The 72,089-nt window shown below is 39.4% G+C and overlaps 1 protein-coding gene and 1 non-coding gene across 2 annotated transcripts; one reads left to right on the top strand and one right to left on the bottom strand.

Annotated features, from left to right (window-relative positions):
• The first annotated feature begins 40,284 nt into the window (after window positions 1-40,284).
• Window positions 40,285-40,391, top strand: LOC145151797 (small nucleolar RNA R71). Its single transcript, XR_013732351.1, has one exon. It is a non-coding gene; the product is annotated as a small nucleolar RNA R71 (small nucleolar RNA).
• A 9,675-nt stretch (window positions 40,392-50,066) lies between these two features.
• Window positions 50,067-52,198, bottom strand: LOC145126748 (cytochrome P450 Tp4149-like). Its single transcript, XM_079062069.1, has 2 exons — window positions 51,086-52,198; window positions 50,067-50,876 (listed from the first exon to the last, which is right to left on the bottom strand). The coding sequence occupies exons 1-2, from the start codon at window positions 51,995-51,997 to the stop codon at window positions 50,268-50,270; spliced, it is 1,521 nt and encodes a 506-aa protein (XP_078918195.1). The 5' UTR covers window positions 51,998-52,198; the 3' UTR covers window positions 50,067-50,267.
• Window positions 52,199-72,089: the final 19,891 nt, after the last annotated feature.

The raw sequence follows: 72,089 nt of genomic DNA, 5'->3' as shown, positions 1-72,089 counted from the left end.
TCGGTACTCGGGCTCTGAGTCTTACTCAATCTGGCGTTACACTGGATAGGTAACTCTCTTTTCTTGGAATCTTGCATGCTGAACCTCTTCAGCACCTTATCCAAGTAGGTACTCTGACTAAGTCCAATTAGTCTTTTACTCCGGTCTCTCAGAATCCTTATCCCTAGAATATAGGCAGCTTCTCCTAGGTCTTTCATAGCGAAACACTTCCCAAGCCAGGACTTCACTTCCTGTAGGGTTGGGATGTCATTTCCTATGAGCAGTATGTCATCCACATACAATACCAAAAAGCTAACTATACTCCCACTAGCCTTGACATATACATAAGATTCATCTTCACTCCTCGAAAAACCAAACTCTTTGACTTTCTCATCAAAGCAAAGATTCCATCTGTGAGGTGCTTGTTTCAATCCATATATGGATTTCTCAAACTTACACACTCTATTAGGGTTCTCTGTACTGACAAAACCCTCAGGCTGACTCATGTAAACATCCTCAGCCAACTTTCCATGAAGGAAAGCGGTTTTGACATCCATTTTCCATATTTTATAGTCATGAAATGCAGCAATGGCTAACAATACCCTAATAGACTTAATCTTGGCTACTGGTGAAAAGGTCTCATCATAATCAACTCCTGGAGTTTGAGAAAAGCCCTTTGCAACCAGTCGCGCCTTATAAGTGTGTACATTACCATCCATGTCGGTCTTCTTCTTGAAGATCCATTTGCACCCAACTGTCTTACAACCTGGTACATTGTCAACCAAGTTCCAAACTTGATTGTCATACATGGACTGTATCTCGCTGTCCATTGCCTCTTTCCATTTAGCAGACTCGGGGCCTGCCATGGCTTCCGTATAGCTGTTAGATTCATCCAGACTTACCAGTGTCTCATCACTGATAAGTTTCTCACCTTCCGCAGTAATATGGAAACCATAGTAGTGCTCAGGTGCATTCCTAACTCTCATGGAACGCCTCAGAGGTACAGAATTGTCAATTGGATCAACAGGAGTTTCCTCCTCAAGTTGACTGCTAGGGTTTGAGGTTCCTTCACCACTTGACTCTTGAATTTCTTCAAGGTCAATTTGCCTCCCACTGTTTCCTTGGCTTATGAACTCTCTCTCTCGAAAGACACCCCTTCTTGCTACAAAGACCACATTCTCACTAGGTCTGTAGAAGAGGTAACCAAAGGATTTCTGTGGGTAGCCGATGAAAATACACCTCTCACTTCGAGGTTCGAGCTTATCGTGAGTGTCACGTCTCACGAAAGCTTCGCAACCCCAAATCTTGATGTGGGATAGATTAGGAACTTTTCCAGGCCACATATCGTGAGGTGTTTTGGCAACCTTCTTTGTAGGGACCAGATTAAGGATATGGGTGGTAGTCTCTAAGGCATACCCCCAGAATGAGATTGGTAGCGAAGCTCGACTCATCATGGAATGGACCATGTCCAACAAGGTTCGATTACGCCTCTCAGCTACACCATTCAACTCTGGTGTCCTGGGAGGTGTCAATTGTGAGACAACCCCATATTCCCTAAGATAGTCGAGGAACTCTGTACTAAGATACTCACCACCACGATCGGATCGAAGCATCTTAATGTTCCTGCCCAATTGATTCTCTACTTCCTGTTTAAACTCTTTAAACCTATCGAAAGTCTCTGACTTATGCTTGATTAAGTAGACATATCCATATCTACTATAATCATCTGTAAAAGTCACATAATAACGATTAGCATCCCTTGTGGCAGTTTTGAAGAGTCCACACACATCTGTGTGTACTAGATCCAACAAACCTTCACCCCTAGCACAAGAAACTGTGAAGGGTGACTTTGTCATTTTTCCAAGTAAGCATGATTCACAACTATCATCTGAGTTTAGGTCAAATGACTCCAAGACTCCATCCTTTTGGAGTTGGCCTATGCGTTTCTTGCTTACATGTCCAAGACGACAATGCCATAATGATGCTTTATCCAAGTTATTATCATTAGTAGAAACAATACACAACACATTATTTCCTAAATTATCTACAACAGACACAACTTCATACACACCATCACAAGGTAATGCTTTAAAATAAAACACATTATTAAAGAAAGCATTTATTCCACCAACTTCATTATCAAAAGAAAAAGGTAAACCCTTGTTTGTACAAAGCATGAAAGGAAATAACATTTCTTGCCATTTCAGGCGAATAACAACATTTATTCAAATCTAAAGTAAACCCACTACTTAGCAACAAAGTGTAAACTCCAATCTTGGTGACAGGTGAACTTTCCTATTCCCCATGATCAAGTTTATCTTTCCATGCTCCACATTCTCACTTCTTCTTAGTCCCTGCAAATCAGAACAAATATGAATACCACAGCCGGTATCAAGGACCCAAGAGTTAGAATAGGGTGAGTTATTAGATAATATAGTGTAAACACCTGCATGGTTGGGTTTCACTTTCCCATCCTTCAAATCTTGCTGGTACTTTGGGCAGTTCCGCTTCCAGTGCGCCTTTTAATGGAAATAGAAGCATTCAGCCTCTTTTGGATCAGAAGAAGGAGTGACGAAACCTTTCTTGGTTCCGCTTGAAGAAGAGCCATCAAGAGTCTTACCCTTGGTACCCTTCGAAGGGTTCTTCCTCTTTTTCCCTCTACCTTTCCCGATTGCCAGGACAGGTGCGGAGTTTGGAGTAGGAGTAGGAGTGGTAACAACCGACTTACCTTTAAGACCACTTTCGGCGGTTTTCAAGAGTCCTTGAAGTTTGCTGAGGGTGACTTCTTCCTTGTTCATGTGGTATGTCATGCGGAATTGATCATAACACAATAGTACAGAGTGCAAAATGATATCTATTGTTAACTCCTCTGGGAAGTTCACATTCAGCTTCATCAAACGGTCCACATACCTTTGCATTTTCCTGCATGTGGCCCGTGATGGGTTCACCGTCTTTCATTCGGGTTGTTATCATGGAGGAGATGATTTCATATCGCTCTTAACTAGCACTCTGATGGTAGCGGTCCATCAAATCCTGGTGCATCTCAAAAGGATAGTAGTCCTCATAAGACTTTTGGAGCTCGGATGTCATAGTGACCATCATGATGCATGCTACTTTGGTAGCATCTCTTTCATGTGCCTCATATTTAGCAAACTCCTCAGGAGTAGCAGTCGGCTCGGGTACCTTAAGCTCCTTGTCGAGAACATATTCTTTGTTCTCATACCGAGTGACCATCCTGATGTTCCTGATCCAATCTGTAAAGTTGGATCCATCAAAGATGACTCTCCCACAAAGGTTCATGAGAGAGAAGGAGCCGGTAGGGTTTGAGCCAGAAGCAGCAATGTTGGAAGACATCTGAAAAGAAGAAAAGACAAGTTTAGTTTAGATATAAAGATAGTCCTTAATAAAACACCCAAATGTAATATAAAGGCTAGGATCCAATCACAATATATTATAACTTAGAAGAGGGATGCCGTAATCTAAGCTAAAACATATTTGAAAGGTAGGTGAATGACGATTCACCAATTTCCACCATGAAAACGAAATATATAAATTATTAGGTTTTATTTGGTTTTTAGAAACTCCTAGATTCTTTTGAGATTCATTGAACTTTTCAATGGCATGTTTCAATCTCGAGTGTGTCATTCATGTTTTGTGACTGGGATACCGAGGATCACAAAACAAGGTGTGAAGTAACCATGCAAATTACTTGGTACCCTTAATGTTTTTCACTTAATCGATGTGCCGGTTAACCACACACGCTCCACTGACCTATGAAAAACCTTAAGTCACCCTTTTCCTACCTTGTTAAGTCCAAGTTAGTGTGCCGGTTAACCACACATGCTCCACTAACGACTTAATCAAAGTGCAAAGTGTAATTTCATGGGTTAGCACCTTATTCACATTTTCCTAAAGTAACTAAGATTGGGAATTTATAAAAACATTTAGTTACTTTATAATAACCATTATACTTTTAATGAGAATTTTAATTCATTGTCCTACCCGTTCGGCTAACGACCCTCTACCAGTCAAGGAAGCGGTGGGTGAGAGTGGACACCCATTAAGCTGCCATTTTATAGGCAACAACGTTATACCCCCCTTATAGACCGACTTCGTGAATGAGGCCTACTAACGGTAAAACGAATTGATCTTATACATATATATATATATATATATATATATATATATATATATATATATATATATATATATTATTAAACTTATAATATTATAAAGTATAAGGGTTGAATTTTAACTTTTAAAATTCTAGGGGTTGGAACTAAAGTTTACTAGATGACTGTACATGTTCCAAAACTTGAGGGCAAGTTTTTTAACTTTACAAAACCTTTTCAATTCATAACTTATGAGTTATTAAAATGAAGACTCTTCATTTTTGTAACTTATGTGTTCTTTTAATGGAATTAATACAAAGTGACTTTTGGTTATCCATAACTTGAGGACAAGTTACGGACTCCATTAAAACACATAAAGATCATGAATTCAACAATAAACAAGTAATTCATATGATCTATCAAGAACTCATAAGCACATGAATAAACATATCAAAATTTCAAGAACATATGAACACATATAATCATGTAATTTTGATATTAGCCATTGTAAATGGATTAGAAGAAACAATACACCAACTAAAACAAGTTTTAAAACACCAAAACAGTTTAGGGTAATGTTTCTAGTCCATTTCCAGCAGCAAAACTTGAAAAACTGCACTCAGGGGCTCCTACTCGTCGAGTGCAAGAACCTACTCGACGAGTAGGATGAGTTTACTCATGGACTCGTCGAGTCCCCCCATGGACTCGGTGAGTTCATGCTTCAGAAGGCATAAAAACAAGTTTTTTTCACAATTTGCATCAAGTATCAAACAATCAAGCCTAGGCTCTTATACCACTGATGGGTTTTGAGCATTCTAACACTCCTAAGTGTACATGCAACCCTAGAAAACTTTGGATCTATGTTTGTCTAAAAATACATGCAAAATACTTTTTCCAAGGATCATAATCCTATCTAGCATACATGGGGAACTTTAATCATAAAAGATGGCTAGAATTACATACCTTGTAGTTGATTTGATTCCTTGAAACCCTTGAGAGCCTAGCACCCCAAGTGTGATGCCTCAAATGTTTCACACAACACAAAATGCTCTTGGAATAAACTTTGAGAGAATTGTATAACACCTGAAATCGGCCTTGCCCTCTTGTCTCACTAGTGTAGCCGATTTTGGTTGCTAGAAGCATGCTTATATAATATGTTGCATTAGGGTTACACCATGTAAACCCTAATGTAACATGGCTCTTCATTTCCATGACCCATGGGTTTGTAACTCCCATGGAGCATCCTATGGACCTTAGCCCAACTTGATAATACATGGAACCTTTAGCCCACTATACAAGTTATGGATGATTTACACAATCAACCCATATATTTAATTAGTCACCTTTTTTATCACTTAATTAATTCTAGTTTAATTCTTGATCAATACTATTTAAATAATATTATTAATATGCTAGAACTTATAATATATTAATAAACCATAAGTGTTATTTCTCTCATTTTAGTCTATCCAATTGCATGATGCCATGCAACCCAAATGGACCATGCCGGGTCGGGTCAAGTACAAACCAGAAATAGTTATGGACTTAGACACCTTATCCAACAACAATGACATGGAAAAGTTCCAAGCAGGAGACCGTAGCTGATTCAACGTGCGAATCAGAGTACATAGCAGCGAGCGAAGCGTCGAAGGAGGCAATATGGCTAAAGAAATTCATCGGAGACCTTGGAGTTGTACCGGCCATAAAGGAGCCTATGGAGATTTTCCGCGATAACGAAGGTGTGGTTGCCTTAACCAAGAAACCAAGGGATCATGGCAGATCCAGGCATATCGACAGGAAATATCATTTCATTAGACATCGGGTAGAATAGGGACTCCTCGTAGTAAAGAGGTTATCGTCAGAGGATAACCTAGCATATTCCCTTACGAAGGGACTGAATAGGTTTAAGCACTTGCAGCACGCTAGGAGCATTGGGCTGAAGGACGATATTAGTTTTAGTGATTAGATAGATTTTAGAAACTTGTAATAGATAAATTGTAATTAACATTTTATGATTAAATAAAAGAGTATTATTTATAAGTAAAGTTACTGTCTTGTGTTAATTATTTACTATTGTTTCACTTTGCATGTTTTGACTTCCTGAACAATAAGATTATTTAAGCTATCCACAGTCGATCATACGTTGGAAGTAAGTATGAAAGAAGACTGTCATGAATTGGCTTGTAGATTGTCTAAGTGTTTAGACCTAGCAAAGGTTTGCTGCAACGTTCATGAGTGCTTATGAAATAAGATTTGAGTATTGGATTAAACCGAAATTCACATGAATCACTTCATGGAATTAATCACGAGTGATTGTGAGACGATAATATCATATAGTCTTTAAACCTAGATCTATGAGTTGTTGTTTACAAGTTGGTTATACGTTGATAATGTGTAAACACATCAGTAACTTGATGTTATAAAACGCATTGTTGTGAACGATTTGATGAGTAAATAGTACAAGCATATAAGTCGAAGTTTATCTGTTCCTTTTATCCTACGAGGCTAAAAGCGATATCTTGGGCCTCTCGATGATTTTGTTTTGACTTATTGTCGGGCCCGGTCAGGACTGAATTGATGTGTTCAATTAAGTTCTATGTCAGACACATCATAGATCGAGAAACAAACTGCTGGACAATAAGTATGACTATGTTCCATGTGATTGTCCACATTATATCTTGAGAACGGAGGACTATACGATCCCTTATCTATAGGATGTGTCAGAGTTCGACAGCAGCTTTTGAGAGCTACGATTGCTAATCGGATTTTGAAGTCGTACTTTCATTTATAGTTATTAGACTTATCCAAGTGGAAGATTGTTGGATTAGGTGTCTAAGCCATAACTATATTTGGTATGTACTTGACCCGGTTGTAGCATGGTCCTTTTGGGTTGCCTTCACTAGAGCAACTTGACTGGATGAATAATGGAGAAATAGGTTATTATGGTTTATTAATATATTATATGAATAATATGTTAAAAGAGAAATCGTATTATTTAATTAACGTTGGTCAAGAATTAATTTTGTGGTCAAAATATGTTAATTGAATTAAGGGGACTTCACTTGTAATTATAAGATAATTGCATTTTGGGCTGAGGAACCCTTGGAAAGGGGTTGGATAAAATCTTATGGGAGCCCATAAGGATTTCGTCCAAGGGGCTTGATTCTGGAAGATTCTTGTGGGCTGCTTAGAGCCTAAGCAACTGGATGAGGTTTTTGACTGAAACCCTAATTCCTCAGCTATATAAGGAACCCCCTGGCTCCCCAATTCGGCGACCACTTGAACCCTAGAGATCATAGAGCCGATTTTAGCCTTCCCTTCTCTCTCCAAGATCATCCAATTGCTTTTGGTGTTTGTGATTCATTAAAGGCATCACATTTGAGGTGTTGGGTTTCTCAAAAGCTCAAGATCTTCAAGAAACAATCAAAGGTAACTTTCTAACTTTTTTATTAGATGTTAATTTCGTTTTGTTGTATGCTAGATTAGGGTTTGCAAGTCCTAGACAATTGTTGCATGCACAAATAGAAAAACTAGATCCAAGCATTAGGGTTTGCATGAACACCATAGGAATGTTGTTTTGCTCATAACCAGCACCTTAAACCATAAAATCAAACTGTAAGCTAGAGCTTAGTGAGTTTCCCCACAGTACCCCACACAACAACATAGTATAATGCACACAACTAGGCCAACAACATTAGGCTGGACCGCCAATGAGCCTTCAGCTACTAGTTGGACTGCTCCCGAGCCTACATCATAAGTTGGACCGCTCCCTTGGGCCTACAGTATCAACTAGACCGCCCGGGTATCTTGGCCTTCAACACAAAGAAGGACTGCCTCAATCCAACAAAATAATAACATGTCGACATATGCAATGATAACCAATAGCCAGCAAGTACATGTAATGATACAGATCTACAAGTCTAACATATCACCAGTGACTACAGGTAATCATTCATATCTACCAGTCTAACATATAACCAACATATCATCATCCTATATATCAGTATACATAACCTAGTGGGTCGGCATTAGTGCCTTCAACCCACAAGTACAGTGATGAAGACTCACCTCACAATCTTAACAATAGTTGAACCGATCACTACTCCAACCACTGGCTCTACAGGTCACATGTACAACACATAGGGACCACGCCTTAATCTACTACTCAAAATACCCCAAATAACCTAAAGTCAAACTTGGTCAAAGTCAACGGTCAACAATAAAAAGTCAAAGGTCAACCTTTAGTTGGTTGCCAAGTCGTGGTAGCGAAACGACAAAACAGATGGCTCTTGCCCAGTTTCCATGTCGTGGCGACCTAAGTCCATGCCGTAGGCACTAGGTTCCTAACAGCTTAACGGGTTAACTTGTTTTATTTGATTCCAAGGGCTCTAAAGCTCATATCTGGTCCATTTTATGGTCTAAATGGATAAACTTTCCAACTTGATCCCTTAAGACTCTCCAAGAGATAAAGATCTCAACTCATAGGTCCAAAAAGGGCAAAAACACAACATGGCTTAATCATTAAGCACTTAACCTTAAAGGTCTCTTGTCCAACAATTCCAAAAGGGTTCCTAGCACCATTACTAACATAAAAATTTGTGCTTTTTAGACATGTATGTCTAATGCATGTCTTGAAATCCTATTAGGTCAAAACAAGAGTTAATGACCAAAATTCCATGCATGACACCAAAACTCATTACTACTTCAGATAAAAAGCACCAAATACTCCAAATGGTCTGGAGATTCATAAAGCTGCAAAATTTATGAGATCTCACTACTCAAACTTGTCAAGACATGAAGAAAATGGACAAAATCTAAAGATCTAGCAACTTATCAATGAAAAATGTAACACTCTAAATTTTCGAACAAAATTTTCATTTTTAAAACCACATAAAACCCAATATCACATTTCTCAAAAACCACAAATGTATAAGATGTCAAAACACAAGTCAACAGTTGTTTGATAATATCCCAGAATCCTCAAAAAAACATAATCTCTAACTGGTGTGTACAATCAAGCCGACGCCTTCCCGCGATCCTGAGAAGTACCTGAAACACATATCACACAACATTGTAAGCATGAAGCTTAGTGAGTTCCCCAAAATACCATGAAAAAATAATTAGCCTCTCATGGCTAAATCTCAATAAGGACCCTCCGGTCATGTGTCTCAGTGAGGACCCTCCGGTCTCACAGCTCGGTTCGGACCCTCCAGTCCGGTATCTCAGTGAAGACCCTACGGTCTCAAAACTCAGTTTGGACCCTCCGGTCCTAACTCAATAAAGCACATAAATAATATACAACATAATTCACAAAGAAAAAATTCATGATATCACATAACTCAGTATAAGCACATAAGACCCTCCGGTCAATAACTCAAATAAGACCCTCCGAGCAATAACTCATATAAGACACTCCGGTCACACAGTATTACCACTCAGGTAAGTATAGTGAGAAGACTCACCTCGTAAGCAAAGCAAGTATGTCTCGTACTCAATAATCATGAAATTCTAGCTATAATGTCCTTTAAATAGGGCCCAAAGCCCAATAATTAGGGTTTTCTCCAAAAACACTTGCCATGTCGTGCCACATGTGGCTACGCCGTGCGGGTCATTTAAATCCACGATCAAAACAATACATTCACACCATGGTGAAACTCCACCGCACTGTGGCCACCCAAAATAAAAGTAGAACATTTATAAATTTACTCATACCTGGAACGAGTGTTACATCATCTTCGAAAACTTACCCTTTCCAAATCCTAACCCTGTCCTTTGTAGATGCCACCCTTTGTCACAAATATGGTACATTACTATCGTTGGTAAGATCTCCATCAACGACGTCACCACCTCCGTTCATCTTTTCCGCTAGTGGAACCCCAAGATCTTCGTCAGCTGGCAAAGAGGTGGCGTTCCTGCGGGTTTTCTCATTTTTCATCTTTCAGCTCTAGAAGTCATCGTCGAATGGATAAAGAGAGAGCCTAGTAGTAGGTGGTGGAACCCTACCAGTGGGTATCGGTTGGGTAAGGATGTCTTCAGTGGTTGATAGTTTCATTTTATTTAATTCTTTTTATAGTTTGTTTTAGCATATTTTAGTTTATTTTTAGTTAGTCTTCATGCATTTTTTTTCCTTTTCATTATTTTATATCTATATCTGGGGCTTTCTAGTTTTTGAGCTTTATTGCAAACATTTGGAGGAATGGAGCGGAGCGTGGAAAGAGATTCAGAAGACAAACGAAGTTCGATCAGATGAGCGGGAATGTTGGAGCTTATCAAAGAAAGTTGGATTGAAGGTTGATGTCATTGAAGTTTTCTTTGAAGATTATATGCAAGAAACTTGGGCCTTGGATGATTGAAAGATGAAGAATTATATATTATGGATTATAGGTTATGGTTGTTTTATTTGAGCTTTTGATGGTAATAAGAAGAAAATTGACTTTTTTTAGACCACTAAATGTTGCAATTGGGATTTTAGGATCTATCAAAGAAGTCAAGGCAAAAGGACAAAGAAGACCAAAGAGGAAACAAAGACACCAAAAGCCTTTTCGATCAGCACATCTCACGAGGCCGCACGAGATTTTACATTGCAGCTCATGCGGCCTCGTGGCTCCTGTAGGCGCAATTTCAGGTTTTCAACTTTTATGGCTATTTGAACGTAGTTTGGTGGGAGCTTTTGGGGCATTCTTAGATCAGGTTTTTGAGCATTTTCTCTGGGGGTTTTTGAGCTCTTGAAGGTCGGAAGAACTTGAAGAAAACATAATATTTTCATCTAGAATCTTGTTGAATATTTGTTATTTCTAAACTCTTTTTTTTAAGATTAGCCATGTTAGGCTAAGTTCATTTTGGTTGATGTTGTTTAATCCATGGATGATTAGTTATTTTGAAGATTGTTTATGAACTTGTGCTTGAACTTTATGGAATTATTTTCTAGTTAAACATCTTTTTATGTTTGTTTATCTTTACTCATGAGTTTAGATGAATGAATGTTTAATTAGTTGGCTAATTTCTTGGTTAAGTAATAGCTCTTCAAATTAGCAAGCAACAAATGGTTTATGTGTTTGTGTTCATTTCAAATAGACCATGGAAATATTTCCTCCATAATGGAAATGTAAGGATTTGATTACCTTTTGGACTTTGTGACTCTTAAAACCTAATGCTAATTGATTTTCACAAAATTACATGCTTCATTAACTTTGTGACTTTGATTAAGGAAATGTGTTATGAGCTTCTCTAGCCATTGTAATAACAAAGAAGAGTTAAGGTGATATATGCTTATAAATTGTCATAACCAAGGTAAATGAAATCACAAGTATTGCACCATAACATCTAATGATAAGTTAACTAATTGTCCATGTGATGAATACCAATACCAACCATCATTCTCTTCTTGATTTAAATCAAAATCTTTACTTGTTTACTTACAATTCTCACATCTTAGTGTAATTTTAGTTTATTTAAAAACATCAAAATACTAAACACCCCCCCCCCCACATTTTAACTTTTATTGTCATTTTACAAGTATTTTTACAAAGAGGTTTACATTGAGTGACAAATTGAACCAATCTCCATGGATTCGACCCCTTTACCACTATACACTATTTTAGTGTACAAGATTTAGGGTTATTTGTTTTTTTGGCCTCGACAACCACCAAATTTTGGCGTCGTTGCGAGGGATTGGTTTATTTTTAATCAATTTGTTTCTCTATGCCCAAATCTCAACGTACATGTAATTTGATCTACAATCAAGAAATTAAAAAATAAGCAAGGCATTTGGCAAAGGAAAGGAAAATAGAACATGGTCAAACTTCAAACCCTAACGTAGACCCGAAGATTGAAACCGCTTCCTCTAGTGATACCGAAATCGAAGTAGAACCCGATTCTAGCATGGACCCTCACCAAGAAATTCCCGAAACATCACCCCTAAAACAAGATCCACCCATCCTAAATCAAAATCCAAAGGCAGAAGGAGAAGAAGCTCCTGAGAGAACCTTGAGACAAATAATGGAAACCGATGTCACACAAACTCCAACTAATATCAATTACCTTGTTTTGGAAGGAGGTTCATAATTAAAATCAAGCTTAGTTCATCACCTTCCAACTTTTTGTGGACTAGAAAATGAAGACCCCCATAAGAACTTGAAGATGTTCCACATCATTTACACTAGCATGAAGCCACAAGGGTCAACCGATGACCAAATCAAATTAAGGGCATTCCCCTTTTCCTTGGCCGATAGAGCGAAAGATTGGCTATCTTATCTTCCATCGAGGTCGATTAACTCATGGACCGACATGGAAAGATCTTTCTTTGATAAGTTCTATCCCACCTAATCTCACGTCTTAGAATTGAGATTTATGGAATCCGCCAAGGTCCAAATGAGACTTTCCATGATTAGTGGGAGAGATTCAATAGCTCATGTTTGAGTTGCCCACAATACCAAATTCCGGAACAACTTCTCATTCAACACTTCTATGAGGAATTATTACCAATGGAGAGAAGACTAGTTGATGCTTCAAGTGGTGGAGATTGATGAGAAATCTAAGTTACAACTACAATTCCATAAGCGGAAAACAATCAAAACAATTCTAATTGATTAGGGCACATGCAACCTAGTTTGGATCTATGTCTTTCACATATAGCAACATATTGTGAATCACTAGCATACAAAAATTAACTATGAATGAACTAATTCATAAGATAAGAAAACTAACCTTTAGATTGTTATAGTAAACAATCTTGAATCCTTCTTCTTTAAAACTTTGGTAACTAGCACCACAAGCTTCGTGCCTCTAATGGTTCAAACCCAAGACTAACAACTAAGGATTATAGAGAGGGAGAAGGAGAATTTCGGCCAGATCTTGATTAGGGTTATGAGTGCCGAAAATGTGAAGGCCAAGGCTCCTTATATAGGTGAGGTAGCTTAGAGCCAAAACTAGGGTTTAAGGGTGGAAAGCCTAATCCCTTTGCTTGGTGCCCAAGAAGACCACATGCCTCCATCCAAGAGCCTTTAGACGAAATTTCTAGGCCCTTCCTAGAGGATTTCGTCCAAACTCTATTAAGGAAGTTCTAGAGCCTTTTCCTCAACTATCAATAAATTGCCAAACAGCCCCTGGACTATTTAATTAATCCAATTAATCCCAAAATTAATTCTGATTAATTTATGATCAATTATTAATTAAATATTATGATTTCTAATTAATATATTATTCTCATAATATATTAATAAATCATTTATTCCAATTTATTAATGAAATAATAAATCAACCTTCTCCAATATTATCTTGTCCGATTGCCAGCTTTGAGGGCAACCCGAAAGGACTGTGCTACTATCAATTTAAGTTAATACTAATTATAGTTATGGGCTTAGACACCTAATCCAACAGTCTCCTACTTGGATAAGTCTAATAACTATAACTGCTAGTATAATCTTCCAAATTGATTAGTAAATTGTAGCTACCAAAAGTTGCTTTCGAACTCTGACCTAGTCAGTAACATGTCCTAAGATAAGTGATCATATAATCCTCCGTTATGCAAGATATCATAAGGATATGAGACATGGAACATAATCAATCTCATTGTCCAATAATTTGTTTCCCGATTTCTGATTTGTAATGACATAGAACTTCAAATCGAACACATCAATCAAGTCTTGGCCGGGCTCGCCACTATAAGTCAACACCTAATCACCGAGGGCCCCAAAGATATTGCTTTTTCCCCTAAAGGTAAAAAGGAACGTATAAACTTTGACTTATATGCTTATACTATCTACTCATCAAATTATGCACAACAATACATTTTATAACATCAAGTTACTGATGCGTTTACGTATCATCAATGCACAACCAACTTGTAAACTACAACTCATATATCTCCGTTTAAAGATTATAAGATATTATCGTCTCAAAAATACTCATGATAAATTCCATGAAGTAAGTCTTTGAGCGTGGGTTAATCCATACTTAAATTCTCCAGTTCAAAGTACTCATGAATATTGCACCAATACTTATTTCTATGTCTGAAACTCTTCATACAATCTGCAATTCAATTCATGATAGTGTTGGTTAACTACTTACTTCCAAAAGTATGATTGATTGTGGATGTTTGAATAATCTAATTATTCGGGAAGTAAAAACATGCAAAAATGAAACAAAAAAATAAATAATAGACAGAAGGTAGTAATCCAACTCATAAATAAATCTCCATTACTTAATCACCAAAAGTCAATTACATTTATTTCGTTACAAGTTTCGAACCTGACTATCTAACTACTAAAACTAATATCATCCTTCAGACGAATGCTCCTAGCATGCTGAACGTGCTTGACCCTACTCAGTCCCATTGTGAGGGGATCTACAGGATTCTCTTCTGACGATAACCTCTTCACGACGAGACGACCTTCTTCTACTCTATGTCTAATGAAATGGTATTTTCTGTCAATATGCCTTGATCTGCCATGATCTTTTGGTTCCTTTGTTAAGGCAACCACCCCTTCATTATCACAGAAAATCTACATTGGCTCCTTGATGGCTGGAACAACTCCAAGGTCTCTGATGAAGTTCTTCAACCAAATAGCCTGATTTGATGTTTCTCTCGCCGCTATGTACTCTGATTCACAGGTAGAATCAACCACCGTCTCCTGTTTGGAACTTTTCTAGGTTATCGCTCCTCCATTTAGGGTAAATACCTAACCATATTGAGAATGGAAGTTGTCTCTGTCTGTTTGAAAGTTGGCATCACTATACCCAGTTGCTCTCAACATATCACTGCCACCAAGCACAAGGACATAATCCTTAATTCTTCGCAGATACTTGAGAATATTCTTAACTGCTATCTAGTGAGCTCTACCTGGATTTCCCTGATAACTACTGACCATGCTCAAAGCAAATGCCACATCAGGGCGAGTACATGTCATAGCGTTCATGATAGATCAAACTACAGAAGCATATGGAACTCTACTCATTTCTGCTATCTCTGCATCAGTACTCGCGCTCTGAGTCTTACTCAGTTTGGTATTACTCTGTATAGGCAATTCTCCTTTCTTGGAATTCTCCATACTAAAACGCTTTAGCACCTTTCCAATTATATACTTTGACTAAGTCCAATTAGCCTTTTACTCATTTCTCTCAAAATCTTTATCCCTAGAATATAAGCAACCTCTCCTAGATCCTTCATAGTGAAACACTTTCCAAGCCAAGACTTAACTTCTTGCAAAGTTGGAATGTCATTTCCTATAAGAAGTATGTCATCAACATACAATACCAGGAAGGTTACTATACTCCCACTAGCTTTGACATATACACAAGATTCATCTTCACTTCTAGAGAAGCCAAACTATTTGACCTTCTCGTCAAAGCAAAGATTCCATCTGCGAGAAGCTTGTTTCAATCCATAGATTGATTTCTCAAGCTTACACACTCTATTTGGATACTTTGCATCCAAAAAACCCTCTGGCTGACTAATGTAAACATCCTCAACTAACTTCCCATTAAGGAAAGCAGTTTTGATATCCATCTGCCAAATTTCATAGTCATGAAACGCAACTATGGCTAGCATTACCCTAATAGATTTAATCTTAGCTACTGGTGAGAAGGTATCATCATAGTCAACCCATGAGGTTTGAGTAAAGCCCTTCGCAAGCAGTCGAGCCTTGAAAGTGTGTACCTTTCCATCCATGTCGGTCTTCTTCTTGAAGATCCACTTGCACCCAACTGTCTTCCGAATTGGTACATTATCAACCAAATTCCAAACTTGGTTGTCGTACATGGACTTGATCCATTGTCCATTGCCTTTTTCCACTTGGCTGACTCAGGGCCTGCCATGGCTTTCTTGTAGTTAGTTGGCTCATCCAAATTTACCAGTGTATTATCACTGATAAATGTATCACCATGTGTAGTAATATGGAAACCATAAAACTCAGGTAGCATTCTAACTCTACTGGAACGCCTAAGAGGTAATGACTCGTTAATTGGTTCAACTGGAATTTCTTCCCTAGGTTGAGCCCTAGCATTTTCAGAAGTTCCTTGATCATTCGACTCTTGAATTTCTTTAAGATCAATGGTATTCACACTGTCCTCTTTGCATATGAGCTCTCTCTCTCTCTCTCGATCGATCGATCGAAAAACCCCCCTTCGTGCTACGAAGATCATGTTCTCACTAGGTCTGTAGAACAAATATCCAAAGGACTTTTATGGGTACCCGATGAAAATACATTTCTCACTTCGAGGTTCAAGTTTGTTGTGAGTCTCTCCTCTAACGAAAGCTTCACAACCCCAAACCTTGGTATGTGCTAACAAGGGAACCTTCCATGTCTACATCTCGTGAGGTGTTCTAGCAACTTTCTTTTTTGGGACAAGATTAAGAATGTTGGTGGAAATCTCTAAGGAATACCCCCATAATGAGATTGGAAGTGAAGCTCGACTCATCATGGAACGAACCATATCCAACAAGGTCCGATTACGCCTCTCAGCCACACCATTAAGTTGTGGTGTCTTAGGAGGTGTCAACTATGAAACTATTCCACATTCCTTGAGGTAGTCGTGGAACTCAATACTAAGATACTCACCGCCTCTATCGGATCTAAGCATCTTTATCTTCCTGCCCAATTGATTCTAGAATTCTTGCTTAAACTCTTTGAACTTTTCAAATGTTTTTGACTAATGGTTGATTAAGTAGATATATCCATATCTATTATAATCACCAGTAAAAGTCACATAGAATCGATTTGCATCCCTTGTGGTGGATCTGAAGGGCCCACAAACATCTGTGTGTATGAGATCCAACAATCCTTCACCTCTTTCATAAGAATCAATGAAAGGTGAATTTGTCATCTTTCCCAATAAACAACGCTCGCATGTGTCATCTGACCTTAAGTCATATAATTCCAACACTCCATACTTTTGGAATTAGGCCATGTGTTTCTTGTTAACATGTCCAAGACAACAATGCCACAAGCACGCTTTGTCTATACCATTAGACGAATCAATATGAAAAACACTATTTCCTAAATTGTATACAATCATTACAGTTTCATACACGCCATCACAAGGTAAAGCTTCAAAATAAAACACACCATTTTTATAAGCTGAAATATAACCATTCTTATCATTAAAAGAATATCTAAAACCTTGTCTAAATAAATCATGAAATGAAATGATGTTTCGTGTCATCTCTGACGAGCAACAACAATTTATTAAATCTAAACTTAACCCACTACTAAGCACTAAGCTATAAACTCCAATCTTGGTGACAGATGAAGATCCCCTATTCCCCATGATCAAGTTCATTCTTCCATGCTCCACATCCTCACTTCTTCTTAACCCCTGCAAATCAGAACAAATGTGAAACCCACATCCTGCATCAAAGACCCAAGAACGAGAATATGACGAGTTATTAGATAAGATAGTGTAAATACATGCCGATATTGGCTTCACCTTGCCATCCTTGATATCATGCAAGTATTTCGGGAAGCTTCGTTTCCAATGCCCATTGTCATTGCAATAGAAGAAAGTAGCCTCTTTGGGGTCAGAGACAGGGGGAGCATCAGAACTGGATTTTCCTTTGGGTCCTATACTTGACGACCCAGCTTGGGACTTTCCCTTCTAGTTTTTCTTGGGAGGACATTTCCTTTTCTTCCCTTTCCCTTGCCCTATGGCCACAACAGGTGCACTAGCAGGAGAAGGGCAATAGCGTTTCCCTTCATTTCTACATCAACTGTTCGAAGGAGGTTGTGAAATTGTGACAAAGTAGTTTCATTGTTGTTGTTCAAATGGTAGGTCAATATGAACTAATCATAACAACTTGGCAGAGAGTTCAACACTATGTTGATTGCCAACTCTTCATCATAATTGACGTTGAGCTTGATTAACCTGTCCACGTAACGTTGCATCCTCGAAACTTGGTTGCTTACAGACTCTCCATCCTTCATCTTGTTTGCAATGAGGGACTTTACCACATTGTACTTCTCTTGACAAGCTTGCTTATGGTATTTCTGCATAAGGTCCTTGTTCATCTCGTACGACCAGTAATCCTCATAGTGCCTTTGCAATTATGGAGTCATTTTCATCACCATGATGCACACAACTTTTGTGGCATCATTATAATGCTTCCTATAGGCGACCATTTCTTTAGTGAGTGTTGTAGTTATTATCAAGAACATAATATTAACTTAGAAATATCCATATAATAAATGTTGCTTGTATTAGTTGTGTTATGTGCTATTTGTAAAAATAAGATAGTAACATTTGGATTAGGAACTATTGTGGAAATCAATTTCCTTTAGATATAGGTCTTGCCTTAGATTAGGAATAAGACTTATAAAGGATTGTTTAGTTTCGAATAGGCTTGACATCGATTAGGTCTTATAGTTGGTTTAGAGTGTGCGACCAAATTGGAGCGTAATCCTCCCCTTATTGGGATGACCAGAAATGGTGGGTCTGTTGGATTAGTGTTTAAGCCCGTAACTATATTTGGTATATACTTGACCCGGTTGTGCATGGTCCTTTTGGGTTGCCTTCACCAGAGCAACTTGACAGGGTGATTTATGAAGAGAGAGGCTATTATGGTTTATTAATATATTATATGAATAATATATTAAAGGAGAAATCATATAGTTTAATTAATATTAGACAAGAATTAATTAAGAATTAATTTTATGGCTAAAAGACATTAATTAAATAACGGGGACTTAAACTGTCAAATGTGTGATAGTTGGATATTGTGCTGAGAAGGCTTATGGACTAGGCATGGACGAAATTAGGGATGTGTCCATCCTAATTTCGGCCATAAGGGCCCTATTCCAGAAGCTTCTTTGGATTGCTTAAGGCCTAAGCTGTCCATTTGGGCTTTGACTGAAACCCTAGCAGTACAAGTATATATAGAACCCCTAGGGCATCAGTTTTCGTCCACTTGAAACCCTAGAGAGTTCCATAGATGAAATTGTGCCTCTCCCCTCTCTCCAATATCATCCTCTTGCGTGTGTGGTGTTTGTAAGCCATTAGAGGAGTGACATTTGTAACTCTAAGCTCCAAGACAAGAAGATCCAAGCCATTGTTGAAGAGGTAATCATCTAGATCTGTTTTCATATGATAATTTCGAAATATGTATGCTAGATCTAGGGTTCATAAGTCTTGGATGAATTGCCTTTACAATAGAGAAACCTAGATCCAAGCTTTAGGGTTTGCATGAGCACATAGGATGTTGTTTTGGCTCAAACCCATCAGTGGTATCAAAGCCTTGATTGGTCTCTATTGTATTTGATGCCTAGTGTTTCATTCATGCTTTGAAAATTCGTTTTTTGGCCCTCTGACTGAAGAACTCGTCGAGTCCCAATGAGGAACTCGACGAGTTGGATGAACTCGACGAGCCCACATTGGGAACTCGGCGAGTTTAGCTGTCAGGCAGAGGATATCTCGGGATTTCTTGATTTTTTGCTATAGGATAATTACCAAAACTATTTTTAACTAATAAAATCCGATTTTTATCGTTATTATATGATTATCCTTACCAAAACAAAAGATAATTACCAATTAATTGAATAATAAATACTTTATGTGATAAAATTTGATTATTTGAACTATTTGATGAATTATCTTGTGATTAAAATAGAATAGATCAAATCTAGATAATCTTTAAATTAAATATTTAATTTAAATTATTTGCTATTTGATCCAATATGTTTTGAAGAGTTCAAAACTTGCCCTCAAGTTTTGAAATTTAAAATTTTTAATTAAAAGTTTAATTTGAACTATTTAAATTTCAAACTCTAGAATTTTACAAGTTTAAAATTCAACCTTATACTATATTTATTATAAGATTAATATATATATATATATATATATATATATATATATATATATATATATATATATATATATATATATATGTATATGTATATGTATAACTTAAATGCTAGTCCTACCGTTAGTAGTCCTCATTCACGAAGCCGATCTATAAGGGGGGTATAAGGTTATGGACTATAAAATGGCCGTTTAATGGGTGTCCACTCTCACCCACCGCTTCCTTGATTGGTGGAGGGTCGTTAGCCGAACGGGTAGGATAGGGCAAACCTTTCCTCATTAAAAGTATAATGAATTTACAAAGTAACTAAATGTTTTTACAAAATTCTCAATCTTAGTTACTTTAGGCAAAAGTGAATTGATGCAATTCCATGCAATTACACTTTGTACCCTTCTTAAGACGTTAGTGGAGCGTGTGTGGTTAACCGGCACACTAATTGGGCTCTAAGCAAAGGTGGAAAAGGGTGACTCGATGTTTGTCATAGTTCGATGGAGCGGGTGTGGTTAATCGGCACATAGAATAGGTGATTGTAACATTGAGGGCACCATGTACATTTGCATGGTTATTCACACCCGCTTTGTGATCATCGGCATCCCAGTCACAAACTTGAGGGGCATATCGAGATTTAAACATGCCATTGAAGAGCTCAATGAATCTCAAAAGATCTAGGAGTTTTCAATACATTTAAAACTTAGCTTTAATTTGTTTTTCATGGTGGAAAATTAGTGAATAGTCATTCACCTACCTTCAAATTATTTGCATGTTAGATTACGACATCCCTATTCTAATTTGTAAATAATGTTGTTGGATTCAAGCCCTAATTTCTCATTTGGGTGTTTAATTGGGGATTCATTTCTAATCAAACTTTTTTCTTTTTCCTTTTCAAATGTCGAACGTCAACAACAACGCTTCCGGCTCAAATTCCTCCGGCTCGTTCTCACTTATGAACTTGTGTGGGAGAGTGATCTTTGACGGGTCCAATTTCAATGATTGGATTCGCAACATCCGAATGGTCACTCGTTACGAGGACAAAGAGTATTTCCTCGATGAGAAGCTGAAGGAAATCAACATCAACACTGCCTCTGCTGAAGAGATCGCGGCCTTTGAGGCCCATGAGCGTGATGCTACGAAAGTCCATTGCATCATGCTGGCGACTATGACTGCAGAACTCCAGAAGTCCTATGAGGACATGTATCCCTATGAGATGTATCAAGATCTGCTGGATCGGTACCACCAAAGCGCTATGCAAGAAAGGTACGAGATCATCACTTCGATGATCACTGCCAAAATAGGTAATGGAGAGTCCTTTACTGCTCATCTGCAAAAGATGCAGAGATATGTCGATCGCCTGCTAAAGTTGAATGTGAACTTTGATGAAGAGTTGGAAATTGACATCATCCTTCATTACTTGCCTCCCTGCTACAACCAGTTCCGCATGACCTACCACATGAACAAGGAGGAGGTCACTGTGAGCAAGCTTCAAGGCTTGTTGAGGACTATTGAGAGCAACCTCAAAGACAAATCTATTGCATCAATTCCTACTCCTGCTGCTGCCCCAGTCTTGGCAATTGGGCATGGGAAGGGTAAGAAGAGGAAGGCTCCCTCAAAGAGCCACCATAAGGGAAAGTCCCATGATGGCACCTCTTCTAGTGGAACCAAGGCTGGTTCTGCTAAACCCAACTCCAACCCCAAGGAGGCAGAGTGCCACTACTGCCATGAAATAGGGCATTGGAAACGAAGTTGCCCGAAATATCTGCAAGATATCAAGGATGGGAAGATCAAGCCGTCCTACACATGTATTTACACTATTAAATCTAATGATTCATCACATGCTATTTCTTGGGTACTTGATACAGGATGTGGTTTTCACATTTGTTCTGATTTGCAGGGCCTGAGAAGAAATAGGGATGTGGAGCATGGGAAGATAAATTTGATCATGGGGAACAGAAGATCGTCGCCTGTCACAAAGATCAGAGTTTACTCTTTAGTGCTCAGTAGTGGATTAGGATTAGATTTAAATAATTATTGCTATTCGCCAGATATGGCAAGAAACATCATCTCTTTTCATGGTTTGTATAGACAAGGTTTTATATATTCATTTGATAATGAAAGGGTTCTATTAATGCTTATCTTAATGGTGTTTTCTATTTTGAAGCATTACCTTGTAATGGAATATATGAAACTATGATGGTTGTAGACAATTTAGGAAATGATGTGTTGTGTATTGATTCTTCCAATGATTTGGATAAAGCATGCTTGTGGCATTGTCGTCTTTGACATGTCAACAAGAAACGCATACCCCAACTCCAAAAGGATGGAGTATTGGAGTCATTCGACCTTAGGGAAGATGACGTGTGCGAGTCTTGTTTACTTGGAAAGATGAACAAGTCACCCTTCACTGGCACTTGTGCGAGGGGTGAGGGTTTATTGGATCTCATACACACCGATGTGTGTGGGCCCTTTAGATCCACCACAAGGGATGCGAGCCGCTTCTATGTGACTTTTACCGATGATTATAGCAGATATGGGTATATCTACTTAATCAAGAACAAGTCAGAAACCTTTGAAAAGTTCAAAGAGTTTAAACAAGAAGTGGAGAATCAGTTGGTCAGGAAAATCAAGATGCTTCGATCCGATCGAGGTGGAGAGTACCTAAGTCTTCAATTCCACGACTACCTCAAGGAATACAGAATCCTTTCGCAATTGACGCCACCTACGACACCACAGTTGAATGGTGTGGCTGAGAGGCGTAATCGAACCTTGCTAGACATGGTTCGTTCCATGATGAGTCGTGCTTCGCTATCTATCTCATTCTGGGGGTATGCCTTAGAGACTGCCGCCCATATCCTTAACTTAGTCCCTACAAAGAAGGTTGCCAAAACACCTCACGAGATGTGGACAGGGAAAGCTCCCTCGTTGGCACACATCAAGGTTTGGGGTTGCGAGGCTTTCGCAAGACGAGAGACTCACGACAAGCTCGAACCTCATAGTGAGCAATGTATTTTCATCGGCTACCCGCATAAGTCCTTTGGGTATCTCTTCTATAGACCGAGTGACAATGTTGTCTTCGTTGCGAGGAGAGGGGTTTTCCGAGAGCGAGAACTCATAATCCAAGGGGACAGTGGGAGGCAAATCGATCTTGAAGTGTTTCAAGAGTCGAGAGATGAAGGAACCTCTAACATTGGCGCTCAACCCAAGGAGGAAAATCCGGTTGAACCGATTGACGAATCCCTACCTCTTAGACGTTCCAGTAGAGTTAGTGTTCCGCCTGTGTTATATGGTTTTCATATAACAAGTGAGGGTGATACGTTTATTAGTGATAGTACACTAATAAATTTGGATGAACCTAATAGCTACAAGGAAGCCATGGCGGGCCCAGAGTCTGCAAAATGGAAAGAGGCTATGGACAGCGAGATTTAGTCCATGTATGACAACCAAGTTTGGAATTTGGTTGACAATGTACCAGGTCGTAAGACGGTCGGGTGCAAGTGGATCTTCAAGAAGAAGACTGACATGGATGGGAATGTACACACCTATAAGGCGCGATTGGTTGCGAAGGGTTTCACTCAAACTCCCGGAGTTGACTATGATGAGACCTTCTCACCAGTTGCGAAGATAAAGTCTATCAGGGTGATGCTAGCCATTGCTGCATTTCATGAATATGAGATATGGCAAATGGATGTCAAAACCGCTTTCCTTAACGGGAAGTTGGCTGAGGATGTTTACATGAGTCAGCCAGAGGGTTTTGTCAATGTAAAGCATCCCAATAGAGTGTGTAAGCTTGAGAAGTCCATTTATAGACTAAAACAAGTATCTCGCAGATGGAATCTTTGTTTCGATGAGAAAGTCAAAGAGTTTGGTTTTCTGCGAAGCGAGGATGAATCATGTGTATATGTCAAAGCTAGTGGGAGTATAGTAAGCTTCCTCGTATTGTATGTCGATGACATACTACTCATAGGAAACGACATCCCGACACTGCAGGAAGTCAAGTGCTGGCTTGGGAAGTGTTTCGCTATGAAGGACCTCGGAGAGGCTGCCTATATTTTGGGTATAAGGATAGTGAGAAATAGAAGTAAAAGACTAATAGGACTTAGTCAGATTACTTACTTGGACAAAGTACTAAAGCGTTTTAGTATGGAGAATTCTAAGAAGGGGGAGTTACCAATCCAAAGTAATGCCAAGTTGAGTAAGACTCAAAGCCCGAGTACCGAAGTCGAGATAGCAGAAATGAGCCGAGTACCTTACGTGTAATGCCCGTGTTTCTAGGCTAGGCATTAATATTGACATTATAGTCTAGGTTAACCTTTGTAACTCATTTTGAAGAAATGAAAAAGGAATTATGGTGAATATTATGTGAATTATGTGTTTTATGCTTAATTATTAGGGTTTAATTAATTAAGAATAAAAATGAGCGTCAAAAAATTAAATTTTAGATAAAGCCGATATCTATTAAGAAACTTGTAGTGGGCATGACAAGGATTACGGATATATAAAGAATGCCGAAATCCGAGTTATAACGAAGAAGTTATGACATATCGGAGTTTCGCGACAAACCGGCACGGGGCCGAATGTCGTAAAAAGTGAGTTTTCGATAAACTACTTTTTGGCCTTAGTGATCTAAACGAAACTCGTAGTGTTAGTTAAACCGAGAGTAAGTATAAAAAGAACGCCCAAATCTGACTTCGTATGAGGAAGTTATGATTTTTCGAAGTTTCAGCTTAACAGTAGATAGCTAAAAACTCGAATTTTAGATCGAGTGATTTTTATCCGACACGACCTAAACAAGAATCGAAGGTCTCGTCATTAGTAGCACAACGGTAAAAAGTCTGACAAAAACGGACGTCGGATGAAGAAGTTATGAATTTTTAACGGATTTCTTGTCCCGGTCTGTTAAAAATAATAATATAAAAATTAAATTCAAAATTAGCCGACGAAGTCTAAACAAAAGTTGTAGAGCGTAATTTTACCTACACGTGCATATAAAGAACGTCAAAAACGGAGCCCGTATGCAAAAGTTACGGATTTTAGAAGGTCGGAGCACAATTTCCGAGAAATCTCGCAAGGATAAGGCTGATTTCGGTGAGTCATCGCGCCACGTGTCCGAGCCGAAGACCCAGCTGCTGACGCGTCGCCTTCTGATTTGTCCGAACAACGGCCCGATCCCCGTGTCCGATCCATGACTCATCCTCGCATGAACAGTACCCGCGGTCCACTAAGAATCCGACGCGTGCCCTTTGGTGCGTGTCCGAACCCTCGCAGCATGCCACAGACCCCTCTACTTCGGACCAGTAAACCTTGGTCCAATCAGGAGATGACAGCAAGCCTTCGCACGCGCAGACCTCGTGCGAGCCATCCCCCTGCGAGCTTCGGATCTGCGACGCGTGGCTCCTTCTCGGCCGTCGGATCAGGACTTCGGACCCCTATAAATAGAAGGGGTATGCGAGCCTTCCCGGTTACTTTTGGAATTTTGCCATATTTAGCCCTTTTCTTCATATTTTCTTCATCTTAACATTCCCCAAAGCCCCGGTATCGATTATAAGCCCCGGAATACGCCACGAAGTGCCCGTGAAGCCCGAAAAATTTATCTTTTCGGTTTCGAAGCCCGACCCTCGCAAAGCCCGGTTTCTGAATAAAACTCCCGGTTTTATTAGAAACGATCGTTTTAGGAAATGAATTGCTGCCCGATTTTCATCAAATCAAGTGAGTGTATAGTCACTTTCATTTTACACATAGATATGAAGTATTTACCTTATAATACGTGCTATGTGTAAATATATTAATTGTTTATTTGAGGTGACTGTTGAGTTGATGTTTTATACAAGTTTTAAACTGTATAAGTATTTTTATCTACAAATATGTTGGGTAGAACATGGGTAGATAGTTGGTGTGTGATAAACTAAAGTGATGAGAGGTCTCGATGTGATTTGAGATTTAGTCATCTAGCGGAGTTTGGATGACGACCACGGACTTTCTAGACAGTCCAGTGGGAAACATTAGCAGGCCCGCAACCTGTAGGTGTTAATGAACTTGGGTGTTTATTCGCTGTACTCCATCCCCCTCATGGTTTCCTTTAGGACATGTATGGCTGAGGAAACCCCTTAGCAGTAGTGTCCATCCCGATCATATTCTTTAGGCTAGGTCCCTCGTGAAAAGTGTTTAGGGACGTAAAGTGAGGATAACGGGAACGGGTAATCAGGGTTATTGTTGATTGGTGAACTTAATAAGTTTATTATTACTGTGGGTTGAAAACCCTATATGCTCACCAGGCTCCCAAGCCTGACCCACTCAGTTTTTTTATGATTACAGGTAGTGGACCCCGAGCATAGTCGGAGGATGACGTGAGATTTTTGGATTATAGGCCAGTAGTTGTAAATAACTGTAGTAAGGCTTATAATGTCTTGTTTATGCTTTTGATCTGTATCGGAACATGACATCCCGAGGTTTTGATATATATGGAAAATATATACCTTCTTAATGAAGGGTTTTGATAAACTTTTATCATATGTTGTTTGGGGACCAATTCCGCAACATCTTTTGAAAAGATTTCTCTGATTTTATTTTAAAAAGCATAAATTAAATCGGTCTTTTCTGGTCGAGAAATTAGGGGATGTCACAGTTGGTATCAGAGCATTAGTTTAAGCGAACTAAGAAATTGTAGGATTTCAATACTTCAACTTAGAATGTTAAGTGTTGATTGTGAGATGAGTGTCTGCCATATTTTAGACACGAGCACTAGTTTATTTTAGGAAAGATGCCTAAAATGCCCTTATGTGCTAAATGCTATGTGTTTGCCATGTGTGCCATTATTTGTTCGGATCTATGGTCTGTTGCCGATCGGATCTGGAAACCTTATGTGTGTAGGATTCTAAGCGTACGATTACGACATTAGAACTAACATGTAAACGTTTCGGAGTGATAAGGGAATTGAAATGTCTAACAAGGATAAATACCTAAATTCGCCTTATTCGGTATATAGATTGTAATGGCAAGAACTTGTAGTGGAGTTGCAAATGCAAACGGAAACAGGGATCAACAGCCTCAACCTCAAGTAATTGAGCAAGTACCTGTTGTAGGAGCTGCACCTGAGCCAATGACGATGGCTGGGGTACAAGCAATGATGCAAATGATGTTAGATCGCCAGATGGAGGAGACAAGGCGATTACTACAATAGCATAGGGAAGAGACTACGATACCTGTTGAACAGCCCGTATTTAATGAAGGGCAATCAGTAGGAGGGAACTACAGTGGGACTCTTGGTCAAGCCAACCCACCGATAGTTAGACAAGACAACCAGGATGGAGGACCTGATGGACGCGGGTGCAAATATAAAAATTTCATGGCACCTAAACCACCGTGTCTATCTGGGAGTCCGACACCGATGGAAGTCATGAATTGGATCTCCGAAATGGAGACGATGTTTGAAAGCTGTGAGTGTAGCGAAAAACAAAAGACCGCACTTGCAATTCCTCTGTTAAAGTCTGGTGTGTTGAACTGGTGGAAGTTACTAGCTAATTCGATGCCTAAGGGAGAAGCTAGTAAGATGTCTTGGGAAGATTTTGTGGTACAACTGAAATTGCACTACTGCTCAGAGCAGGATCTTCTGGAAATTAATAATGAGTTCCAAAATTTAAAGAAGGGAAAGATGAGCGTTACTGAATACGCTGCTAGTTTTACTGAAAAGATGAAGCTTGTTCCTTACCTAGTTCCAACTGAACTCTCTAAGGTTAACAAGTTTTCCCTCGGATTACCTGCGGACTTTGGTCCGATGGTTAAGCAAGCAACCACTTTGAAAGCCGCCATCTGGGCTGCTAAGAATGTGGAGGTTCAGATCAGGGAGAAAGGTCTAGAGAGGGCAGAAGTTGGTGAAAAGAGAAAAATTTGAAGGAACTTCAGGTTCCAACAAGAGAAGCAAATTTTCTAAGTCTAAGAAGTTTGGAGGAGGAGGAGGTGAAGTGAAATGGTGTGAGAAGTGCAAGAAAAAGCACTCTGGGAAATGTAGCGAGGAGGTGACTTGCTACAAATGTGGAAAGACTGGGCATTATGCTAATATGTGTCCGTCCGACAAGAGGGTATGTTTTGAGTGTCGTGAAGAAGGACATGTTTTTAAAGACTGTCCAAAGAGGAAGGATGTAGCAAAGCCCAATCTACCACCAAAGCCGAAGGCGAGAGCCTTTCAGATGACCCTTGAAGCTGCAAAAGAAGAAGTCGATGTCGCTTCAGGTACCTTTCTCGTAAACGAATTGTCTGCTCAAATTTTGTTTGATTCTGGAGCCAATTACTCCTTTATATCGCATGAATTTGGTAGAAAACTAGCTTTGCCTGTAGATAGACTAGTTAATGCCTTATTAGTCGATATTGCTAGTGGCAAGTTTGTACCTATTAGCCATCGTATAAAAAATATCATCATTGACTTGGATGGGAATAAGTTCCACGAGGAATTATTGCCTATCGAGATAAATGGATTCGACATAGTTTTAGGAATGGATTGGCTTAGCGCCGATGACGCCGAAATATTGTGTAGGAAGAAAATAGTAAAAGTAAACCCGCCAGGGAGAGAGTCGTTTACGGTGTACGGAGACAAACGCAGAGTAAACTCTGGAATCATTTCCCTAATGAAAGCCAGAAAGTGTTTGGCCAAGGGGTGTACATCATATTTAGCGTCTGTGATCGATGCTAAGAAGGAAAAGAAGGAGGTGCAGAATATTCTGGTGGTGTGTGATTATCCGGAAGTCTTTCCCGAAGATCTTCCCGGATTGCCCCCTGATCGACAAGTTAAGTTTCGTATCGACTTGTTACCAGGAACGACGCCGATAGCAAAAGCACTGTATCGGTTAGCGCCAACCGAGATGAAAGAACTTATGACACAACTTCAGGAGTTATTGGACAAATGTTTCATTCGACCTAGTTCATCACCCTGGGGAGCCCCTGTGTTGTTTGTAAAGAAGAAAGACGGGAGCATGAGAATGTGCATCGATTACAGAGAGCTGAATAAAGCGACAATAAAGAACAAGTATCCGTTGCCGATGATCGATGACCTGTTCGACCAGTTGCAAGGTTCGAGCTACTTCTCGAAGATCGATCTTAGGTCAGGATACCATCAACTGAAGGTGAGGGAGCAGGATATCGAAAAGACTGTGTTCAGAACAAGATATAGACACTATGAATTTTTGGTTATGTCGTTCGGATTAACCAATGCCCCAACAGCTTTCATGGATTTGATGAACAGGGTTTGTAAACCATACCTTGATAAATCTGTGATAGTATTCATAGACGATATCATGATCTATTCGAAAAGCAAGCAAGAGCACGACAAGCATCTGCGTGAAGTGCTAGAAGTCTTGAAAAAGGAGAAGCTGTATGCAAAGTTCTCCAAATGTGAATTTTGGATTCAAGAAGTCTAATTTTTAGGTCATGTGGTTAACCAAGAAGGAATAATGGTTGACCCAGCAAAGATCGAAGTTGTGATCAAGTGGGAACAACCAAAAAGCCCTACGGAGATTCGAAGCTTTTTAGGATTAGCCGGATATTATCGCCGATTTATCCAAGGCTTTTCTTCGATCGCTACTCCATTAACGGCTTTGACCCACAAAGGAGCTACTTATGCTTGGAATGAAAAGCATAAGGAGGCCTTTGAAAAGTTAAAGAAGAGACTGTGTGAAGCACCAATTCTTTCGTTACCTGAAGGAGTTGAGGACTTCGCAGTCTATATTGATGCCTCTGGAGTTGGGTTAGGATGTGTTCTGACCCAAAGGGATAAAGTGATAGCGTATGCATCGAGGCAGTTGAAAGAGCATGAAAAGAACTACCCCACTCATGATCTGGAGTTGGCAGCAGTAGTGTTCGCCTTAAAGATATGGAGGCATTATCTTTATGGTACTAAGTGTAAACTTTTCACTGATCATAAGAGTCTTCAATATCTCTTTAATCAGAAGGAATTGAACATGAGACAGCGGCGCTGGCTGGAACTACTCAAGGACTACGACTGTGAGATACTTTACCACCCTGGTAAAGCAAATGTTGTTGCTGATGCTCTCAGTCGGAAGGTAAATCTTGAAAAGGGAAGGCCAAGAGCGTTGAGAATTGAAGTCGTCTCGACAATTGTGGAAAGTATAAAGAAAGCTCAGGAGGAAGCTTTAGAGAAAATTGACCGAAAGGAGGAATGTTTGGGAAAAACGTTGGTGTTTGATACGAATGGTCAGGGATTGAAGGTATTCAAAGATAGGATTTGGGTACCTAAGACGGGAGGAGTAAGAGGTCTTCTGATGGAAGAAGCTCACAAAACCATGTACTCGATTCATCCCGGCAGTACGAAAATGTATAGGGACCTAAAACCCTATTACTGGTGACCGACGATGAAGCTCGAGGTTGCTAAGTATGTGGCCGAGTGTGTAACTTGTGCTAGGGTTAAGGCACAACATCAGAAACCGTATGGGAGTTTAGAACCTTTACCTGTACCCATGGGTAAATGGGAAGATATCTGATGTGTGTAAAACGCACTAGTTTTAATCCTAACAAACTCAAATGAAAACAAACACACGCAGGCAGTGTACCTATCGATAGCAGTTTAGTTTAAGCAAGTAGGGTATCGAACACAGGGAACGGCAACAGCTAAGATTAATACTAATATTATCTAAATAAAATAATTAATAAAAGAAGAGGGGTTTTTTCTCTAGTTTTGCAAGACTAGAAACTTAAGCAAACACTTTAACACTCAAACAAAGACAATTAACAACTAAAAAGAACAAGAAAGGGCAACTAGATTCAATGATAAAAGAGACTTCTGTTCAGATTCGATTTACTTATTCCTATGGTTGATTTCGTGATAAGTGCAATGAATTAATATGTCAATGGTTACCGATTCCTAATGTGATTGGGTTCATGTTCATTATTACCAATCCTTTAGTAGACAAGTTAGTTTAAACAGTGATCAAGTGATTAAATTAACAAGTTTCCTAGTGTTCAGTTCGTATCAAGTAAGACTTATAATAATATTTAATCAAATTGGTTTAATTCAATCAATTCATGTATGGTTGTTCATCACACATGTTTACACATTGATTTACATTTTTCCTAGTTAACCCTAGTTTCATATTCACTATTCCTAGGCTTACAATCTTGTTTTCACAAAACTATACGAATCAAGTAATCAAGAAGATATTCATACAACTCAATCACTTATTTGTTAACTGAAAACATTTATCATCAATACATAAGGATCTTTAATAAGCTTAACAAGATGAATAACCAAATTAATATCAATTCAACCATTCAATCAAACCATGTTCATAAGATTATCTCATCCAAACAGAAGTAAAAAGCTTTTAGCTCATATCTACAGCAAGTAATAACCTAATTTCAAAATCTAATGATTCAAACATGGTTCAAAACAAAGATTAAGAAAAGAAGAATGATTTTTTGCCTTTGATTCTCTTTGAAATTGTTTCTTGTGTTGAATTCTCTAAGCTTCTTTCTTTAATCTTCAATCTCTAAGCTTCTTTCTTTAATCTTCAATCTCTAAGCTTCCAATCACTCAAGCCTCTTCCTTTTTCACCCGAGCATGTCTTTTATTGCTGAAATTGAAATATTAAGCTAATTAAGTACCTTTTGTCCATAAAATGCTATAAAATCAACAATAATTAATAAGATAATGAATGATTTCTATGACTAAATAAGCCCATATCAAAATACCCCACACTTGACTTTTGCTTGCCCCCAAGCAAAACTGAATTTTATCACACCAATATCATATAAGACAATCCAAATCGAACCCAACCATTATGCCAAGACCGCAACGCATGCATTTGTGTCTAAAATTTTTCCTAAGGACCCCCCTCAATTCTAAATACTTACAATCCTCATAAACACTCGCCCACTTCTTTTGAATGTTGCTCATTTTATGCATCCCTCCGAATCCATCCCCAAAAAACTTTTTTAACCTCAAGTCATTTTTGGTTAAATCCCCAAGCATACATATGATAAAATAACCTAGAAAAGAAAATTACAATAAAAATAAATACTACTTTTGATTGAATCTTTTATACTTTGTAGCTTTTCTTCATGATATTCTTCTTTGTCTTCATAGCTTTGTAGATTCTTTATTCAAACATTTCATCACCCTTTTTTTTAACTTTTTTTTTTCAACGCACTTTTTCCACTCAAAACTAAAAACCTAGAAAAACATATGCTTAAGCAAGGGGATTTAACTTCATCCTTTATTGGTTAAAGGCATTAGTCTAGTGTGCAATGACTACTTCAGTTTTCCTGGATACATTTCAAGTACACGATGCTAAACATATTGCGATCCTCAAAGTAAGCGAGGTTGTGTTTTTGTCCCATGATTTCACTAGAATAAAGGGGGCCACAAATGCATTATAACGTATATAGGCTCAACTAAACATTTGGGTCCTCATGCAATCGTCAAACATAATACTAACATGGAATCCTAATTGCTTTACCAAAATTTTCTAAATTAGGCCCTAGCAATTTTTATGCAATTTTTTTTTCAAACCAAGGATTCAAAGGATTCTAATTTTTTTTTTCACTAAATGTAATCAACCCCCTACCCCACACTTAAAATATGCAATGTCCTCATTGCATGTTATGCATGATAAAGAGTATAAAAGTAAAGAGAGAATTAGAACAAACTCCCCTGGGAGAGAAGTTGCGAGGTTGATATTCTTCTTTTGAGCTCCTTCTTCAGCTGACTTTAGACATGGGAACAGCTCATCCACGCCTTGGGTGTCAAATCTCGTGTGGTTTTGCTCCAAATTATAGAGGAAAAAGGTCTTGGAAATTCTTGGAAAATAAACGGTGATAACACAGCCAATTGCCTTCATAGAACGTAATCAAATCACCAACTTAAAGGTAAGAGAAAGAGAAACTCGCCGAGTACAAAGTGAACTCGTCGAGTTAAGTTCCTAAAACTAGCACAGTCGGGCTTCTTCGACGGAACTCGTCGAGTTTATTTAAGGAACTCGACGAGTTTTGTTTACTGAAAGAACAAAATATACCCCAACTTCATTTTTTCGTTTCTGGTTTTGAAGGGAATGATTATGGCAATATGTCCCTTCATTCTTCTTCAGCGAAAGCACATCTTTTCAGTTCTTTTGTTCACCGCTCTTGCGAATATACTTAATTCTCTCACTCTTCTCGTTTTAGACTCGATCTCACATCATACCCCTCACACTGTATTCTTTCATTCTTTCCCTCAACTTATATTCTGAAAACAACAAAAGAAACAAACACAAAGTAATAAAAGGAAAACACACTTAATAAAATCCTAACTTACTAGAAGTTTAAACATCAAACAAAAATAAACACACCAAACAAACAAAAAAAATAAAATAAAAAAAATAATAATAATTCAAACAAGCCAAACAAAATAAAAGATAAGGAAAGGATAATTAATCTTCATCTTCATTTTCTTCTCCTCCAAACCCACTTCCTCCGGTTCCATTTTGACGCATATTCCACCTCTCGCTCCAATTCCTCACATATGGATAATCCGGTTCATCTTCCATCCTTGGAATGTTCATATGAGTCATCATATGAGCCAAATTCTTATGTCCATAATTCAAGCTTCTTGCTAAATCATCTTGAAACGCCCTTAGCTCAACATTATAAGGATCCATGGGAAGCTCATCATTTATTGGAATGACGGGAGGATCTTCTTGCATATGTGCTTGTCGTGGCCGAACCTGCCTCCCCGGTTGTTCCGGTAACACCGCATCATCCACACCTGGAATACTAACATTGCCCCCGCCGTAATCGTCAATAATTTTAGCCCTCCTATAAAGAAGATGAATAAACGCCGGTTGTGGCACCATTGTTAATTGATTTCCAACCCTCCTTTCAAGGATTCCATAAGACCTTGCCAATTTAGTTATGAACATCCCACCACATATTCTTGCAGTTGCTCTTTCCTTCACCCCACTTTCCAGCCAAGTACTTTGCTAAACAATATGGAATGTTGCAGAACATGTTAGGTGTAAGAATACACCATAGAAAGAAAACATCTCGGCTTGGCACTTTATCGTCATCTCTTCTCATGTTGATGGAGCTTGCAATAAGGCGGTGAATAAGACGATGAATAGGTGATCGGATACTTGCTTCTTGAGCCGCGGATGGGATATAAACTCCAATGGTAATTGTGTTCCACCACCTCGCTGTATCCTCACCAGTTGGAAAATCCTTGTGACAATTTTCCAAAAAAATCCCAAAAGCTTCCGTCATTGCTACATTTCGTTCATATAAACCCATTCGCCATGCTAGTTCCCCCATACTACATTCCCTAAACTCACCCCCAAGCATGAAAGTAAGGAAATTTGTGTCAAAATAGTCTTCACCCCCACGAAATTTGATAGTAGAATAAAACTCCCAACATAATTCCTGGTATACCGGCTCTTGCAATCGGAAAAGTCTCCTTCATGCATCACATGTAATCCTTACTCCATCTTGAATGAATACCTTAGTGAGATAAGGATTCATCTCTCCAACCAACCCCCATTGCTCTAGACAAGACCAATCTAGTTCATTTGGCAAGTAGAACTCCCTCTTTTTCAGTTTCTCCAATTTCCTTTTCCATGCTAATAATGTGGATTTTGAACCAATTTGTGGAAAATCAAGCCAAGGAAAACTCCTTTGACTTCCTCGAGAACTTTGGCCCCTGTTTCTTGACATGATTCTGCAAAACCAAAAATCACAGAAAACCAAACAAACATAGAGAATGTTAAAATAAATCTGCATCACAGGGTCATGAACTCGTCGAGTTCATACAGAACTCGTCGAGTTCATACAGAACTCGTCGAGTTCTTATGCAGGTCCGAAAAAAAAACTCTGAATCGATCTCTAATTCTTCATTTTATACAAAGATTTCTTCAGGGGTTTGTCTAGGACAGAAGATTAAGCAAGAATCCATGGAAAGAACTAGCAAAAACATCCTAATTTAGTCCAACTCGAAATCCTAATGCTAGAATGACGATTCAAAATCGGGTTTTAAATCAAATTGGGGCCATATAGCTATTAAAAATCGGAACTTTAACAAGAATAATGAGAAAAAATCTTACCTTGAGAAGAGATTGGGAAGAAGAAGCACACAAAAAAAATTGAAGAACTTGCTTGGGAGGTTTTTGTCGGCCGACGTGGGGAAGAAGATGAGGGGAAAATGGTTTTATCTTCTAGGGTAAAAACCCTATTTCCAGTAAAAACATTTAATAATTTTTTTTTCGGAAATAAATAAAACTCGCGATTTTTAAAATGGACTCGTCGAGTTTTGCCTCAGAACTCGACGAGTTTTTCTTTCTGTATGAAAAGAAAATTTGTTTTCTTTTGAAAACAACACAACACCCCACACTCAACTTTGATAATCCTCCCAGCAATCATTTAAGTAAAATTGGAAGATAAAGACTGATATTCCTACTAAAAACACACAAAATAAAATAAAAGACTAAAAGGGAAAAAATAAAAAGAAAGCAAACTCAATTGTCGGGATGCCTTCCACAAGCGCTTCTTTTTTGAGGAGTCTTTAGCTGGACTCCTTTCCGCCCTACGTTGTAGCGGTTGCCTCCAAATCGAGTCCTTCTTCAATTTCGGCTTCCTTGGGCCTGCCTTCCTCATACCTCTTAATTCTATGCCCATTTACCTTAAAACTTATCCCATCTTTATTCCACAATTCAACTACTCCATATGGAAAAACATGCTTAATTGTGAAGGGTCCGGTCCAACGAGTGCGTAATTTTCCCAGAAAAAGTTTGAGTCTTGAATTATATAAAAGTACTTTTTGCCCTTCTTCAAACTCCTTATTGCCCTTCAATCTCGCATCATGCCATTTTTTTGTCTTATCCTTATAAATCAACGAGTTAGTGTAAGACTCGTTTCTTAATTCCTCCAAGGCATTCATTTGCAAAAGTCGATTGGCACGCAACTCATTGGGGGCAAAATTACATGTTTTCAAAGCCCAATAGGCTTTGTGCTCCAACTCTACTGGTAGATGACAGTTTTTTCCATAAACCAATCTATAAGGTGTGGTTCCAATAGGTGCCTTGAATGCAGCCCTAAATGCCCACAGTGCATCATCTAACTTATCTGCCCAATCTTTCCTATGACTGCCTACCGACCTTTCCAAAATTCTTTTGAGGGCTCTATTTGTTATCTCGGTTTGCCCATTCGTTTGCGGATGATAAGGTGTTGAAAATCTATGGCGTACACCATATCTTTGCAATACCTTTGCTAGTTGTTCATTGGCAAAATGGGTCCCCCTATCGCTTATCAACGCCTTTGGTACTCCAAACCTAGAAAATAATTTCTTCAAAAACTTCACCACTACCCTCGCATCATTTGTCGGTAGCGCTTGCGCCTCTGCCCACTTTGATACATAGTCTACCGCCACAAGTATGTATTTGTGCCCCTTTGATGACCGAAATGGTCCCATGAAATCTATACCCCGCACATCGAAAACTTCACACACTTGGATGCTTTTTTGAGGCATTTCATTCCTTGCAGAAATATTTCCTGATCTCTGGCATGCATCACACTCTCTCACATAGGTAGCAGCATCCTTGAAAATTGTGGGCCAATAGAATCCTACATCAAACACCTTCTTAGCAGTGTATTGAACTCCATGATGTCCTCCTGCAGGCCCATTGTGGCAATGTTCTAGAATGTCGCGGATCTCCTTGCCAAACACACATCTTCTGATGATTCCGTCTGCACAACTCCTAAAAAGGTATGGCTCATCCCAGAAATAATATTTAATTTCTGAAACGATTTTCTTTTTCTGCTGATGAGTTAGCCCTTTTGGAAGAAAGTCCCCAGCCAAAAAGTTTGCAATGTCTGCATACCATGGTTCTTCTCCCATGATCACCATCAAGTATTCTTCTGGAAAACTATCCCCAATACCCTTGTTGTCAGACTCATCCCTTTCTGGATTCTCCAATCTTGAAAGATGGTCGGCCGCTACATTCTCCATTCCTTTCTTGTCCTTGATCTCGATGTCAAATTCTTGAAGTAATAACACTCAACGGATCAACCTTGGTTTCGCGTCCTGCTTAGCAAACAAAAATTTGATTGCAGAATGATCGGTAAAAACAGTGGTTTTAGACAATATAAGATAAGGACGAAATTTATCAAAAGCATAGACCACGGCCAATAATTCTTTTTCAGTTGTGGTGTAGTTTTCTTGGGCCGGATTTAAGGTCTTGCTAGCATAATAAATTGGTTGAAAATGTTTATCAACTCTTTGACCAAGCACCGCACCCAAGGCAAAATCACTTGCATCACACATTATTTCAAATGGTAAATTCCAATTCGGGGCGATAATGATCGGGGCTTTAGTTAATTTTTCCTTCAATATTTCAAAAGCATTTAAACATTCTTTTGAGAAATTAAAAGGTGCATCTTTTAAAAGTAGTTGAGTTAAAGGTCGAGTTATTTTAGAAAAGTCTTTTATAAAACGACGGTAAAAACCCGCATGACCTAAAAAACTCCTAACGCCCTTCACATTGGTTGGTGGTGGTAATTTAGCAATGGTGTCAATTTTTGCTCGATCCACCTCAATCCCTGCCTTGGACACTTTATGACCTAACACAATGCCTTCTTTAACCATGAAGTGGCATTTTTCCCAATTTAAAACTAAATTGGTCTTTTCACACCTAGCAAGCATTAAGTCAAGGTTAGTAAGACAATCATTAAAAGAAGAACCAAAAACAGAAAAATCATCCATGAATACTTCCATAAACTTTTCCACCATATCGTGAAATATTGCCGTCATGCATCGCTGAAAAGTAGCAGGCGCATTGCATAACCCAAAAGGCATGCGTCGGTATGCAAACGTTCCACTTGGGCAAGTGAACGTGGTCTTCTCTTGATCATTCGGGTCGATCGGTATTTGGAAATAACCTGAAAACCCATCTAAAAAACAATAATAGCAATGACCGGATAATCTCTCAAGCATTTGATCAATAAAGGGTAAAGGGAAATGGTCCTTGCAAGTAGCATCATTTAGCTTTCGATAATCGATGCATACTCGCCAACCGGTTACCGTTCGTGTAGGAATAAGCTCGTTCTTTTCGTTCGCCACGACTGTCATGCCTCCTTTCTTTGGTATTACTTGAACGGGACTCACCCATGGACTATCAGAAATTGAATAAATGATCCCCGCATCCAAAAGCTTTACCACCTCCTTCTTAACCACTTCTTGCATATTTGGGTTCAATCGCCTTTGATGTTGCACGAATGGCATTCCTCCTTCTTCAAGATTTATTTTATGAGAGCAATAAGAAGGGTTTATTCCCTTTATATCGGTGATTTTCCATGCAATGGCGTTCTTCCTTTTCTTCAGAACCTTAACTAATTGATCTTTCTCAATTTGGGTAAGATCTGATGCAATGATCACAGGCTTCTGCTCACCCTCCTCTAGAAATGCGTACTCTAAGTGTTCCGGTAAAGTTTTCAGCTCCATTTGTGTGCTCTGTATACTAAACATGTCGAGTTCTGGAAGAAAACTCGTCGAGTTTAGATCAAAATTTTCCCCAGATCGCGATTTTTCGTTGCAACTCGTCGAGTTATTTCTATTAACTCGACGAGTTTTCTTGTTCAGCAGATTTTATTAGTTCTTCGTATTCTGATTCTTCGAGAAGTCTTTCTAGCTCCTCCAAATCTCTTTCAGCATCAAAATCATCTTCTGGAGCCAAACTATGTTCACTTGTTCCGTCTTCTCTCCATTCTTCTAATAATTCTTCCAAGACATCTACCGAAAAAGCCATATCATCACTAAACTTCGAATGTTTCATGGCTTGATCCATTCCAAAAATAACTGAGTCTTCTCCCACCCGAAGGGTAAGCTTTGAGTCTCGTATGTCGACTATGGCACCCGCGGTATTCAAAAATGGTCTTCCGAGGATTATTGGCACTTGATGGTCCTCCTCCATATCTAGCACAATGAAATCTGACGGGAAGACAAACTTATCGACTTTTACCAATAAATCTTCACATATACCTCTCGGGAATGTCACCGTCTTGTTCGCTAAGTGGATTGCCATTCGAATTGGTCTCGGTTTCGGAAGGTTTAGCTTCTTAAAGAAAGAGTAGGGCATGAGGTTCACACTTGCCCCCGAATCGGCCAATGCATAGCTAGTGGCTAAATTCCCGAATTGGCAAGGAATGGTTAGGCTACCCGGATCACCCATTTTCTTTGGCAGTTTGTTTAACATTACGGCTGAACAGTTCTCATTTAGGACCACCTTGGATGCTTCCTCCATCTTCTTTCTATTTGTGAGAAGTTCTTTTAGGAACTTGGCATATTTTGGCATTTGCGCGACTGCTTCGATGAAAGGGATGTTGATTTGCAAGGCCTTTATGTGCTCCAGGAACTTTTGGTAGTCTTCATTCTGCTTCTCTTGTCGAGCTCGGCCCGGGAATGGTAATGGTGGCTTATATGGCTCAGCTTTTGACTTATTTTTCTCATCAGGTATGGAACTCGTCGAGTTTTTGTCTAGAACTCGACGAGTTTTTTCTACTGATTGCGATTTCGGGTTTTCTTGATCCTTTTCTGGTACCTCCTTTGGATCTGTACTTGGGATTGGAGTGAGGGGTGTGACTATCTTCCCACTCCTTGTTGTCACTATGTTAATGTGTGCGCCCTTTGGATTTTTTTCCGTATCGCTCGGGAGTCCCCCCGGTGTTCTTTCGTTGAATCGTTTGGCAAGTTGCCCGAGCTGTTTTTCAATATTTAATATTGAAGCTTGTTGATTCCGGAGCAGAGATTGTTGATCCATCATCATTGCTTGGTGCTCCTTCATCATCTTTTGTTGATCTCTAATGGCTGCATCGGACTCGTCATGCCTTTTTTCGGAAGCACTAACAAATCGGGTTAACATAGCTTCAAGATCTGTCTTCTTCTCTTGCACTGGTTCTTCTTTTTGATAAAATCTGCGTGCCTTTTGCCTAAACTTCTCCTCTTTTGTCTTTTTGTACTCGTCGTAGGGGATCCACTCTTTTTTGGGTTTTCGCCAATCATCCTCAAATCTATCGCCACTTGAATAACAAACTTGTGCCTTTCGGTTGTCGTTCTCATCAAGATCGCAATCCTTAGTAAGATGGGGACCGCTACAATTGTCACAACCCACCCTAATGGCATGGATGGATTGATCCATCTTTGTCATCCTACGATCCATACTTTCTAGTTTGGCCATCATTCCCGCCATGTCATCGGAAACTTAGTTAACCACGCCTCTAGTTGTATCGTTCCTTGGATTATGGTACTCCCTTGAATGTTTGGAGAATTCTTCTACCAATGTTTTAATGACGGCTGGTGCTTTCTTCGTGAGGGGTCCTTGGGAATCGAGTAATTGCCTAGTTGTAACGTTCACACCATCATAAAAGATGGAAACCTCTTGTTGCACGTTTAGGTCGTTTTGCGGGCAATTTCTTATCAACCCCTTATATCTCTCCCATGCCTCATAGAGTGATTCTCCGGGCAATTGCTCAAAGTTAGCAATTGCTTTCTTCAATTTTGCAATCTTGGAAGGTGGACAAAACTGGTCAATGAACTCTTCGCGCATCTTTTGCCATGTCGTGATGGATCCGGGGGTAAAGATTTCAACCATTCCTCCGCGGCTCCTTTGAATGTAACCGGTAACATTTGAAGCAAAACAATATCGCGAGGTACATTTGGCATGTGGAAATAGTCATCAATGTCCATAACTTCTTCAATATGCTTATAAGCATCTTCGAGCTCCTTTCCATAGAATGGAATGTCTTTTAGTTGTGCGAGTATGTGACCCTTCAGCTCAAAGTTGGCGGTAGCTGGGATTGCTGGTTGCACGAGTCCTGGCCCGGTACCATCTCTTATGCGCTTCTTGTAGTCTCGCATTGGTATGTCGGCGATGTCGACCATGTTGTCTTCTTGCTCGGAATCGCTTTCTTCACCAAACGTGGGTGTTTCGGATTTGTAACCTTCTACCTTTTCGTTGTGGATTTTGTTGAGATCTTTGGGTTCTTCGATTGCTTTTCCCCTTTTTTGGCGAATAATCAACTCCGGATCTTCCACGGGTGGCACTAGTGTAGAACTAGAGCCTCGGGTCATAAAAATCTGAAACAAAACAGAAAAAACAAGCGTAAAACGAACAAAAACGAAGAACTAACGAAACTGAAAACAGAATAAACTCGTCGAGTTTTTTAAGAAACTCGACGAGTTTAATGCAAAAACACAGAAAATCAAGAAAATTAAAAACTAAAAACCGGTAACTTTATGCAAGAAAGATCTAACACAAAGGATCGATAATACTAGCAAATAAGATAACTATTTGAACCGTTCCCCGGCAACGGCGCCAAAAACTTGATGTGTGTAAAACGCACTAGTTTTAATCCTAACAAACTCAAATGAAAACAAACACACGCAGGCAATGTACCTATCGATAGCAGTTTAGTTTAAGCAAGTAGGGTATCGAACACAGGGAACGGCAACAGCTAAGATTAATACTAATATTATCTAAATAAAATAATTAATAAAAGAAAAGGGGTTTTTTCTCTAGTTTTGCAAGACTAGAAACTTAAGCAAACACTTTAACACTCAAACAAAGACAATTAACAACTAAAAAGAACAAGAAAGGACAACTAGATTCAATGATAAAAGAGACTTCTGTTCAGATTCGATTTACTTATTCCTATGGTTGATTTCGTGATAAGTGCAATGAATTAATATGTCAATGGTTACCGATTCCTAATGTGATTGGGTTCATGTTCATTATTACCAATCCTTTAGTAGACAAGTTAGTTTAAACAGTGATCAAGTGATTAAATTAACAAGTTTCCTAGTGTTCAGTTCGTATCAAGTAAGACTTATAATAATAATTAATCAAATTGGTTTAATTCAATCAATTCATGTATGGTTGTTCATCACACATGTTTACACATTGATTTACATTTTTCCTAGTTAACCCTAGTTTCATATTCACTATTCCTAGGCTTACAATCTTGTTTTCACAAAACTATACGAATCAAGTAATCAAGAAGATATTCATACAACTCAATCACTTATTTGTTAACTGAAAACATTTATCATCAATACATAAGGATCTTTAATAAGCTTAACAAGATGAATAACCAAATTAATATCAATTCAACCATTCAATCAAACCATGTTCATAAGATTATCTCATCCAAACAGAAGTAAAAAGCTTTTAGCTCATATCTACAGCAAGTAATAACCTAATTTCAAAATCTAATGATTCAAACATGGTTCAAAACAAAGATTAAGAAAAGAAGAATGATTGTTTGCCTTTGATTCTCTTTGAAATTGTTTCTTGTGTTGAATTCTCGAAAACAGCAGCTCCAAGAACCCTTCTGATCTTCAAAAGTCGCAGCTAGCCTCCAGAAAAAGTTAGGTTTTCGGGCCTAGAAGTTATCTATTTATAGTTACCAAAAATCGATCCAACTCGTCGAGTTTTTTAGAATAACTCGACGAGTTTCTTCAATAATTCACGTATACAGCGTGTACGGCAAGGCATCCTTAAATCGAGAATATTCTAACCAACTCGTCGAGTTTGTGCTAAAAACTCGTCGAGTTCCTTCCTTTTTTTCAGCTTCTTTCTTTAATCTTCAATCTCTAAGCTTCCAATCACTTAATCATCTTCCTTTTTCACCCGAGCATGTCTTTTATTGCTGAAATTGAAATATTAAGCTAATTAAGTACCTTTTTTCCATAAAATGCTATAAAATTAACAATAATTAATAAGATAATGAATGATTTCTATGACTAAATATGCCGATATCAATATCACTATGGATTTTGTGACTAAACTGCCCAGAACAAGGAACGGTCACGACATGATTTGGGTGGTCGTTGATCGCTTCACTAAGAGTGCGCATTTCATAGCCGCTAACGAGAAATGGTCTATGGATAAACTTGCGAATTCTTACGTGAAGGAAATTGTGAGGCTACACGGTGTTCCGTTAACGATTGTATCTGATCGTGACAGTCGTTTTACCTCAAGGTTTTGGAGAAGTCTACAAGAGGAATTGGGTACCAAGTTGTGTTTGAGTACAGCTTACCATCCTCAAACTGATGGTCAGAGCGAACGAACGATTCAAACATTGGAGGATATGTTGAGAGCATGTACCCTAGAATTCCAAGGTAACTGGGATGAACACTTACCTCTAGTAGAATTTTCCTATAATAATAGTTTCCACTCGAGCATCAAGATGGCACCTTATCACGCTTTGTATGGGGAGAAGTGTCGAACGCCATCATGCTGGCTGGAAGCTGGGGAAAAGCAGTTTATGGGACCTGAGATAGTCCATCAAACTGCTGAAAAGTTGAAAGTGATAAAAGAAAGGATGTTAGCTGCTCAAGATCGACAAAAGAGTTATGTTGACAAGAAAAGACAACTGATATCCTTCGATGTTGGAGATTCGGTTTTACTTAAAGTCTCTCCGTGGAAGAGACTTATAAGATTTGGTAAGAGGGGAAAGTTGAGTCCAAGGTTTATTGGACCATTTAAAGTTTTTCAGAGGATCGTGAATCAAGCTTACAAGCTAGAATTACCAGAAGAACTGGAGGGTATTCATAATACCTTTCATGTGTGATATTTAAGAAAGTTCACGGGAGATGTGCCCGACATAATTCCGATTTCTGAGTTAAGGTTGGATGAAAACAAGAGGTTGATCGAAGAACCTGAGGCAATCTTTGACCGTAAGACTAAGAAGCTGAGACGCAAGATGGTCGATTTAGTGCTTGTGCGTTGGAAACATACGAATGGGCCAAATCTCACTTGGGAAACGGAGAGTGGCATGATGAGTCGCTACCCGCATTTGTTTGCTGATGTGTGATTCCGGGGACGGAATCATCCTAAGGGGGAGAGAATTGTAATGCCCGTGTTTCTAGGCTAGGCATTAATATTGACATTATAGTCTAGGTTAACCTTTGTAACTCATTTTGAAGAAATGAAAAAGGAATTATGTGAATTATGTGTTTTATGCTTAATTATTAGGGTTTAATTAATTAAGAATAAAAATGAGCATCAAAAAATTAAATTTTAGATAAAGCCGATATCTATTAAGAAACTTGTAGTGGGCGTGACAAGGATTACGGATATATAAAGAATGCCGAAATCCGAGTTATAACGAAGAAGTTATGACCTGTCGAAGTTTTGCGACAAATCGGCACGGGGCCGAATGTCGTAAAAAGTGAGTTTTCGATAAACTACTTTTTGGCCTTAGTAATCTAAACGAAACTCGTAGTATTCGTTAAACCGAGAGTAATTATAAAAAGAACGCCCAAATCTGACTGCGTATGAGGAAGTTATGATTTTTCGAAGTTTCAGCTTAGCAGTAGACAGCTAAAAACTCGAATTTTAGATCGAGTGATTTTTATCCGACACGACCTAAACAAGAATCGAAGGTCTCGTCATTAGTAGCACAACGGTAAAAAGTCTGACGAAAACGGACGTCGGATGAAGAAGTTATGAATTTTTAACGGATTTCCTGTCCTGGTCTGTTAAAAATAATAATATAAAAATTAAAGTCAAAATTAGCCGACGAAGTCTAAACGAAAGTTGTAGAACGTAATCTTACCTACGCGTGCATATAAAGAACGTCAAAAACGGAGCTCGTATGCAAAAGTTACGGATTTTAGAAGGTCGGGGCACAATTTCCGAGAAATCTCGCAAGGATAAGGCTGATTTCGGTGAGTCATCGCGCCACGTGTCCGAGCCGAAGACCCAGCTGCTGACGCATCGCCTTCTGCGGCCCGATCCCCGTGTCCGATCCATGACTCATCCTCGCATGAACAGTACCCGCGGTCCACTAAGAATCCGATGCGTACCTTTTGGTGCGTGTCCGAACCCTCGCAGCATGCCACGGACCCCTCTACTTCGGACCAGTAGACCTCGGTCCAATCAGGAGAGGACAGCAAGCCTTCGCACGCGCAGACCTCGTGCGAGCCATCCCCCTGCGAGCTTCGGATCTGCGACGTGTGGCTCCTTCTCGGCCGTCGGATCAGGACTTCGGACCCCTATAAATAGAAGGGGTATGCGAGCCTTCCCGGTTACTTTTGGAATTTTGCCATATTTAGCCCCTTTCTTCATATTTTCTTCATCTTAACATTCCCCAAAGCCCCGGTATCGATTATAAGCCCCGGAATACGCCACGAAGTGCCCGTGAAGCCCGAAAAATTTATCTTTTCGGTTTCGAAGCCCGACCCTCGCAGAGCCCGGTTTCTGAATAAAACTCCCGGTTTTATTAGAAACGATCGTTTTAGGAAATGAATTGCTGCCCGATTTTCATCAAATCAAGTGAGTGTATAGTCACTTTCATTTTACACATAGATATGAAGTATTTACCTTATAATATGTGCTATGTGTAAATATATTAATTGTTTATTTGAGATGACTGTTGAGTTGATGTTTTATACAAGTTTTAAACTGTATAAGTATTTTTATCTACAAATATGTTGGGTAGAACATGGGTAGATAGTTGGTGTGTGATAAACTAAAGTGATGAGAGGTCTCGATGTGATTTGAGATTCAGTCATCTAGCGGAGTTTGGATGACGACCACGGACTTTCTAGACAGTCCAGTGGGAAACATTAGCAGGCCCGCAACCTGTAGGTGTTAATGAACTTGGGTGTTTATTCGTTGTACTCCATCCCCCTCATGGTTGCCTTTAGGACATGTATGGCTGAGGAAACCCCTTAGCAGTAGTGTCCATCCCGATCATATTCTTTAGGCTAGGTCCCTTGTGAAAAGTGTTTAGGGACGTAAAGTGAGGATAACGGGAACGAGTAATCAGGGTTATTGTTGATTGGTGAACTTAATAAGTTTATTATTACTATGGGTTGAAAACCCTATATGCTCACCAGGCTCCCAAGCCTGACCCACTCAGTTTTTTTTATGATTACAGGTAGTGGACCCCGAGCATAGTCGGAGGATCACGTGAGATTTTTGGATTATAGGCCAGTAGTTGTAAATAACTGTAATAAGGCTTATAATGTCTTGTTTATGCTTTTGATCTGTATCAAAACATGACATCCCGAGGTTTTGATATATATGTAAAATATATACCTTCTTAATGAAGGGTTTTGATAAACTTTTATCATATGTTGTTTGGGGACCAATTCTGCAACATCTTTTGAAAAGATTTCTCTGATTTTATTTTAAAAAGCATAAATTAAATCGGTCTTTTCTGGCCGAGAAATTAGGGGATGTCACATTACGCTTCCACAGTTGGCTCGATCATGTATGCTATGACTTGTACTCGCCCTGATGTGGCCTTCGCTTTGAGCATGGTCAGCAGATATCAAGGGAACCCTGGGAAAGCACATTGGACCGCAGTCAAGAATATTTTTAAGTACCTTCGGAGGACCAAGGAATGGTTTCTAGTCCTCGGTGGGAGTGATGACTTAAGTTGCGAGGGTATAGTGATGCCAGTTTTCAGACCGACAGGGACAACTACCATTCGCAGTCGGGCTGGGTCTTTACCCTAAATGGAGGAGCAGTAACTTGGAAAAGTTCCAAGCAGGAGACCGTAGCTGATTCAACGTGCGAATCAGAGTATATAGCGGCGAGCGAAGCGTCAAAGGAGGCGATATGGTTGAAGAACTTCATTGGAGACCTTGGAGTTGTGCCAGCCATAAAGGAGCCAATGGAAATTTTCTGTGATAATGAAGGAGCGGTTGCCTTGACCAAGGAACCAAGGGATCATGGCTGATCCAGGCATATCGACAGGAAATACCATTTCATTAGACATCGGGTGGAAGAAGGACTCCTTGTAGTGAAGAGGGTATCGTCGGAGGATAACCCAGCAGATCCCCTTACGAAGGGACTGAGTAGGGTTAAGCACTTACAGCACGCTAGGAGCACCGGGCTGAAGGACGATATTAGTTTAGATTAGATAGCTTCAAAACGTGTAATAGATAAATGTAATTGATATTTGATGATTAAATAAAGGAGTATTATTTATAAGTAAAGTTACTGTCTAATGTTAATCATTTACCTATTGTTTCATTTTGCATGTTTTGACTTCCTGAATAATAAGATTATTCGAAAGTTCCACAGTCGCTCATACTTTGGGAGTAGGTATGAAAGAAGATTATCATGAATTGGTTTGTAGATTGTCTAAAGTGTATTAGACATAGCAAAGGTTTGCTGCAATGTTCATGAGTGCTTATGAACAGGATTTGAGCATTGGATTAGACCCACGCTTGCTGGTATCACTTCATGGAATTCATCTCGAATGATCGCAAGATGATAATATCATATGGCTTAAAACCTAGATATATGGTTTATTGTTTGCAAGTTGGTTGTGCATTGATAATGCGTAAACGCATCAGTGACTTGATGTTATAAAACGCATTGTTGTGCATGATTTGATGAGTGGATGGTAAATGCATATAAGTCGAAGTTTATCCGTTCCTTTTAACCTGAGAGGGTAAAAGCAATATATGAGCCCCTCGATGATTTGGTTTGACTTATGTGTCGGGCCCGGTCAGGACTGAATTGATGTGTTCAATTAAGTTCTATGTCAAACGAATCAGAGATCGAGAAACAAATTGTTGGACAATAAGTATGACTATGTTCCATGTAATTGTCCGCACGATATCTAGAACGGAGGACTATACGATCCCTTATCTAAAGGACAGGTTGGATTAGTGGGAGACTGTTGGATTAGTGTCTAAGCCCGTAACTATATTTGGTATGTACTTGACCCGGTTGTGCATGGTCCTTTTGGGTTGCCTTCACCAGAGCAACTTGACAGGGTGATTTATGAAGAGAGAGAGGTTATTAATTATGGTTTATTAATATATTATATGAATAATATATTAAAGGAGAAATCATATAGTTTAATTAATATTAGACAAGAATTAATTAAGAATTAATTCTGTGGCTAAAAGACATTAATTAAATAACGGGGACTTAAACTGTCAAATGTGTGATAGTTGGATATTGGGCTGAGAAGGCTTATGGACTAGGCATGGACGAAATTAGGGATGTGTCCATCCTAATTTAGGCTATAAGGGCCCTATTCCAGAAGCTTCTTTGGATTGCTTAATGCCTAAGCTGTCCACTAGGGTTTTGACTGAAACCCTAGCAGTACAAGTATATATAGAACCCATAGGGCATCAGTTTTCGGCCACTTGAAACCCTAGAGAGTTCCATAGCCGAAATTGTTCCTCTCCCCTCTCTCCAATATCATCCTCTTGCTTGTGTGGTGTTTGTAAGTCATTAGCGGAGTGATATTTGTGACTCTAAGCTCCAAGACAAGAAGATTCAAGCCATTGTTGAAGAGGTAATCATCTAGATCTGTTTTCATATGATAATTTCAAAATATGTATGCTAGATCTAGGGTTCATAAGTCTTGGATGAATTTCATGTACAATAGAGAAACCTAGATCCAAGCTTTAGGGTTTGCATGAGCACATAGGATGTTGTTTTGGCTCAAACCCATCAGGGTCCTAATCAGACAACCAGACAGTATGTCTGAGTCATCAACCAAAGTAGATAACTAACACTTGGTTGTTCTAGGCGGTCTTGTGAATTACGTTGCTAGCATGGCTTTATAACTCATGGACGTAAATGAAATGGAAAGCCATATTCATCAAAATCTATGAACATTGGTTGCCTTATATGACTTACACTAGCTAAGGAATGCCCTAGCAGGTGTAGTCAAACATTTGCTTAGACAGTTTATCCGGTAAGGTGATTCTTCTAGATAATTGTCAAATTAGGATCCGTGAGGATCGGTTGGAATTGGGTTGATGGGCTTAGGATAGGTTATATATTTACACATGATATATGTCTTGCGAGAATGATATTTTATCATTAAAATGTTATGGGCTTGAAAACCCTACGTATCTCACCAGGTTTCCGAAACCTGACCCACTCATTTTATTGCATCACAGGTAGTGGAGCCAAAGTTAAATTGGATGGTTAGGATGCTGAGTGGAATAAAGTATAGGTTTGCATTAGTTATTTCAGGACCTTTTTATTTACGCTGTAACGTATGTTCGAATATAAACGAATGACATCCCGGAAGTTTTAATAAAATAACTTTTGTTATTTCAAAATTGTTTATTTAACTGGGAACTTCCGCATTTCAATATTTAAATACGTAAAGAAAATTTTGAAATTGGTTCTGAAAAATAGAGGATATCACATTTTGGTTATGGAAGCATTGTTCATAGCAAGCTCGGGCTCAACAACAGTCCTTGGTTATTGGGAGTTTGGGTTTCGGGGCAGTGTCGTTAGTTTTTCAGGTGTAACTCTAGATCAGCGTAGAATCCAATTTTAGGGCATGTCAGGGTTGGTCTTTAGATTGATCCGACTCGGGGTTTTGGCAACAAATCTAGATAATTTTGGAAGTTTTATTGAGATAGTTACGCGTTTGTGGGATCTATTCAGTTTCAATCGAGGTGTGGGATCTTGTATCGATCGTTCATGAGTATTTTATGCTAACGATTGAGGTTCGTCATTTCATTAAATATGTTGATACCTCACCCTTTGGGTAAGATTTTGAGGAAGAAGGAATGCAGTAAATCCAAGGTTGGTTTTGTGTCTCCCCTTGGGGGTGTACATTGTGGTAGTGCCTCGATTATGGTCACAAGGTAGTGTATGTGGACTGAGTGTGATTGCATGAGAGCACTTGATTCAGATTATTGGCATGGTTCTTATTTGGTTTTTAACTTTTGAATTGGAACAAGAGTACGAATGCCTATCTCATTCTCCGGTTATGTGCGACCATGTTTTCATCTGATTTTGGATTGGTAACAACCTGTGATGTGAAAGGAATTATCTGAGATAAAAGGGTATGACTTTTGTTGTGTTCGGTTAGCGTCGAGGGGGATGTTGATTGGGTTCCTACAAGTCGGTGAATTGGCGGTTGAGTATCTTTAGGCTCATGCGGTGTTGGACGTGAGTCTTCAGGACCGTGATGGAATAGAGGCAAGATTCGCGTAGTACCATGAGCTTAATGTTCTAGTGGCTAGAGGGTGCTACAATGTATCGTGGACCAGTGGTTGTATGATTCATATAGGTGGAACCCGGTAGTCATTTGATTGAAGCTCTTAGGTCTCGGATCGATAGTCTTGTTGGCATGTTTGGGTGTTAGTGCATTGTCGGGAGTCGGGAGACTCAATGACCAGTTTGTTTGTATCGCGTGGACACTAAAAGGTTGTTGGGAGTATTAATTGTACATTTGAAAATGAAAATTTTTTGTCTTAATTTTTGGGATGTTACAGGAGACTCTTCAATTCCTAGATTCTTCACTTGATAAACTTTTCACATTCTAGCTATACACAAAATCAACTAATAAAATCTTACCCATAATGTTGGTCACGTTTATTTACTAATTAAGTGTCGACAACTTAGCGTTACAAAAGCATATGTAATTCACCACTAGAAGCAAGAAGTCGCCACAACCAGCAAAGGGGACTTTCTATGGAGTGTAAGTCCAGTGATCTCACTCATGTCCAGTTCATCCCCTCTCATATCATCTGGCACTGCAAAATCATATTTGTACACAAGATTTGCTAATGCAAGCTCGTTAATAACTATTGCAAACTGAATACCAGGACATCCTCTGCGTCCAGCACCAAATGGAAGGAACTCAAAATGCATCCCTTTATAGTCAATAGAACTTTTCAAAAACCTTTCTGGCCAAAACTTCTCTGCTTCCTCCCAGAGTGAAGGATCTCTTCCTATTGCCCAAGCATTAATAATCACTTGCGTACCCGCTGGAATGTCGTAGCCCATTAATTTGACATATTCTGTTGATTGTCGAGAAATGAGTAGTGGAAGTGGAGTATGCAACCGGAGAGTCTCTTTGATGACAGCATGTAAGTAATGCATTTTTTCCAAATCCTCCTCACTAATCATGGATTTTCCTTGCGCAATTTCAGTGACTTCTTTCTGCAACATTTTCATTACTCTCGGATGTCTTATTAGCTCGCTGATTGTCCACTCTATGGCTGTGGATGTGGTATCAGTTCCAGCAGCAAATATGTCCTAGAAGAAATACAAAGCATTAATGGATGAATGAACTCAAAAAAAATACGACTCTTTGGAGAGAGAGAGAGAGAGAGAGAGAGAGAGAGAGAGAGAGAGAGAGAGAGAGAGAGAGAGAGAGAGAGAGAGAGAGAGAGAGAGAGAGAGAGAGAGAGAGAGAGAGAGAGAGAGAGAGAGAGAGAGAGAGAGAGAGAGAGAGAGGATCTTACCATGATGGCGGCTTTAATGACATCTCTTTCAAGAGTAAAGGACGTGGTAGTGTGCTCTCTTTGAGCATCGAGTAAGATATTAACTAAATCTTGGCCTTCTTCATTTTCACCACTAACATCGCCTTCCACTGCTCTTTTCTTACTTATATGTTCTTCAAGAACAGTCTCGAGAACCTCATCAAATTCTACAGCAACTTTTTTTATTCTTGCCTCTAACCCATTAAATCGATCCACCCATGACAGCCATGGAATATAATTCCCAACAGAAAAGGCACCAAGCAGGTATGTAAACCTTTTCAACAAGTCATTAAACTTTACCCCATGAAACTTCCTCCCAAAGGCCACCCTGCAAACTACGTTGTTTGTAAAGATAGTTAGCAACTCGCCTAAATCAACTATAGAACCGCAAATTTCTCCAATCTTGTCAATCATTAGACAGGTCTCCTCTTCTCTTACTCTTTGAAACGACTGAACTCGTCTACTGCTTAGAAGCCCGAGCACAGCAATGCTCCTCACCTGCCTCCAATACTCTCCATATGGAGAAAACGCTATGTCCTTAGATCCATAAGTAAGTGCATCAGGGATACTTAATTTGGGTCTGCTGGCGAAGATTACATCATGGGTTTTCAAGATTTCTTGGGCTGCTTCAGCTGATGAGGCTACAAGCACGGGTACACTGCCAAGTTGAATGAGCACAAGTGGACCATGTTTTTGGGTTAAGGCCAGAAGAGAACGGTGGGCGTTTAGGCCTATTTTATGAAGGTTTCCAATAATTGGAAGCTTGCGAGGGGATGGAGGTTGGTTTTTGTGGGTCTTTGAAGCAGATGAAAATCTTGCAAAAGGAGTGAAGAGAAACAGCACAAGGATCACTGGAATAAGAGGAAAAAGAAGGAGGCAAAACGACAGAAACATTATTTACAATTATCACTGGAATAAGCAGTTAACTTTTGAGTGAGGGTGTGTATGGATAGTACAGGTGAATGCTTATATATAGCCTCAGTTTATCGAGGTTGAGTCCTTCTTCTGGTTTAATCGTTAGTGCGGTAATGATTTTTAGTATGCTAGGAAATTGTAGTCTACTGGCGATCTCTGCAAAATCTGGATTGAATTTTTACTTTTTTAGTGTTTTAAATTGTACCTTTAAAGTCTTATAGGAAGATACCCACTTATCAACATTTGTGTGGTTTATATATCACACACGTCATAACCAAATATTATATATAGGATAAGTTAAAAAACGACACCGCGCGATATGATTTAGGGATGGCAAAATTATACAACGGAAAACCAACCAACATGTTATCAACCGAACCAAGAAACTTGGTAGCCAATACATTTGGTAGCCAACACACATTTGGTAGCCAACATGTTTGGTTGGTAGTATCGTACCAATTGATCAATGTTGGTACGGTAATGGTACAAAAATTTGAATAATATGGTAATACCGTACCAACCAATTCATTTATTATATATATATATATATATATATATATATATATATATATATATATATATATATATATATGAAATCGTATATTTCAACTATTAATTGTGTTTAGTGTTTACAGTTTTAATAACATTATATTAGTCATTTGATTGTATTAGTCAATAGTTATTACCACGTTAAAGCACAAAATTAAAACGTTAATTTAGCATTACTTTAGTATAATTCTTTTGTAAACTAAAAGAACTACGTAACTAATTTTCATACTAAACATCAAAATTTCGATGTCTTTGCTTTAGTAGAATTCTTTTGTAAACAAAAAGAACTACGTAACTAATTTCTATACTAAACATCAAAATCCCGATGTCTTTGCTTATTTTTAAATCTTACAATAGAAAAATAAAAGAAGTTGGTATATACCATTACCAATTTGTACCAACCAAACATGTTGGTAGCCAAATAAATTGGTATCAAGTATATTTGGTACGGTACCGGTAAAAAAAAATTTATACCAATTATAGTTGGTACGGTACACGGTTTAGAGAAAAATGAGTTGGTACAGTACCAATTCCACCCCTAATATGATTACCATATGCCTAGAACTTCGGTGGTCAATGCAAATAGAATGAGTGTGACGTATGACGATCAAATATTGGAACCATTATTATTTGGGGATATATACATTAAAGTCCCAATATTTTCATCGATTTGACAAGAAAGCCCTAAACTTTATTTTTTTGACAGTAAAGTCCAAATTACCGGCAGTTTTTGACACTTTTACCATTTTTTCCCAGTTAGCCGGTAATTAGGACTTTTTTGTCAAAAAAATAAACTTTAGGACTTTCTTGTCAAATCGTCAATTAGGACTTTATTGTCAAAAAAATAAAGTTTAGGACTTTCTTGTCAAATCGTTGAAAATATTAGGACTTTAGTGTATATATCCCTTTTTTTTGTTAGAAATTTAATGGTATGATACTCTTTAAGCATAAAAGTTATTAAAATCTTCTCTAGTCAGCAAGATCCTATTGAAATCCTTAACATTTGCTTCTTGCTAAATCGTTTTTTTAATCTCAACAAACCGACATTGAAAAAAATGGAGATAATCAAGAAAAAAAGAAAGAACCAGGGTTGTGTTCGTTTGTTGAGATTAAAAAAAGGATTTAACAAGAAGCAAACGTTAAGGATTTTCAATAGGATCTAGCTGATTAAAGAAGGTTTCAATAACTTTTATGCTTAAAGAGTATCATACCATTAAATTTCTAACAAAAAAAAAATTATATATACACTAAAGTCCCAATATTTTTAACGATTTGACAAAAAAGTCATAAACTTTATTTTTTTGACAGTAAAGTCCTAATTGACGATTTGACAAGAAAGTCCTAAACTTTATTTTTTTTTTTGACAAAAAAGTCCTAATTACCGGCTAACCGGGAAAAAAGAGTAAAAGTGTCAAAAACTGCCGGTAATTTGGACTTTACTGTCAAAAAAATAAAGTTTAGAACTTTCTTGTTAAATCGATGAAAATATAGGACTTTACTGTATATATCCCTTATTATTTGAATTATTTCATTGATTTGATTATATCATATACATTGTGGTTTGAATGGGCAAAGTGGACAGCTGCATAGGTTCAGTTTTTTTCAATATATATTTTTATCTAAAAATAAAAAAATTATAATAAAGATAAGGGCCTTTTCTTTTCTTGTTCGCAATAGGCCTTTCAAAATATTTAATTTTTTAGGACCACCTAATCATATATTGGAACCATTATTACTTGAACTATTTCATTGATTTGATTATCATATATGCATACATTTACGAGTAAATTACACTTCCGGGTCCGTTTTTTTAGACAAACTTTTAAATATTTTATATGGTTTCGTCCCTTAGGCTATGGAGGGACTAGTGTCACTTTTGTCATTTAGGTCATAGGTGTCATACCACACTAACCACACTATTGAAATTTCACGTCATGCCACATTATTTTTCCCCAACCCCACAAAACTGGTGGGTGTCATACCACACCTTACCACACACACAACACACACACACACAAAGAGGTGCGACATATAGCATTCTCTCGCGGTAGCCTTACCGCATCACAAATATGGGGGTCGGTGTGGTGTGCACCGCACATTGCGGTGCCACCTCAGCAACCACAGTGTGCGGTTAGGGGTGCACCGTATGGATGGTTTGCCACATTTTTTAAAAATTAAAATGTTATATTTTTTAAATTTGGTAAAAGGTTGTTGAGTAGGGCTGCCAAGTTGAGTTGTGCCCGATTCCTAGTTAAATTCCCTAAATTCTAAGTGTTTATTTATTTTTGCATATGTGGCCATTACGAAGGGCGTAATTAAGGTACGCGAGACGTACCTTGTCGAGACTTGGACACAAGGTTTTGCCCCTAGTACGCTGGGTGTACCTAGAGTACTTGAGTCAGGGGCAAACCCTAATTTTTGGGTATTAGATCCTATAAAACCTCATTAACTCCCTTAAGGATGACCTTATCATCAGCCTCTATCCTCTAAGAAGTTTCCCTCGAAACCTGAAACATCCCAAAATTTCTTTTTAAAATCATTTATAATAAAACCATAAGTCATCCATCATCATAAAGAAAACCATAAATCGTGTATCTCAAAACATCGTGTCAAAATACTGTATCAAAATCATATGAGAAAAATATCAGAGTCTAAACATCCCAGGCTGGAACTGTGGTGTGTGTCATGCGATCATCCCGAGCCCTTCCCCTTGCTAGTGGAAGTACCTGAAACCAAAAGTGAAAATTGTAAGCACGAAGCTTAGTGGGTTCCCCAAACTACCACATACTATAGAAATATCATGCAACTAGGAGATACGGGCCCCACCCACTCTCATGGAGATTCGGGCCCCGCCTACACTCCGCTGTCTAGGAGATTCGGGCCCCGCCCACACTCCGATACTAACATGCATACAAGTATCACACAGACAACAAGTATATCTACCAAACAATCACATATCTATACTCAAACAATACTATGAGAATCGGGCCCCGCCCACTCTAGGCTGCTACGAGATTCGGGCCCCGCCCACACTCAGCTACTAACATATCACATATATGGGCCGGCCTTGGTGCCTTCGACCTGTTCCTACTGAAGGAAACTCACCTTGCAAGACTGACTGCTGAAAACTCGAGTGAGAAATCCCTGTCTGCTGCTCCGGCGACTCTACCGCTATCAATTCCATAATAACAGTTAATCAGAATCTGCTAATCCTCCTTAGGGTAAAATGACCATTTTACCCCTGGTCAAAGTCAAAGTCAAGGTCAACTCCCAGTCAACCCAACTCGTCGAGTTATCTCCCAACTCGGCGAGTCCATGAAATGCTTAAAACCGTGGTCAACTGAGTCAACTCGTCGAGTCCCTTAACAGACTCGTCGAGATCTTTCTGTCATAATAATCAGGACAACCCGCTTCAACTCGTCGAGTCCTTCCCTGGACTCGCCGAGTTCCCCTGTCTGATTGAGCCATCTCAATGTATTAAGCTCCTACCATTCAGATCTATGTTCGAAACTTCATCTACATACTGGGAATACACTCTTAAGGGTAAAGTTTCCAACTTTACCCGTCCTTAGTCCTTCCTAATGGGTTTAACCCAAACCCTAACTTCTTTAAGACATAAATCTTGGTCCACAAGCGATAATACCTTAAACCAAGGCACAATATACTAGATTTAGGCTCTTATCATCTGTGGGACACGTAAAGTCCCGAGATTTCCTCCCATGCATGGTCTTTTAGGGCTAGAAAGGCCATGTTCTTGCAAATAAGCTTGCATGGGGTCTCCATGATCATAAAGTTTGCACCTTTATGCCATGGAACCCTTCCTAGACCCCATATCTGAGATGTAAATCACTTGGGACGTCCCAATCCCAAGGACTAAGGTTCTTGAACCAAATCCTTCATAAAATGAAAACAAATAGATCTAAGAGAAGAATGATCATGTTAGGGACTTGATTACCAGAAAATGTAGTAAATGGAGTGTAGTTCCTGGATCTACTTCTTCCCCTTTGAGCCTTCTATCTTCTTCTTCTTCCACAAGCTTCAAAAGGCACAAATAAAACTCAAAATGGCCATAAATAGCTCAAAATCACTCAATGTGGATTAGGGTTTCGAGATTAGGATTTGGAGGTGATAGAGGCTGGGGTGGAGGCTAGATATGATGTTTAAATAGGGTGCAAACCCTAAAGATTAGGGTTTCCTCCTGATGGACCTACTCTTCGAGTCAAAGCTTCGACTCGTCGAGTAGACCACTTAAACCCCGCGTCCAAGCTGGAAGCTACTCGACGAGTTAGGGCTACTAACTCGTCGAGTAGCTCTTATAAAATGAATATTTTAATAGATTAAATGTGTACCAGGAACGGGGCGTTACAATTCTCCCCCACTTGTTTTAGACTTCGTCCTCGAAGTCTGTTGCATCTGAAAACAACTCTGGGTAGTGCTCCCTCATCTCCTCCTCGGGCTCCCATGTCCACTCTATACCCTTACGGTGCTGACACTGCACCTTCACTAACTCAACCCTCTTGTTCCTTAGCTCCTTCGTCTTGCGATCTAGAATCGCCACTAGTCTCTCAATGTAGTTCAGGCTGTCATCAACCTGAATATCCTCAAGGGGTACCACGGCTGATTCATCCACCAAGCACTTCCGTAGCTGGGAAACATGGAAAGTGTTGTGGATCTGGATGAGCTCGGCGGGAAGATCCAGTCTGTATGCTACCTTGCCCACCCGGGCTATGGCTTGGAGGGGGCCGATATACCTGGGGCCTAGCTTGCCCCGTTTCCGGAATCGTATGACACCCTTCTAGGGCGACACCTTCTGGAGAACCATGTCGTCCTCCCGAAACTCCAAGTATGAATGCCGCTTGTCGGTGTAACTCTTCTGCCGACTCTGAGCGGTCTGGAGCCTGCTCCGAACCTGCTGGATCCGCTCGGTGGTCTTGAGTACTACCTCCGTACTCCCCATAACCCTCTGACCGACCTCACCCCAACAGATTGGGGTCCTACACTTCCTTCCGTAGAGCATCTCGAAGGGAGGCCGGTCTATACTGGCGTGGTAACTGTTGTTATACGAAAATTCCGCTAACGGAAGATATGTATCCCAACTGCCACCGAAATCCAAAACACATGCGCAAAGCATGTCCTCGAGAGTCTGAATCGTCCTCTCGCTCTGTCCGTCCGTCTGGGGGTGGAAAGCGGTGTTGAAGTGGATACGAGTACCCATCTCGTCATGAAACCGCTTCCAAAATCAGGAAGTAAAACGGACATCTCGGTCTGAAACCACCGATACAGGCACTCCATGACGTGCCACTACCTCTCGAACATAAATCTCGGCCAACTTCTCGGTCAAGATGCTCTCCTGGATCGGTATGAAGTGGGCGCTCTTGGTCAACCGATCCACGATGACCCAAATCACATCAACCCCACGTGCGGTCCTGGGAAGCTTAGTGATAAAATCCATAGTAATGTCCTCCCATTTCCACACGGGGATGTCTAACGGATGCATCTTGCTGTGAGGCCTCTGGTGATCTGCCTTGACCTTCCTGCAGGTCAAGCATCTCTCTACATACCAGGCTCCGTCCCACTTCATGCAGGGCCACCAGTAATCGGGTCGAAGATCTCTTTACATCTTCGTCGCCCCAGGGTGGATAGAGAACCTGGACTTGTGGGCCTCGTCCATCAGTATCTGTCGTACTCCGCCCCAGTACGGTACCCAGACCCTCCCATGCAGGGTCAAAAACCCACGGCTGTCATAATCGAAGGAGGCCACTTGACCTATAATCCGCTCACACTTCCGGCGCTCCTCCTTCAGGCCCTCAACCTGCGCCTCTCGGATCTGCTCCAGTAGTGGAGTAGTCACTGTCATCCTCAGACAGATGTCTCAGATTGGGTCCGCTACCGCCTTGCGGCTCAAGGATTCGACCACTACGTTGGCCTTGCCTGGGTAGTAAAGGATCTCACAATCGTAATCCTTAACCACATCTAACCACCGACGCTGCCTCATGTTCAGATTCGGCTGATCCATGAGGTATCTCAAACTCTTGTGATCCGTGTAAATGGTACAACGGACCCCATAGAGGTAATGCCGCCAAATCTTGAGGGCAAACACCACAACCCCCAAATCTAAATTGTGTGTCGGATAATTAGCCTCGTGAGGCTTCAACTGTCTCGAGGCATAAGCTATCACATGACCCCGCTGCATCAATACTGCTCCCATGCCTGTGATCAAATCATCACAATAAACTATGAAGTCATATATACCCTCTGGCAGAGTGAGAATCGGAGCCTCGCACAATCGTTGCCTGAGCGTCTCAAAGGGTGTCTGTTGCTCAGGTCCCCAACGAAAAACTACCGACTTCTTGGTCAGTCGGGTCAACGGAACTGCAATCTTGGAGAAGTCCTAAATAAATCTCCTGTAATACCCTGTCAGACCCAGGAAACTTCGAATCTCAGTTAGAGACCTCGGAATCTCCCACTGCATCACAGCCTCTATCTTGGCCGGATCGACCAGAATACCCTGCTGGTTGACAAGATGCCCAAGGAACTGCACCTCGCGCAACCAGAACTCACACTTGGAGAACGTCACAAAAAGTCTCTCCTTCCTCAGTGTCTCCAGCACCTCCCTCAGGTGCTCCTCATGCTGCTCCTGAGTCTTGGAGTAAACCACGATGTCATCAATGAAGACTATTACAGACCGATCCAACATCGGTCTGCACACGTGGTTCATGAGGTCCATGAACGCGGCTGGAGCATTGGTGAGCCCAAACGGCATCACCACAAACTCATAATGAGCATAGCGAGTCCTAAAAGCTGTCTTCTGCACATCATCGTCCCTGACTCGCATCTGGTGATATCCTGACCGTCGATCCATCTTGGAGAACCAAGATGCTCCTTGAAGCTGGTCAAACAAATCATTTATCCTTGGAAGTGGGTAACGGTTCTTCACCGTTACCTTTTTCAGCTCCTGGTAGTCTATGCACATACGATGTGACCAATCCTTCTTCTTCACAAACAGGATCGGGGCTCCCCATGGTGAACTGCTCGGCCTGATGAAACCCTTGTCTAGCAGCTCTTGCAGCTGCGTAGACAACTCCTGTATCTCGGGAGGAGCCAACCGATATGGTACCTTGGCTATCAGAGCCGCACCAGGGACCAGGTTAATCCTAAACTCAACCTGTCTCTCCGGAGGTACCCCAGGTAAATCCTCCGGGAATACGTCTGGGTACTCTCGTACTACCGGTTCATCATCAACGGTCGCCTTACCCTTATCCCGGGTATCCATAACATAGGCGACATATCCTGTGCAACCATGTTGAAGGTGGTGCCTCGCCCTCGCCGCTGAACATAAAATCGGTCCGCGCTGTGGCCTCTCACCCCGAATCACTAGCTCTCCCCCACTAGGAGCACGAACCCTCACTAGCTGCTGCTCGCAGTCAATCACTGCCCTATTGGACCTCAACCAATCCATACCCACTATAACCTTATTCCCACACAGGGGAATAGAAACCAGATCCACTAAAAACTGCTGATCGAATAACTGTAGCGTACATCCTCTATGAACCCTCGCAACCCTGACGGTCCTATCATCGGCTATCTCTACATCAAGTGGGCAATCCAGCTCCCCCTGAGCTCTACTAAATCGCTTGCTAAGTGCGAGCGACACAAAATATCGGGTAGCCCCCGAATCAAACAGTACCATAGCTGATATGTCGTTCACTAAGAACGATCCTATAGACAAACACACAAACATGAGTAATAATCAAAAATAATAAAGAGATAATGGAGAAGATACATACCCGTAACCACATCAGGGGCTGCACGTGCCTCCTCTGCTGTCAACTGGAAGGCTCTGCTCTACGCCGCTGGCACCTCTGCCCGGCCCTGACGGTCGTCTGTAATCCTCATAGTGGTAGGAGCGGGTGCCACCACCTGTCCTACTGATCCTAGACTCGGACAATGGGACTTCTTGTGTCCCCTCTGATTGCACTGAAAGCAAATCAGATCAGATGTTGTAGTGGTGGTGGTAGTAGCAGTACAATCCCTGCTGACATGTCCAGTTCGGCCGCACTTGAAGCAGCCCGAACTACACGCCCTACACGGCCCCTCATGCCCCCTGCCGCACTTGCCACAACGGCCTCGGCCATGCTGGCCCTTCCCTTGGGAATCTACCTTGGGGTTTTTTCCCGAGCCCTCTGTGCCATACATTGCCTCTGGCTTCCTCTTCCTCTCCATCTCTAAATCAATCTCCCTCTCACGCCCCTCGCTATCACATCCTCCAGCGTCTTGCAGCTGGACCGGCTCACAAACTATCTGATATCACTTTTCAGCATCTCATGGTATCGGGCCTTTTTCATCTCCTCGTCCGCCACATACTGCGAAACGAGAAGGGCCCTCTCCCTAAACTTGGCAGTGATCTCCGTCACTGTCTCTGTAGTCTTCTGGAGGTCCTGAAACTCTCTAGCAAGCTGCTGCACCTCAATAACAGGTGCGAACTCGGCCCTGAACCTGGTCGCGAAATCACCCCAGGTCATCGCATCCAACACTGTATCATCACCAATGGCTCGTCCGACCTCCTCCCACCAATCACGTGCCCTGTCCTTCAGAAGACAGGATGCAAGCCTAACCTTGTCCCCCTCGGGACATCTGCTGGTGCGGAATGCGTTTTCGACATCAACCAACGACCTGCTGCTAGCAATGGGGTCTCGTGCCCCATGGTAGTCGGGAGCTCCACACGCCCTGAACTCCCGGAAAGTCAGTGTGTGCGACCTTATCATGGCCGCCACCTCAGTATGGAACGCACTCAGCTTCTCATCCAGAAGCTCCAAAATACCCTCCTTGACCGATCCAAAGATCACAGGAGTCTGATCTAGAATGTTGTGTGTGATCTCATACGAAATAAACTCCCTCGTCTGCTCATCCATCTGCCCGGCTGCAGAGCCCGAGCCTGATCCCTCACCGCTTCCTGAAGTGCCAACTGGCCTAGTGCGTAGAACCACCATACTAAAAATACACCATAACAAACATCAGTATACATATCATATCTTGAGGGATCTCACATTCTACAAGTTTCCTGGATTCATTTCAGCCTTCCTTGATTCGAGTACGGATCCTCTGCTTTCAGTAGTACGGGCCCATACTACCTTCCACATCTATCCATACTTTCCCCAAGAACTGCCTTGACTCCACCAAGTCCCTTCTACTACTACTGTTGATCTCATGATAAATTCATCCTAGGCTTGCCCTAGGGTAATCACCAACCCACTCTCCGCCATCAGCTGCATAAGAATTCCCTGCTATCTCCCCCTAACTAGCTCGCAAATACTATTACATACCACTAAGACTAGATAATTCTTCGAATGAGAGGTTCTACCCTGCAACGGTTAGACTCAAATGAGAGCTGTGAAATAAGGCTAAACCTAACCTTTTGAAATTATTTAGTCCTCGCAATATGTAACTTAACATATTTGTTTACTAGTTAGTAAAAGATAACTAGAACTCCTAAAAGCACAAAGCAAGCAGCATTCGAGCATCGAGTACACATAATAAAGCATATCACATTCAGGCCTTCACTGACTAATCTGTACTAGCATGCGGTTCATAGAGCTGAGATACATATAATAGGCACATAAGGCATCCTTCCTAGATCCTTAGTCCTAAACTAGCATGCAATTCTCATAAAGCTGATATGCATATAATAGGCACATAAGGCATTCTTCCTAGATCCTTAGTCCTAATCTAGCATGTTGGTCTCATAAAGCTGATAGACATAACATAACATAAACTTGTATGGGTAATTTGGGAGTACTTACTTGAGCTCGGCTGATTGCATGCACCACACCCTTTTCTCTTTTTCAAAATTCTTTTTCTAAAAATGATTTTCTTATAAAAAATTTCATACCAATTCCTTAGTTTGAGTTCAGTCACACCCGAGAGCGTGCCTGAATCCCAAAATTACAGACCAAAAATTTCTTTTTAAAATCATTTATAATAAAACTATAAGTCATCCATCATCAAAAAGTAAACCATAAATCGTGTATCTCAAAACATCGTGTCAAAAAATTGTATCAAAATCATATGAGAAAATATCAGAGTCTAAACATCCCAGGCTGAAACTGTGGTGTGCCCCATACGATCATCCCGAGCCCTTCCCCTTGCTAGTGGAAGTACCTGAAACCAAAACTGAAAATTGTAAGCACGAAGCTTAGTGAGTTCCCCAAACTACCACATACCATACAAATATCATGCAACTAGGAGATACGGGCCCCGCCCACTCTCATGGAGATTCGGGCCCCGCCCACACTCTACTGTCTAGGAGATTCGGGTCCCGCTCACACTCTGCTACTAACATGCATACAAGTATCACACAGACAACAAGTATATCTACCAAACAATCACATATCTATACTCAAACAATACTATGAGAATCGGGCCCCGTCCACTCTAGGCTGCTACGAGATTCGGGCCCCGCCCACTCTCAGCTACTAACATATCACATATACAGGCCAGCCTTGGTGCCTTCGGCTCGTTCCTACTGAAGGAAACTCACCTCGCAAGACTAACTGATGAAGACTCGAGTGAGAAATCCCTGTCTGCTGCTCCGGCGACTCTCCGACTATCAATTCCATAATAACACTTAATTAGAATCTGCTAATCCTCCTTAGGGTAAAATGACCATTTTACTCCTGGCCCAAGTCAAAGTCAAGGTCAACTCCCAGTCAACCCAACTCTTCGAGTTATCTCCCAACTCGGCGAGTCCATGAAATGCTTAAACTCATGGTCAACTGAGTCAACTCGTCGAGTCCCTTAACAGACTCGCCGAGTTCTTTATGTCATAATAATCGAGACAGCCCACTTCAACTCCTCGAGTCCTTCCCTGGACTCGCCGAGTTCCCCTGTCTGATTGAGCCATCTTAATGGATTAAGCTCCTACCATTCAGATCTATGTTCCAAACTTCATCTACATACTGGGAATACACTCTTAAGGGTAAAGTTTCCAACTATACCCGTCCTTAGTCCTTCCTAATGGGTTTAACACAAACCCTAACTTCTTTAAGACATAAATCTTGGTCCATAAGCCATAATACCCTAAACCAAGGCACAATATACTAGATCTAGGCTCTTATCATCTGTGGGACACGTAAAGTCCCAAGCTTTCCTCTCATGCATGGTCTTTTAGGGCTAAAAAGGCCATGTTCTTGCATATAAGCTTGCATGGGGTCTCCATGGTCATAAATTTTGCACCTTTATGCCATGGAACCCTTCCTAGACTTCAGATCTGAGATGTAAATCACTTGGGACGTCCCAATCCCAAGGACTAAGGTTCTTGAACCAAATCCTTCATAAAATGAAAACAAATAGATCTAAGAGAAGAAGGATCAAGTTAGTGACTTGATTACCAGAAAATGAAGTAAATGGAGTGTAGTTCCTGGATCTACTTCTTCCCCTTTGAGCCTTCTATCTTCTTCTTCTCCCACAAGCTTCAAAAGGCACAAATAACACTCAAAATTGCAAGAAATAACTCAAAATCACTCAAGGTGGATTAGGGTTTCGAGATTAGGGTTTGGAGGTGATAGAGGTTGGGGTGGAGGCTAGATATGATGTTTAAATAGGGTGCAAACCCTAAAGACTAGGGTTTCCTCCTGATGAACCTACTCGTTGAGTCAAAGCTTCGACTCGTCGATTAGACCACTTAACCCCGCGTGCAAGCTGACATCTACTCGACGAGTTAGGGCTACCAACTCGTCGAGTAGCTCTTACTCGACGAGTTAGGGCTACCAACTCGTTGAGTGAGTTAGTGTGTGTTTGGTTCATTATTAAGGAAGAGGAACTCTTTGGAGAAGCATTGCTCACCTTGATCATCCTCTTGGAGGTATAAAGTCTCAACCTTGTTGATTCATCTCTTAGATCTAGTTAGTTAGGTTTGTTGGCATATTTTGGTCCCTTGATTTCACTCATGTGAGTATAAGTTACTCCAAAAGCTTAGAATAGTATATCTTGATGTTTTTGAGGTCCCTAATGCATAAAAATAGCATCTTGACGGCTTTAACTCAACCATGCAAGAGTTGATGTTCATAATATGGAGTTAGAAGTTTAGAAATTACTTTTGGGCCTCTTTGAGCCATGAAAAGACATCAAGTTGATGACTTTATCATTTAAGACATTCCCAAGAACAAGATATATGATTTGGACGTTTGTTCTTAAAGCATTAAGTGCTTAAAAGTCGATTTGGGATTTTGAGGCGTACGCGGGGCGTAACGGGCTTGGCCTGATTTCCCTCTCGAACGTAGTCTAGTACTGTAACATCCTATTTCGAGAAGTTTCTTATTTAGAGATTGTGGACAATAATTGGATCAAGAAAAATCATTAGGCTTCCAGGGAATGTGGTTTAGACCTTATTGGATGATGATAATCTTGGATAGATAATTAAAGCCTTCGATTTGTGTTTGGAATGTAACATCTAAATTTTTTAGGTATTCGTTTTTTACCCTTGGTTTGTGATTGGTTTGCAAAATTGGTCCCCAATGGCATTTTGGTAAAATTTGGGTGCAGCATGGGTACGCTGGGCGTACACCTTGGTACGTTAGGCGTACTTGGCCTCGTGTATGTACGTTGGATATACGTTGGTACACAGGGTGTACGCAATATTGGACCAAAACCTAATATTTAGCGTTTGTGCACTATTTAAGCACCATTATAGCCCTACAACATTTCTTCTTATCAGACTCCACTCCTAGAATCGACCTACCTTGATAACCCTAGCTTATTTTGAATATTTTAAGCTTTTGAGTGAGTTGTGAGCTTTCTTGCTTGTGAAGGAGGATCATCCAGAAGTTGACTTTGCTCTCAAGACTTTGGATCCAACACATTCTCTCCTTTGTGCACCATCTGGAGGTATAAATGTGGGATTAATGTCTAAGTCCATAAATATATTTGGTATGTACTTGACCCGACCCGGCATGGTCCATTTGCGTTGCACTTCACCGGCACAATTTATATGGATAGTCTTTTGAGAATAGTATATTTATGATTTATATTAATATATTATAAGTTCTAATATATTAATATGGAATCATATTATTTAATTAGTATTGATCAAGAATTAATTTAGAATTAATTAAGTGATCAAAAAGAACTAATTAAATATGGACTCTTATATATATGGAATGGGCCAAGCTCATTTAGGTTGGGCTAAGCTTTCATGGATGGTCCATGGACCTTTTAACCCATGGATCCTATGTAAATGAAAGGTCATGGGTATTAGGGTTTACATGGATGTAACCCTAATCCTCCATAATATATAAAGGGGTCATTGGCTCACAAAATTGGCACAAGTGTGTGAAAATAAGAGTGGGCCGATTTTAGTGTGCATACATATTCTCTCAAGTTCTTCCAAGGTGTTTTGGTGATTTGTGATTCCATTTGAGGCTTCCACACTATTGGGGCTAAGCTCTTAAAGCTTGAAGACATCAAGCTACATCAAAAGGTATGTCATCTAACTAGAACTTTGTAGTATAGGTGCTTCATAATATGCTAGTTAGGATGAAACCTTGGAATAGTTAATATTTGCATGTATAATAGAGAAAACATAGATCCAAGGTTTATAGGGTTGCATGTACACCATAGGAGTGTTAGAATGCTCAAAACCCAACAGTGGTATCAGAGCCATGAGTTGTTTTCTGTTATATTGATGCAAATGTTTTATTTTCAAGTTGAGAAAAAAAGGAAAAAAAACATGACGTTTGTCAAATTTTAAGATAATTACTTGTTTTGTGAAAAACGAATTATTTGTAAAATTTGAATCATTTGTTATATGAGTTGAATTAGGTCAAATTTAGTAAAAGATAAAATGATATGATTATTTTATTAGTTTTAAAAGTTTGATCTAAATGTTTTAAGGAGTTACAAATTTTGTCATAAAATTTTGGAGCTCAAAAGTTTTTTTTTAAAGTTGTGATCTTAAGGATTTTTGAAACTTCCATAAGTTATGGATATGAAAGTTATTTTTAAAAAAAAAATTTGATTCAAAGTTTTTATGGAGTTACAAAATTTGGTGTTAATGTTTTAAAGAATTCCATAACTTGTTCTTAAGTTATGGAACATGGAAAGTTTCATCATAAAACACCTTTAATTCCATAAGTTATGGAATCCAAAGGTTTTCAAGAATTACAAAACTTGCCCTCAAGTTTTGGAATTTGAGAAAAGTTTTTTATGAAAAAAAGAATTGAATTCTAAAACTCTTGGGTTCATAACTTAAACAATTAATTAAATGGTTTTAATTTTGAGTTTAATAATTGGAATTATGATGTTTTGTTGAATAGTTCAAATTAACTCTTATGGACTTTATTAATAGTTAATTAAAGCGTTTAATTAAAAGAGTATTATTAATCCATAAATATATGGTTTGAGTTTAATTAAATTAAAAGTCTAGTTTAATTAATAGATTAAACCACCAAGTATTTTAAATGTCTAAAATACACCCTTATACTATTATAATATTAAAAGTTTAATATATTATATGTATAAGAGCAAGTCGTCTTACCATTAGTAGGCCTCATTCACGAAGCCGGTCTATAAGGGGGGTATAAGGTTACTGCCTATAAAATGGCAGTTTAATGGGTGTCCACTCTCACTCACCGCTTCCTTGACCGGTGGAGGGTCGTTAGCCGAACAGGTAGGACAAAGACTATAATTCTCCCTTCATTATAAGTATAATGATAAATACTAAGTAACTAAACACTTATAAATTCCCAATCTTAGTTACTTAGGAAAATGTGAATAAGGTGCTAATCCATGAAATTACACTTTGCACTTTGTTTAAGCTGTTAGTGGAGCGTGTGTGGTTAACCGGCACACTAACCTGGACTTAACAAGGTAGGCAAAGGGTAACTTAATGTTTATCATTGTATCGTTAGAGCGTGTGTGGTTAACCGGCACATCGATTGAGGGGTAAATATTAAGGGTACCAAGTATATTTGCATGGTTACTTCACACCTTGTTTTGTGATCCTCGGCATCCCAGTCACAAAACCTGAAGGGCACACTCGAGATTGAAACATGCCATTGAAAAGTTCAATGAATCTCAAAAGAATCTAGGAGTTTCAAAACCAATTAAAACCTAATAATACATTTCGTTTATCTGGGTGGAAATTGGTGAATCGTCATTCACCTACCTTCAAATATTTTATAGCTTGGATTACGGCATCCCTCTTCCAAGTTATAAAATAGTTTGTTGGGTCCTAGCCTTAATATATCATATTGGGTGTTATATTAAGGACTTAAATCAACTTTACATGAATTTCTCCCATTGTTGATGTCTGGTTTAGACAACAATGATCTTCCCAAACCAAGCTTTCCTAATGAATATGACTTCCCGAGTTTAGCTCATGGAAGTCATACTTCTCTTCCTCCACCTCCTCCAATTATTCTCCCTAACCCACAAGTTCAAGGTCACTCAAGCCCTAATGGAAAGCAAGGTCTATGTGTGATCACATCTTAGAGATGAAGTCACATATTGACAAGCCGGGAGAGTTGGGTTTCAAAGTCTTGAGAAAGTTGGATTTTCAATCACTTTCTAAGTTACATAGTGAGTTCCTTTGGGACTACTATGATACAGACTATGACATGAACCTTAATGATCATATCTATTTGCTTGGTGCTGCTGAATCAGCAATGATTTGGAACGATAGTGAATCAAATTTGATTAGAAGATCAACTTCCCAAAAACTTTATGGACAGTGACAATGGTGACATTGGAAATCTAGAAAAAGCATTCTCTTCCCAATGGAAAGGGATTGGCCATAGTCAACCCGGTTGACCAAATGGTAAAGAGAAAGGCTAAGTCTGAGATAGTCCCATTACCAAAGGGTCCATATGTTTATTTTGCCAAAGGAAGGGGCGTTGATTGCAAAGCTGCCAAATTTACCTAAGGATGTTAAAGTCAATAAGTTTGACTCTACATCAGGTAGAGCCCATTATCTAACTCTGTTAAGTTCTATTCTGAGATCCTCATTACATGATGTGACTGGGTCACATGTTGATGTTTTAAGAATCAAAGAATAGAGAGAAATCTTAAAGGAAGTATATGCTGATTCTGATCGCGAAGGTGGATTTCGATCGCATCAGAATTTTGAGCAGTTACTTAAGAAGTTATGATATATTGCTAAGGAATAGATAACAACAATTTTCCATGTGGATTGTAAGGATAAGTTTTTCCGCAAAGTTTTAAAATAAAAGAAAATTGTTTAATTTTGTTTATTTGAAGTATCCTTACAATGGCATTTGTGGAAAATTGTTGCTTATATGATTCCACTGACAGTAATATTGGAAAATGGATTTGATTCTTTCATTTGTGGTAGTGTCTAAATTTACCAAATCAGGAAAGTTCCTCATCACCCAAGTTTCAATTGGACCGAAACTTGGAATCATGCAAGTTGAATAGTATGATGAATGAGAACTTTTAAGCATTGGAAAATCAAGACTAATTACTTGTTCACATGGATGTGTGAGTCAAGTGAAGGACTAAAGGGATCGAGTACACATTTTTGTGCACTGGTCATGTCCACCACAAAGCTCGTTAAGACTATTTGATTTACTAAAGTTTAGTAAATATGGTTATACTTACAAGTTTAAGTATAATTATGAAACATTGGAAAAGTCTCAATGTATGGCAGAACGAATGGGAAGAATCAAATTAGGCAGAAAGATAAAAGTTTCTCAAATCTGAAAAGATGGGAGAGTACTTTAGTATCATGTTTGTGATCATCTTAATGATTTAGAAATCATATCCCAATTAGTCCTCTAAAGGTCATCTTAGTGCATTCTTATGACTAAGAAGAGGAGTCATGAATTGTTGAAATGGTTAGATCAGGAAGATGAGTCATACTTCATTCCAAAATAATTCTTAGAGTCATACTCCAAGATTGTAACTTGAGTGACATATCTTAAAGAAAGGTTTAAAACACTTGTCAAATGTAAGAGTAAAAGTGTCCTACTCTTGTACATTTGAAATTGGTAAGTTGTGATGTTTTGGATAAAACAAAGACCAACTAAGGCCAATTGTGTGAAGTGTTTGTCTTGATAAAGAATCTGCACTATCTCTTGAATATTTGGCAAGATAGTCTTATATGTCAAGAGGATAGTGGGAGTCTTAAAGATCCTAAAAAGAATTTCAAGAACTAATCAAGAATAAAACCTGAGGTTCTTCACTAGCACACGACTTGAGGTTTATAACCTATCGTGTTGACATATTCTGTGCCCATTCCAGTTAAAGTTGGCTTTGCATAGGAGTTCTGAAAGTTCTCAATTGGTTGCATAACAACTTGGAAGCAATGGCATGCCCTATACTGCCAGGTGGCAAAAAGTTAAGATTGCATAAGTTCAGTCCATATGAGTTTGGATTTGTCATTATCCTTGTCTTGTGACTATGGTTTTGACGATTCACATGGATAAGAACACATACACCATAAAATCTAAGGGTCATAAGGTTTCTCTCTGATTCATGAAAATGATGGTGAGGAAACACTTCCACCAAGTAGATTTGAAGTAGATGGCAAAAGGTCTAAACAATTGAGACTATGATTACGACATCCCTTTTCATAGTTCTGAAATTGTTTAGACACACATGCATGCTATCTAAGGAAAGGTGTATGATTTTGATAAAGTTTTATCAAAGCATCTCGTATCAGAAATCTGAACTTTGGTAAGAAAGTCAATAAAGTATTGATTTCTAGAAGTCCAGCTGATTTCTGAGTACATGTCAAACCTAGTGGGAGCATAAGTGTTATGCTAATAATCATCATGTTAGTGGGAGCATGATAATTATTGTTAGTGTTGCAAGTTAGCAATGTTAATTATAAAAAATAAAAGTTTCAATTCGTGAGGCTGCAGGGATTGAAAAAGTTGTTTTGCTATAATTAAGGGAGAGGATATACTTCATTTCAGTTCTAAAGGCTTAGATTGAGACCTTAATCATCTTTAGTCAAGAATATATATATGAATTTCATGTTGGATTGGTTCAACTTAAGGAAATTCTATATATTGCGTTCTCAAAATTCAATTATGATTACGGCATCCCTCTTCATAGTCAAATTTTGAAAACATGGCAAATAAAAATATTGTAGCAAAAGATTGGTCTAGAATCATGTCTTTATGTGAGACATCATGAATCGTGTACCATTTGCTTTGGGTACAGGATCGATTGCATGTGCTATAATATTTGTCATTTCTAAATTTTTCCAAATCCCCAGAGGCATTAAGAAGGAAAAAGGTCTAGAATTGGATATGACTAAAATCATTAAGCAATTGTCGAGGACAATCTGAGGTTTACCAAAGATTGGTTGCTCAGGGACAGTTGGAAGTATAGTGCTAATTTTGGAAGGACCATATTGACATATTCTGAAAAGAGGCATCTCTTATTCAGAAGTGATAGTCAAAATGAGAATATGGAGTTGTCTTCATAGGTGGAAGTTATCTGTGTAAGATTAGAAAACTTAATGCAAGAAGCATGTCCAAAGCAATGTACTTTGAATATGAGACTTAGTTTCCATGGAGTTGATCTCCATTGGAATACCTTATAATGACTGTTGACAAGTCTTTGTGACTTTGTACATATTCATTACAGGAGGGTCAGTGCATATAAGTTTAAAATCTAAACAGATTTCGATAAATGATAGGAATTTGAAATTCTCACATTTTTCGATAAGGATTTGGGAGTGTGAAATTAGAATCATTGAAATTATGTTCAATTGGTTTATTTCACAAAGTAAGGATCATAGACAAACATAGAGTGCATACTTGGTGTATGGCAAAGCTATTGTTTAAGAAAAACATAGTGTACATGCTTGGAGCATGGGACAACTAGTGTTTTTAATTCAAGTATAAAGTTGATAAAACCGAAACAATGAATAATGAGTAATCAGTATGGTGATAAATAAAAGTGTTTATTTATATTCATAGGGTTTGATACCATATTTGATTCATTTATTCTTGTGTTTCACTTTGCATGTTTTGACTTCCAGAATAACTAAGTCGCTCTTCCTGAATGATTAAGTTATTCAAACCATCCACAGTCGGTCATATGTTGGAAGTAGATATGAATCAAGACTGTCATGGGTTGGTTTGTAGAGGTCCAAGTTGGTGGACAAAGTGGTGCTACAACACTCATGAGTGCTCATAAGTTCTGAGTATTGGATTCAACCCGCGCTCATTTGAATCACTTCATGGATTTTATCACGAGTGATCATGAGACGATAATATCTTATATTCTTCAAACCTAGAGATATGAGTTGTTACTATGAGTTGGTTATACATTGATTGCACGAAAACGCATTTGGTAACTCGATGTTATAAAACGTGCCTTTGTGTATGATTCAACAAGTAGTAGAACAAGCCATATGAGTCGAAGTTTATCCATTCCTTTTACCTTCGGGATAAAAGCGATATCTGTGGGCCCCTCGATGATTTAGCGATGACACATGTGAGTGCTTGGCCAAGCCACTACTGATTTGATTTGTTCAATCACTCAGTCATCATAA

The sequence above is a fragment of the Lactuca virosa genome, chromosome 1, assembly GCF_052849685.1.
Source record: "Lactuca virosa cultivar CGN04683 chromosome 1, Lactuca_virosa_CGN04683_v6, whole genome shotgun sequence".
Lineage (NCBI taxonomy): Eukaryota > Viridiplantae > Streptophyta > Magnoliopsida > Asterales > Asteraceae > Lactuca > Lactuca virosa.
Note: the sequence above shows the minus strand (reverse complement) of the source record. Positions and strands in the feature narration are given on the sequence as shown.

Excerpts from the sequence above, each read along its gene's own strand:
- LOC145126748 (XM_079062069.1), bottom strand. The coding sequence starts at position 51,997 with ATGTTTCTGTCGTTTTGCCTCCTTCTTTTTCCTCTTATTCCAGTGATC. Across the intron at positions 50,877-51,085 it reads TCATTAAAGCCGCCATCATG|GACATATTTGCTGCTGGAAC; the intron begins GTAAGATCCTCT and ends TATTTCTTCTAG.